The following is a 72,089-nucleotide window of genomic DNA, read 5'->3' on the forward strand; positions in this document are numbered from 1 at the left end:
TGGCAACAAGGCAACGTATGTTTGGCAACTCTGTGATCGACGAGTTACTTCCTGGTGTGCACGGAATTAAGCCTCAAAGTTCACTTGATTTTACCTGTCATTTCCATTGAATAATCTGAGTTGTTATCGCTTGAAGGGTAACAAAAGATTGAAAATTTACGGTTTTCAGCCCAGGAAAGTCGTTGCAGGTGGAAACCGCAACTAATCTCGACCTTCAAATAGCGGTTTACGAGTTCGAGTTCCTATTGCCCTCGTAATAGGAAGCAGAGACCCATACCTCCTCGCCAGCTCTGTGGTAACGTGCTGACCTGTGAAAAAGCGTCTGTTACGGTTCGCAGTTCCAGTCTCACTGACTGTAACGTTTTTATCCCTTCTGTGAAAGAGCTACAAGCAGTCAGATCAAACATCAATAAGGAAATCGCAAGAAAATGCTTTCAGCTCATAGTGCAATGTTGAAAAACTTACAATGCTGCACAACAGGTAAGGCCTCTTTCCGCTGCTGCCAAGCGAATTTTGGGTTTCTAGGAATACGTAACTATATTTATGAATTGCCACATTTGCATACCTCTTGAGTATGACACAGCATACCAATTAAACACAGACCCAATCAAAATCTAAGTGAGTAGTATTTTACTAATTCGTGTCGATAGAGGCATGCTTGTGTACAGATACTTTCGTCGTAAGGTTATCATGGTTAGTTTTATTTCATTTCTTATAATACAGTGCACAATTTTCGTAAGGTTTCCTTTAGTGTTGTTAAAACAATAGTAAACATGAGAGAGAAATTAATCATCAACGATATATGCGAATTCTCTGATGTTACCTATGACAGTCTGACAATGCACATGCAGTTTACTGATTACATGCATGTAGAAAACTTGTTCTGAGTTAAAGCTGTCAAACAAAGTTTGAAGAAGAATAAAATATCACTACCACACGACGGCTAATGTAGAAAATACTTTTCTGACATATTATGGCACGATGCGCTCTCCCTGCACATCTTCGAGATGCATCTGCTGCCTGCTGTCTATTAAACCTGAATAGAACAAAATGTCACAGTAGTTAGCCCTTTTTCCACATGCGACTACTTTGGGTTGAGAAGTGAAGGGAATTATGTTCAAAGTTCCATTAGATTGATACCTTCAGCAGAGAGCAGAATTGCGTTTTAAAAAATGTGGCACTGAATGTATTCGAACTCGCGACACACCGGCCGGCCCCCACCATCTGGTATCAATGCATTACCCTATCATCCATTATATATAATCATTTTCATAGTACACTTGATATTATAGATGAGTAGGACACAAGACAGGACATAAATAATGTCCGTTTGACGTCAACAGTGCGTAACATTTTACTTTTTTTGAATAGGACAATGTTCCTCTCCAATAATTTTTAGATTAGTTACAATAAGCTTACGCTGCAAGACAATTCGCTTGTATTTTTCAATATGTGGTCTGTTGTCGGTTTGAAGGCCTTCCATAACATCGGCAACGTAGTGCAACTCCACCGAGGGCTGTCTGGAGTAGGGTGGAGATAGCAATGTGAAAGTTGCGAGCTGTCGAAGACGATCTTCATATTCCTAATGCGATTAGGACATCGTATACTCTTGACGACGTTTAGCACCTGTGCAGTCAGTCACCCAATTTCAGAATTCATTTTGAGTAATCCTGCTAAATTCCCAAAATATTGTCTTTTTATATTGATGAGTAATATGGATAGTCGTCACGTTCATGTGTCGTCTACAACGCAAATTTTATGTTACTATCCTAGGAACTAACCTGCAATACGTTTTGTATTTCATAATCGGAACTATCTGCATTAACCGTCATCAGAGCAATGTCAGGGAACAGAATGCAGCAGTGCCTTGCTACCTACTTGAGGACCTGCTTGAGTCGTGTTCTAAGGAAAGGGTAGTTGCTGGTTCACATTATATTACACTAGCGAGAAGTACCGACTTTTCCTTTTCTCTGCAAACATCCAGAACTAAATTCAGTAACTAAATGCTAAGAATATATTTGCATTGTGCCAACTCAAAGATCAATAGATATGGATATAGATATAGATACAGATTTTTATATTTAAAGCCATTCTCGTTCTGCGTTGGAATAAACATCATTCATTATTTGCTTGTTCTTGTTACGATTGTTATTGTCATTCTCTCACTCGCAAGAGTTTTCGCATTCCTATTTGGTATCGATGCACATGCAGAGTGGCTATGAAAGAAGGGAATACTGAATGTTACGTCATGCAGAATACACTCATTTACTTCGGCTCCTCGTGATCTACGCTACAAGAGAAGTGAGATACATAAAGTTGACAGTGTGAGGACAGACCTGGTAGCACAACTGTGCAACTACACAGTGTTACCAGATAAAATGGTGCTGCGGAATCGAAAGTGTAGTACGGACTTTGCCACAGTAGCAGACAGCTGATAATTTAGGACCATGACCGTGGATTACACTTTGGTCAGTGCTGGTTAGAGTGCTGCAACTGTAAATGGAAGGCCTTGTTTGATAGTCTTATGCTGATGCTGTCTGAATAAATTATGCCATTGGATACAAAGCGGTTTAGTTTTGAGACCTAACCCACGAGGGGGGAAGGCACAGTGGTCTGCTTCAGGAATTCCAAGCAATAAAACACAAAAAACAACCCAGGAAGGGAGACATGCATTTGGAATCTGTTCATCGTTACGGGGTCAAACAAGAGGGTAACATTACTGAAACAATGATCGGGCTACTTAGTATATAATAGAGCATACACATTTCAAGGAGGAAACGTATGAAGACGCAGACTTCCTCGTTATCAATAAGTGCGGCATATCTTTCGTGTTAACGAAAGTAAATTCCCGCTTTACCTCTTCTTACGTGTCAAATGAAATGAATGCCATGAGGAATAGAATATTTGTTGACTGCGTCTCTTCTTGCTTCCACCCTTACCAACATATTTCTTCATTCTCGTGGTAATCATGACATTCTATGTGTATGCTGCAAAAGATTGCAAGTGGACAAGTTCGACATCGAGGTGCAAAGCGTTATATTCAGTTCGAATAAGCTTCCGGTGTATTTTTACTTCGTTTGTATTTTTAGATGATTATGAACGTTACGGAAAATTATCTCACATGCTTTATGTTGAATGAGAAACATTGAATGATCCGTTTTGCTTTCCCTACGTTGAAATGATATAATGTCGGCGTCAACAGCCTTCTTCCACGCCGGAAGCTGAAACTTGTATGATTCTAGATTAATGATAATTGAATGTCTCATATGTATACATAGCCCACAAGGCGACGTCAGAAACCATCAGGGGAGAACGCCGCATAAAAACCAAACGTGCGCGCGCGTCTCCACTCTGAAGAACCGTATCGGAGAATCACGGCAAGCATTTCGCTGAAGAGCTGCCTCGTCAGAGAACCTAGAAATGGCAGCGTCGTCGCAAGTATTTGTCAACACTCTCATAGTGCATTTACTTCCGGGTGTAGGTCGGCGTTACCTCGCTAAATTCACTTGACATTCGTTTTCCACATCGAAGACTCGTACGATATAATCCACTGCAAGATGACACAATTAGAAAGTATATTTAATTTCTGGACTCCAAGAACGGCGTTCTTTACATAAGTAACACCTGTTTGTGTGTGCATTCGAGAGGACGACGGTGCAATCCCGCGCCCGGCCATCCTGATTTAGGTTTTCAATGATTTCCCTAAATCGCTTCAGGCAAATGCCGGGATGGTTCCTTAGGAAGGGCACGGCCGATTTCCTTCCCCATCCTTCCCTAATCCGAGCTTGTGCTCCGTCTCTAATGATATCGTTGTCGACGGGACGTTAAAACAGTAATCTCCACCTCCTCTGTTCGTGTGTTTAAGGTTGCGTTTTGAGGCTCAGGCAACATCGCAGTGACTATATTCCGCCTCTGGCAGCCAGTGTGTCGTTAGCTCAGAGGTTCCCTTGTGCGTTGCAGTGCTTGTACTATAAGACATAGCAGTTCGAATCACGGTAGAAGCCGCTGACTGCAACCTTTTATTTTCCATTTTAATTAATGGAGTTGCAAACTGCTAGTAAAAATTTCTTATGCGAAATCTGAAGAGTGCCTTTAAACATCAATCTTCGTCCGGTTTCGACTTAGTAAATTAAGCTAATATCATGGATTTCTGCTTTGCAAATTCCAAGGTGCTTCACTGTAAAATAGACCCTGAAAAGATTCAAACCGACTGTCAACGATATAAATTTGAGCTTTGTTCGTCATATAGGTCTAACATGTCAGAAGGTTGTTTATGAAGTGCACATGTTCATTAATATAGTTCCCTTCTTCTAAATTTTTGCAATAGCATTTAACTGTAGACGTTTTCTAACACCGGCGTTAGCAATTCCTTTCCGTTCTCTGAAACCTTGAAAACGACAAATTTTTCTGGTTTAAATCTGATGACCTTAACTATCACTTCCGATCAACAATAAATACTTCATGAACTCCAAATGTGCAGTGTTCCTGCACTGCTACAGAGCATGCATTGCAAGGTATTCACACAGTTTATCGCGTAGACTTACCATAAGGAATGAAACAAGAACTGTAATACACTTTACACCACAGACGCTCACTCTGGCTTGACGAAAACATCCAAACATTGACCAAAAGTTGCACAAATAATTGAGTTTGAAAGGAAAAGAAACGAGGTATGAAGCATTTATAAATTTATCGAATGTAGTGAGGTGGTTTCATTTCGTCCCAGTCTATAAAATTAATTTCGGGCCATACTCAGCTCTTGCCGATTAATGTAATATAATACCCGCCTACTAATAAGGGCGTCTGTCTCCGTTGCTTTTGAGCGTGAATGGAAATTGTAGAAATTTTCTGTGGAGCAACATTTAATAATAAAGCGTTTTAAATCATCAAAAGCGATGAGCGGTAGCAGGCGCTTTCGATAAAGAACGGGGGAGTGCAGCGCCGCTGCTGTCGCCACGGCCGCTGCCAGTAGCCAGCAAATGGATCCCGGAGCTTTGCCGCATACGGCGTCCAGAGGAGGACAGTCTGCAGGAAATCTGCCGCAAAATCGTTACTGGATAAAATTTTGATATCGGTGTGTCACAAAGCGAAATAGATTGAATCTGCGCTACCATTACATTCACGTCTTCAGCATTCAGACAGAAGAGGCTATAAAAGTATTTTATGCCAGCTGCTCTCGATCCACTGACATTATGAATAGAAACAACGCACGCTACCGCTAGACCACAGGCGTAATCAGCCTAGAGTTTCTCTATCATGGGACAAGTTTTCCTCCAGGAAGTGCCGCAGTCTACAGTGTTGCCAGATTGTGCAGATAACCGGACTTAGAGAATTAGCGAGTTGGCCAGTTTTTTTGTCCCATGTCGCGATCGGCGCGGACTTAGCCTCTGAAGCGGCCGGCCGCCGGTCAAGTTTTATGTCAAAGAGTGTACGTCAAATACTTTATTACATCTTGATCCTTTTACTTTTTGGGGTTTCTGATACATAAAAAATAAAAACATAAAGTTCCTTACACTACATTTCTAAGACATAATCTTCTGTTGTGAAAGACTGCTACCATCTAATGGCACCTCAAAACGCAATGTATTCCGTTAATTGACTCATAACAGTTTCGTAAGAGATGTCAACAAGGACACAGTATGAAAACATTTTATACACGTCCTCTGTATTTTATTTGTAACTACTGTGCACTGTTCGCGCAGCTATTCACTTATTGTATCACGAGAGACGGTACTGTGGGGTGTCGTCTCGATAAGAAATTTTCACTTTGAATTTTGTATGCATTTACAAAATTGGTTTATTGTCAGAATTTTCCATAACTGTTCCTTTACATACATTACAGTTGCGTCCAATTAATGTGAGCAGTCAACGGAACAGATTGGCACTGTAAAAATATTTTCTACGCAAATGATCTGGAGCTGGCGATTTAATTTTGCCTGAAAGTAGTAATCACTGTATATTTCTGTGTGATCTTCTGGATTAAGATGAAATACTGTTTTATCATACAGTCATGTTCGGCGCTACAGCAGGTATGCGTGAGAAGAAAATGCTTGTCGTATTCCTACTTTTAGTTTCGCTTAAGATCTGGCTTGTCGGCTGAGGGATGCGCTGTATAAAGCGTATAACATGACGTGAAAAGTGTTGCGAGCGCCCTCCTTTGCCCGTGGCCCCGAGGTGAAGCCTTCTGAACCCGACCGTGAGCGTTTGCGATCCAACGATATCTTACCGAACTAGCAGCCAAAGCGCATTTGATGAAAGTGAGCTGAGCTCGCGAAAGCTGTACATATCAAGGGCTAAACCATATCAGCGACAAGAGTTTGTCAATTGTTGTTGGTGTATAATGCAACTTAAGTAGCAACTGTAGTGGAAATGCCACTCTCACAACCGCAGCGTTTACAGTCTCGGGCGAGGCAAAGGTTTCTCATTGACAACTACAGAGGAAAGACCCGCTGGGGTTTTACTCATAAGCATGGCAGCATTTATTTGGCATTACGTTAACAAATGGCACTGACAGACCGAGACAACAGTGTTTACCGTGCCTAAACGTTTTTGCAGCAGAGCGCATACTACCACTTAGAACCCAATCACTCAGTCTTAGCCATTGCGGATACTAAATCTGCGACAGTGCTTAAAATAGCCGATTCTTTGTACTGACAATGCAATCAGTCGTTTTATAAGGTTTTCTTTGCAAAAAATTTTTATTCTTTCATCTGCTAGTTTTCGAACCACATCTACACGACTACTCCGCAATTCACACATAAATATCTGGCCGAGGTTTCAAAGAATCACTTTCACAATAATTATTGCCCATTCCACTCTCGAACATTAGATGGGAAAAAATGAACACGTACACACTGAGATGAAAAGTGATGCACATATACAAAAGGCGGTAGTATCGCGTACACAAGGCATAAAAGGACAGTGCGTTGGCGGAGCTACCATTTGTGTGGTTTCCAACGCGATTATAGCCACACGACTGGAATCAACAGACCTCGAACACGGAATGATAATGGGAGCTATACTCACTGGACATCCCATTTCGGTAATTGTTAGATAATCCACAGTGTTAACAGTGTGCTGAGAATACCAAATTCTGCGCGGTTTGGGATCCTTACCAGATAGTATAAACGGAGTATATCGATAAAGTTCAAAGGAGTGCTACACGTTTTTTATTATCGAGAAACAAGGGAGAGAGTGTGACGGACACGATACAGAATTTGGGGTGAAATATCATTAAAACAAAGGCGTTTTTCGTTGCTGAAGGATTTTCTCACGAAAATTCAATCACTAACTTTCTCCTCCAATATGAGAATATGGGGAGAAACGATCATTATAATAGGGAAGTCAGAACTCGAAAGATATAGGTGTTCGTTTTTTCCGCGTGCTGTTCCACAGTGGAATAAAAGAAAATTAGTGTGAAGGTGGTTCGATGAACCCTCTGCCAGACACTTAAGTGTGATTTTCAAAGTATCCATGTAGATGCAGCAGATGTGCAGCTGTAGAAACTTCAGGCCTTGCTTCCTTTTTTCTCCTATATTTAGTATCGATTCCCCCCCGAAGGGGGCGGGCTGGCAGCAGCTTAGTACGCCGCTCTTCAGCCTACAGAATTTGTTTCAAAAAGATGAAGATAATAAATATTAAAAACAGGCGAGAAAATCGGTGACTTAAATGGTAAAATGGCGGAAAATCGTGGAACTTAAAACATAAAACGAAGGGTTGATCACGCTAATAAAATACATAAGAAGCAGACAGGTAAAAGAATAGATGTACAATTAAAAAAACACGGGGACAGACTGGTTTCTGTTCGCAAGAGATATAATATTTACACCCAGCGACAGCATGGTTTCTGTTCGCAACACTTTGGAAAGACGAACAACACTTCACATTCACTTGAACACTGCACTAAAAAATTTTCACAAATATGAGATACCACAGCTGAGGGTAGATTGGGGGAGGGGCACCTGGTCAGATGATGGGAGAGGAAAGGGGGGGAAGGAGAGGAAAAAACGAATTGTGGGAAGGGGGAAAGGAGCAGATGGAGGGCGAGGACGCATAATATGGGGGGGGGGGGGGGGGAGTGCTGGGCAGACGTGACAGGGAATGGGGAAAGACAGAGGAGGGGAATGCAAATGGTGAGGGGGGAGAAGGGAGGCAGGGAGAGGGTAGGTAGGGAGAAAACAGGATGGAAGGGGGAGAGAGGGGGCTCAGGGAAAGGACAGGAATGGAGGGGGGCGTGGGGATCAGGGTTGATAGGAGGGATAAATGGAGGGAGAGAGGGCACAATCCGGGAGGGGGAGTTGACAGAAGCCACCTTGGGAAAGGAGATGAAGGGTGTAGAGATGGAGGGTTGGGGGGGACACAACAGTAAAGGCATGGCAGATGGCAGGGTTTGGACAGGAGAGGAGCAACCAGGAGGTAAGGGGGATCAAGGCGGCGGGAGGTGTAGAGTATGTTCGAGGAATAGGAGCAGGTGAGCAGATGGGGGAAAGGAATGAGGTCGTAGAGGATCCGAGGACCCGCAGGGGGACAGGAGGCATATACAGAAAGCGAGGCGGGGTTCATGGTGCTCGAGGACCTGGAGGGACTTGTAGAACTTGGGGGGGGGGGGGGAGGTCGGGGGGGTCGGATATCCAGGCAGGACTGGCATAACAGAGGATGGGACGAATTAAGGATTTGTAGGTGTGGAGGACGGTAGACGGGTGCAACCCCCATGTCTGGCCAGAGAGGAGTTTGAGGAGTAAGAGGCAGTTGTGGGCTTTGGATTGGACTGAGCAGAGATGAGGGATCCAGGTGAGGTGATGGTCAATCGTTAGGCCAAGGTAGGTGAGCATTGGGGAGAGGCAGACAGGACAGGCGCATATAGTAAGGGAGATATCCAGGAGCCGGAAGGAGTGAGTGGTACGACCTACGATGATTGCCTGGGTCTTGGAAGGATTGATTTTCACGAGCCACTGGTTACACCATGTGGGAGAAAGGTCAAGTTGATTCTGGAGAAGGCGTTGGGACCGTTGGAGGGTAGGAGCGAGGGCAAGGAATGCGGTGTCATCGGCATACTTTAGGAGGTGTACTAGAGGGGAGAGGCACGTGTGCCGTGTACAGGAGGTAGGGGAGAGGGTAGAGAACAGAGCCCTGGGCCACACCTGCAGTGGGGTAGAAGGTGTGGGAATCGGCATTGTGGATGGTAACGTAGAAGGGGCGGCGGGAGAGGATGGAGGCCTTCAGACGGATGTAGTTAACAGGAAGGGCGTAGGTCTACAGTTTAAATAGGAGTCCGGGATGTCAGACACGGTCGTAGGCCTTTTCGAGGTCGAGGGAGACAAAAATGACGGAGCGAGGCCTTGTTTCTCACCACAGACAACACAATGACCGATGACCTTATTAGCGACCGAGAACAGATGCGTTTGTCTAGAGTTCTCAGTGCTAACAGACAGGTGACACTGCATAAAACACACTACTGGCGATTAACATTGCTACACCACGAAGATGACGTGCTACAGACGCGAAATTTAACCGACAGGAAGAAGATGCTGTGACACGCAAATTATTAGCTTTTCAGAACATTCACGAGGTTGGCGCCGAAGGCGACACCTACAACGTGATGACATGAGGACAGTTTCCAACCGATTTCTCATACGCAAACAGCAGTTGACCGGACTTGCCTGGTGAAACGTTGTTGTGATTCCTCGTGTAAGGAAGAGAAATGCGCACCATCACATTTCCGACTTTGATAAAGGTCGGATTGTAGCCTATCGCGACTGCGGTTTATCGTATCGCGACATTGCAGCTCGCGTTGGTCGAGATCCAATGACAGTTTGCAGAATATGGAACCGGTGGGTTCTGGAGGGTAATAAGGAACGTCGTGCTGGATCCCAACGGCCTCGTACCACTAGCAGTCAAGATGACAGGCATCTTATCCGTATGACTGTAACGGATCGTGCAACACGTCCCGATCCCTGAGTCAATAGATGGGGACGTTTGCAAGACAACAACCATATGCACGAACAGTTCGACGACGTTTGCAGCAGCATGAACTATCAGCTCGGAGATTATGGCTGCGATTACTCTTGACGGTGCATCACAGACAGGAGCGCCTGCGATGATGTACTCACCGACGAACCTGGGTGCACGAATGGCAAAACGTCATATTTTCGGATGAATCCAGGTTCTGCTTACAGCATCATGACGATCGCATCCGTGTTTTACGACATCTCGGTGAACGCACATTGGAAGCGAGAGCAGATAGGTGGAAAGAATACATTGAAAGCCTCTATGAGGGTGAAGATTTGTCTGATGTGATAGAAGAAGAAACAGGAGTCGATTTAGAAGAGATAGGGGATCCAGTATTAGAATCGGAATTTAAAAGAGGTTTGGAGGACTTACGGTCATATAAGGCAGAAGGGATAGATAACATTCCATCAGGATTTCTAAAATCATTGGGGGAAGTGGCAACAAACCGACTATTCACGTTGGTGTGTGGAATATATGAGTCTGGCGATATACCATCTGACTTTCGGAAAAGCATCATCCACACAATTCCGAAGACGGCAGGAGCTGACAAGTGCGAGAATTATCGCACAATCAGCTTAACAGCTCATGCATCGAAACTGCTTACAAGAATAATATACAGAAGAATGGAAAAGAAAATTGAGAATGCGCTAGGTGACGATCAGTTTGGCTTTGGGGAAAGTAAAGGGATGAGAGAGGCAATTCTGACGTTACGGCTAATAATGGAAGCAGGGCTAAAGAAAAATCGAAACACTTTCATAGGATTTGTCGACCTCGAAAAAGCGTTCGACAATATAAAATGGTGCAAGCTATTCGAAATTCTGAAAAAAGTAGGGGTAAGCTACAGGGGGAGACGGATCATATACAATATGTACAACAACCAAGAGGGAATAATAAGAGTGGACGATCAAGAACGAAGTGCTCGTATTAAGAAAGGTGTAAGACAAGGCTGTAGCCTTTCGCCCCTACTCTTCAATCTGTACATCGAGGAAGCAATGATGGAAATAAAAGAAAAGGTTCAGGAGTGGAATTAAAATGCAAGGTGAAAGGATATCAATGATACGATTCGCTGATGACATTGCTATCCTGAGTGAAAGTGAAGAAGAATTAAATGATTTGCTGAACGGAATGAACAGTCTAATGAGTACACAGTATGGTTTGAGAGTAAATCGGAGAAAGACGAAGGTAATGAGAAGTAGTAGAAATGAGAACAGCGAGAAACTTAACATCAGGATTGATGGTCACGAAGTCAATGAAGTTAAGGAATTCTGCTACCTAGGCAGTAAAATAAGCAATGACGGACGGAACAAGGAGGACATCAAAAGCAGACTCGCTATGGCAAAAAAAGGCATCTCTGGCCAAGAGAAGTCTACTAATATCAAATACCGGCCTTAATTTGAGGAAGAAATTTCTGAGGATGTACGTCTGGAGTACAGCATTGTATGGTAGTGAAACATGGACTGTGGGAAAACCGGAACAGAAGAGAATCGAAGCATTTGAGTTGTGGTGCTATAGACGAAAGTTGAAAATTAGGTGGACTGATAAGGTAAGGAATGAGGAGACTCTACGCAGAATCGGAGAGGAAAGGAATATGTGGAAAACACTGATAAGGAGAAGGGACGGGATGATAGGACATCTGCTAAGACATGAGGGAATGACTTCCATGGTACTAGATGGAGCTGTAGAGGGCAAAAACTGTAGAGGAAGACAGAGATTGGAATACGTCAAGCAAATAATTGAGGATGTAGGTTACAAGTGCTACTCTGAGATGAAGAGGTTAGCACAGGAAAGGAATTTGTGGCGGGCCGCATCAAACCAGTCAGTAGACTGATGACCAAAAAAAAAAAAAAAAAGATTCGTCGTCGGCATACTGGTATATCACCTGGCGTGATGGTATGGGGTGCCATTGGTTACGCGTCTCGGTCACCTCTTGTTCACATTGACGGCACTTTGAACAGTGGACGTTACATTTCAGATGTGTTACGACCCGTGGGTCTACCCTTCATTGGATCCCTGCGAAACCCTACATTTCAGCAGGATAATGCACGACCGCATGTTGCAGGTCGTGTACGGGCCTTTCTGGATACAGAAAAAGTTCGACCGCTGCCCTGGCCAGCACATTCTCCAGATCTCTCACCAATTGAAAACGTCTGGTCAATGGTGGCCGAGCAACTGGCTCGTCACAATACACCAGTCACTACTCTTGATGAACTGTGGTATCGTGTTGAATCTACATGGGCAGCTGTACCTGTACACGCCATCCAAGCTCTATTTGACTCAATGCCCAGGCGTATCAAGGCCGTTATTACGGGCAGCGGTGGTTGTTCTGGGTACTGATTTCTCAGGATCTAAGCACCCAAATTGCGTGAAAATGCAATCACATGTCAATTCTAGTATAATATATTTGTCCAATGAATACCCGTTTATCATCTGCATTTCTTCTTGGTGTATCAATTTTAATGGACAGTAGTGTACCTGCAGAAATTAATGTGGGATGTATGACGAACGCATCCGTTAGGACAGGTTGGCTAAATTTGGCTATGGCAGCAAACAACCGACGCGAGTGCCTTTCCTTACAGCAAGACACGCCTGCAGCGCCTCTCCTGGGCTCGTGACTACATCGACTGGATCCTAGTCGACTGGAAAACCTTAGCCTGGTCAGATGAGTCTCGATTTCAGTTCGTAAGAGCTGATAGCAGAGTTCGAGTGTGGCGCAGACCCTACGAAGCCATTCACCCAGGCACTCAACAAGGCATTGTGCAAGCTGATGGTGGCCCCATGATGTGTCTGCATGGAATCTACTGGGTACTCTGGACCAACTGCACCGGTCATTGACCAGGAATATTTATGTTCGGCTGCAAGGAGACCATTTAAAGCCATTAAACGATGGAACTTTTGTGGATGACAATGCGCTGAGTCACCGTGACGCAGTTGTCCGTGATTGGTTTGAAGAGCATTCTGGACAATTCGAGCGAATGATTTGATAATCCAGATCGGCAAACATGAACCCATAGAGCATCTATGAGACATAATAGAGAGGGCACATCGTGCACGAAATCCTGCACCGACAATTACGGCCGGCTATATCACACACGGGGTGGTGCTTGATAAGAAATAAGATGAAACAGGTGAGCAAGAGCAAGAGGTTATTACTACCACAATAGAGAGATTTAATAAAAAAGAAAATGCTTCTCAATAATACAGCTTCTCAGACACTAACAGGTACACGTCTGTAACACACAGTGAATAAACGTAGTGGGATGTGAAGATCATGCTGCTGACAATCCGTAACGACATCGGCTGAGTTTTTGGAGTAATTGACCGTCAAGTTCGTCTCGCGATATCGGTGGAAAGTCGTAGAGCCAGCTGAGGTAACTTCCGACCAGGCTCTGACTCATGGGATACTAAGAGTCGACGCATGAATTGGCCTTGAGCTCCGGTGGAGAGAAATGCCGACGTGGTGGCTTGCGCCGCCCTATATAGCCGGGCGCGGAAGAATTCGTGGCAATCCAATTCTGCACACGTGACACCACAGAGGGAATAGGTCTCTGGCGCGAAGGATGTCTGGTTGCGCTTGTCTTGCTGTGTGTCGTCCTTGTTGTGACAACGTAGTCCGGTGGGGAGGGGAGGGGGGAGAGAGAGAGAGAGAGAGAGAGAGAGAGAGAGAGAGAGAGAGAGAGAGAGAGAAAAAAAAAAGAGGCAACGCCTTGTATGTATGCAAAACCGCCATGCTAAAGTGTGTTAGGGGTTGCCGAACTCTTTAGGCGAACTTCGGGTAGATGGCAGGCAGCATGGCACACTATTTCCGCTGTGGACTTCCAACGACTTGTTGAATCCACACCATGTCGGTTGCTGCAGTACAACGGGAAAAAGAACGTCCGACAAGATGTTAGGAGGTATCCCGTGATTTTTGTCACCTCCGTGTATCTTTTCGTGTGAGGTCTGGATTCTCTTATCTTATTACGATAGTCATTTTTACAATGTACGTGGGAGTCAACAAACATGTTAGCATTATGAGGAGAAGAAGGTGATTGAAACTTCGTGAAAACTTCGCACCACAATCCAAACCTTTCTCCCTATATAGGTGAGAGTCACCAACGAAGCTTTGCATTCGAGGAGAAAAATGGTGATTGAAACATCGTGAAAAGATCTCGTCACAATGAAGACGCCATTATTTTGATGTTGCCATGCAAACTCGTGTATCATGAAAACGAGCTGGCCTCTGAACTTTTTCGATATCCTCTGTCAATCCTGTCTCTCAAGGATCCCAATATCACAGCAGTACTCCAGAAGAGGACGGAGAAGCGTACTGTAGGCAGTTTAGCGAATTTGTTCAATCTTCTAATGTTCGCTTTCCGACCACATATAGGAATAGAGCACTAATTTAAGTTGTCAGCACTTGTAATCCGTAGGTATTCAGTTGAATCAGGAACCTTTAAATTTGTGTAATTTTTCACGTAGCCTAAATTTAATGGGGTTTTTTAGCACTCATGTAGACCTTTCCCTTTTTATTGTTCTGTATAGCACATATCGTGTGATACAGATACCTTGTCTAAATCATTTTGCAACTTATTTTGGTCTTCTGGTGACTAAAGTAGACAACAAAGTAAAGTACTATCTGCAAGGAAAGAAAGAGGATGTCCCGACTGTCACGCAAAATATTTGTATAGATCAGGAACGACATAGAAGCAGTAACACATCTTTGGGGAACCCCAATTAGCAGTTCTTTCTCACTGGATAGCTTGCCGTCACTTACTACGAGCTGTGACCTTCCTGACAAGAAATCGTAAATCCAGTTGCACGACTGATTTGATTCTCCATAGGTACACAATATCGTTAGAAATGGCTTGTGAGGAACGACGTCAAAAGCCTTCTGGAAAGCTAAAAATTTGAAATCAACTTCAGATCCCGAATCAGTAACTTTCATTACTTCGTGTGAATAAAGAGCTACTTGTTTTTCACAATAACGATATTTTCTGAATCAGTTTTCTGAAGTCTTCAGTCATCTTCAGTTTGGCTCTATTTACTGGCAGGTTATATTACGGATCAGGTGCAGCTATTCGCTGGGATCGTGCCGGCTGTTGTGTACAAAAACTGTTAAACCAACATCTACGTATGCTCACAAAAACAAAATGTTACCATCATCCCAGCGACTAGCTGCACATGGTATACAATCTAAAACTCCTAGTAAATACTACTAGCTGCACTTGGTGCATAACGGAAAGTAGCCAGTAAATACACACCCTGACGAAAAAGAGTGAAGCACCCAGAAAGAAAGCAAGAAACGACATAAAATTTAATGTCTTCATTTGTGAGGCCATATTGTCCTTAGTTGTTTCACAGTTCCAGAGCGTATTTTCGTTTCGTCGTTAAAGCTACAAGAAAATGCGGTTCACTTTATTGATGTAAAACATCATCAGATGTCTGTCATTAAAGATATTTAGTATTTGATTTGTTTTTAAGATTGAAAAGCCTTCCGTTAACAATTTGTTGGTTTTTACTTACGGTGATTTCTAATTGCTTTCTCGGCCATATCAGGAAATAACGTCTGCTATCAAGTGTTTGGTGTGTTTCTTCATTAGACACTCTTACTTGTAGTCTATTTTTTCTTTGCTCTGCAGAAATATGCATTTCTTACGTTTTGCACAGCAGGTCGAACAGGTATGTGATGTTATTCCAGTGATCACAAAATCGAGTCAAATTGTCAAACTTGGCAGTATGAGTCCACTTGTCAGTGTGATGTTGCATGCCTTCTGGTCCAGATGCACGCACCGATTCGGTTGGAAAGAGTTGTATCCTCTCCTGAGGCATGTGCCCCACAACTGCAGTAACTAGACCTTATGTCCAGTATACTGACACTGCAACGGAGCTGACGTCAGAGCCAGTCCCACACATGTGGTATCGGGGTCAGATCCGGGGGTCTTGCTGGTCACGGAGGTACCTCAGCATCACGCAGACATTTCACAGAGATACTTTCCATGTATAGACAAAGATTGCTCTGCTGAAAAATGTCACATCACAGGTACCATGAGGCCGCAGGTTGTCTGTGATGTTGTGGCGTGAGAGATACTTCACTCAGGATCATCGGTGACCAGGGGCCCTACCCAATTATTCACGCCGCGCCAGGAGTAACACCGATGTGCCTCTCCAAACCAGTGGAACAACAGAAACACGAAGATGGTTATCCGAAGTAGTGTAAGATCTTGATTCATCGCTGAACGCAACGCGACGCCATTCATCAGCAGTCCATGGTTCCCAGTCACGGCACAACTCCAAACGCAGCCGTTTGTGTTGTGAAGTTAACAGCAGCCCACGCATGGGACACTAGTGGACTTCTTTTGTCCAGGAATGCCTTCTTTGCCCAGTTAGTCTGCTTTGTATGTCCTCCTTGCTTCGTCCGTCATATGCAAGGTAGCAGAATTGCTTCATTTCGTCTACTTTGTGATCCCGAGTTTTGATGTTAATTTCATTACTAATGTCATTTCTGTTACTCTTCATCACTTTCGTCTTTCTACTGTTTACTCTCAGTCCATAATTTGTGCTCAGAAGACTGCTAATTTCGTTCAAAATACCCTCTAATTGTGTCTCGCTTCGACTGAGGATAGCTACGTCATCAGTAAATCTTATTCTTGATACCCACACTGAATTTTAATCGTAATCCTGAACATATCTTTAATTCCGTCAATGCTTCTTCGATCTACAGATTGAACACTACAGGGGAAAGGCTTTATCCTTGTCTTACAGCACTTCTTACTTGTTCTTCCATTCATACTCGTACTGTTTACTCTTGTTTCACATACGTGTTGCATATTGTCAGTTTTACCAAAAGCTTGCACCATTTTATATTTTTGAACGCCTTTTCTAGGTGAAAAAATCTTATGAGGGTGTCTTTTTCTCTTAAGCACTGCTTTCACTATCAAACGCAACGTAAAAGTGCTCCTCTTAGGCATTGCTCTCACTATCGAGCGCAATGTTAAAAGTTTCCTGAAGCCAAACTGATCCTGGTCTTCCACATATTATACTTGTCATCTGCTAAGCAATAGCGCGATAGTTTTCGCACTTATCCGTCCTTGCTGTCTTCGCGACTGTGCGCACGGAATTTTTCCAAAAGCCGGATGTTGTGTCTCCACTCTCATAGATTCTTCACACCAAGTTGAATAGTGGCCTGGTCGCCACTTCTCCCAATGATTCCAGAAAATCCAGTGGACTATTTGTAAGCCTTCCGCCTTATTTGATCACAAGTCTATTATACTCTGATCCCAATCCCCTACGTCTTCCATATCGACCGCTATTTCTTCTACCACATCAGACATTTCTTCTCACTCGTAGAGCCCTTCACTGTACTCTTTCCATTTATCTGCTCTCTCCTCTGCATTCATCAGTGGAATTTCTTTTTCACTCTTAATGTTGACTACCATTCTTTAATTTTACAGAATGTTTTTTCGATTTTTACGTATGCTGAATCTTTCCTTCCCACAATCATTTCTCTTTCTGAAATAACACAATTTCAGAGTGTTAGCAGTCTCATACAGATATGATTTTATGTATATAGACTGAAGTGGTTAGTGAAAATTTGATCCAGGGCCAGGGACTGAACTCTCATCTCCTGCTTACTACGCAGGGACGTTTGCCACTAAGCCACCGTGGCACTGCAGTTTGTACAGCTGCACGAATTATCCCAGCACTCCTCCTTCCTCTGTCCAAGTTCTCACTGCCACCCCAGTCTACTTTAAATTCCCTCTTACACACGAACAGAATTTCCGAGGCTTTCCATGTTCAGGAATAGCACCTCAGCATCGAACTTAAATCGGGGATGAAGCCTGAAACCCAGGTGCAAGTGAATGAAATAATGCAATTTACTGGTCTCATTTTATGTTTCTAGGCTGAAGCGGCGAGTGAAAATTTGTACCAACGCCAGGGATGGAACCGGATCTCCTGCTTACTAGGCCGGTGCGTTAGCCACTCAGCCACTTCGACACAGCAGTTTACACAATTGCGTGTATAGGGGGGAATTTAAAGTAGACTGGGGCGGCAGTGAGAATTTGGATCGAGGAGGGAGGCGTGCCAGGGTAATCCGTGAAGTGGTGTGAACTGCTGTGACAAGATGTCTTAGTGGCTAATGGACCCGCCTAGTAATTAGGAGACCTTGGTACAGATTTACGCTCTCCGCCTCAGTCTATACACATAAATTTCTCTTCCTGTTACTTCGCATTTTTCCTGCAGGCATTCAGCCTTAACTTGCCTACACTTCCTATATATTTCGTTCGCAAGTGACTTCTTTTGACGCATTCCAGTCTTTTCCTGATTATTTCTCTACTTCCTTCTTTCGTCGATCAAATGGAGTATTTCTTATGTTACCTTTCCTGTACCTGGCGGTCCAACTTCTGTGATTGCCCTATTTAGAGATGCCTATTCCTCTTCAACCGAATTTCTTACTGGTGTATAAATTATCACATTATGCACAGCCATAGACAATTTCAGATGTACACCATCATTCATCAGTATCCCGTTTCTTTATTCTTCGAATGAGTCTCTTGGACTTTAGGCTACTCTTCAGTATTGGAACCCCACTCTTCATTGTTGCCAAATTTATTCAAGATGGCGGGGATAGATACGGCAATGCCACAATGATGTCATCGCGAAAGTTCAAAATTTGGCGGGAAGATAAGTCAGTTGGGCTACCTCCAAAACCTAGCTCCCCCTCCCCTCCCCCTCCCCTGAGAAAATGAAGTTCAAATTCCAGCAGGACAATGCAACACACCACAGCTACCTCCACTAACCTAAGAAAATGGCGGGAAAGTAGGTGACTAGGGCTACCTCCACTAAGTCATCCGACCGCCACCTCTTCCTAGGATTTGGCAGGAAAAGAGCCTGTGCTGGGTAGGATGGGTATAAGTCTTTATTTTGCAGGCTGTCTTCATTTAAACAATTTGAGGCAGTAGCTCCATCCAGTGTGTTCGCCATGAGGTCTGGAGTCAAACTGACCTAGTACACTGTACTGCCACCAAAGGGCGCTGTTGTCCTTCCTGGTCCACAGCTCGTGGTCGCGCGGTAGCGTTCCAGCTTCCCGCGCCCGGGTTCCCGGGTTCGATTCCCGGCGGGGTCAGGGATTTTCTCTGCCTCGTGATGTCTGGGTGTTGTGTGATGTCCTTAGGTTAGTTAGGTTTAAGTAGGTCTAAGTTCTAGGGGACTGATGACCATAGATGTTAAGTCCCATAGTGCTCAGAGCCATTTGAACCATTTGTCCTTCCTGTTTCCTGTAACGTAATCCAAGATGGCGGTCTCGTGGGGGGGGGGGGGGGGGGAAGGGGGGAGGGAACCGATAGGAACCCTTAATCCTGTCACGTGTTGGACTCCAGCCAGTAAGATGATGGTATTTGGTAACGTCATTGGAGGGGATGTAGGGCAGGCTCAACAGGTCTCGGACTAGAGTCTTGCTCAGTGAGCCAGCAGCAGCAGAAGAAAAAAAACCATGAAGCGCCAACAGCAGGCGCAATCCATCACAGCCCTGCAGAACAGGAAGAAATGGAAAAGTAAGTATCCCATATCACATCTTTGTCTGTGGTTAGCATTATTATTATTATTGGTTGTTTTCGCGTCTTGGTCCATATGTGATGCTTCCTCATCTTTGTTCAGAAGCCCGCAGGATCGAGCGCCAACATGCTGATCCGTGCCGTGTCCGTACTAGTAACAACCTCAGCTGCCAACTTGTCGAGACCTGCACCGACCTCAGCACATGCGGCAGCAACAACCTCCAGCATGTCTGAACCTGTAGCGACCACGTGGGATCCTGTAGCGCACATAGCCCACTTCCTGGAGCAGGACAAGGAGCTGTTGTTCTTTTTCCCACATATCGATTTGTGTGATGAGGACACTCGATCTGCTCCCAACATATCTAACGCTGCTGGTGGTTCCAAACAACAGCAAGATGGAGGACAGTACTGGTCACCAACAGACGGCCCATCCCAGGAGAACATCCCTGTGCTAGTGCAGGCACAGAGTGCAGACGCTGTGGATAAGAGGGCATCGAGTGTACCCACGCTTTTCAGTCCTACATACAATTTAACTCCCAGTAGATCGAAACCTGTAAACATTGGTATAGAATCACATCATGTCTGGGAGTTGCATGCGAGAATAGAAATTGAAAATGCATCGAAGGGTGTTAAAGTGACAATTTCTGAGTTCTACTGGGACGAAATATGTCGCGCACAGCGCTACATCAATCATCGGATGACTACAGGGTATTATCCAACTCGTTCTCCCCCAGACATTCGCCTTACTGGTGTGTCACTATCTGCACTGTGTGTGAAATCGGGTGACAACTGTGTTTATATAAAGCACGCCTCAGTTATGAACTTATACGATCTGGATACTGGGCTACGCCTTGCATTGGAAAGATTGAACGGTTGGTTGCCGAGCATAGACTCTGCATACAATGATGTAAACTTCCTACGGGTGCATAGTGTCCATGTTGATGATTTGGAGCAGTACCTTCGTTTGTACATGAACGCTGAAACAAAAGAGGCAGACTAAATGGGCGTGTGAAAAATCCAGTACTACGAGGCATCCATTGGCTTCGCGTGGAATTTATTGCATATCAAAAAGCTTTGTTTGGGAAATACTGTACAGGTGCGAAGAAGAAGAAGATGCAGAAAGAGTCTGATAATTTTCTTGAAATACTGCGTCCTGTGTATGATATTTAAATAAATAAATAAATAATCTCAAACCGGTGTTTTGGTTTTATTTCATACCTCTCTCATTATAGTCAAAGTATTACCCTTATTAATATCGTTATTTTTTCAGTGCAACACCTATAATGATGCAGCAGCAGACAATTACCCCAAACATCGCCCCGACATTTATTGACATAATGAATGATCAAGTTACTCTTCATGGGTAGAATATAGATATATATATAGCTGATTTCTCTGTGTAGCCAATATAGCTCAGTCGGTTAAGTGATGGAGCTATAGCGGCTGCACATACTATTACCGTCCCTTCAAGTGTATCTTTCGATATATGTCAACTGGCGTAGTTAGTATCATGGCAGGATGGGCGAAAAACCCTCATCACAAGGACTTTGTTCACGGGGACTGGTCCCGTGAAGATGCAAAAGAAGTCCTGAAGAGAAGCAGAACTGGATTCTCCTTCCTGATAATATACGAGTAATTACTGTACGTCCATTCAATTTGGTAAGATTAGTGTACTCTTTACGCTGCTAACACATGTAGATGGAGTCCGATTTGAACATGTTTGTGTGTTATCAAAAACACTGTTTCAAGCCAAATATCAGCTATTACACGAGATACTGCGAGATGTAGATGGTGTTATATACACGACATTCAGTGAAAGCGGTGATTTCCATCCACCTGAAAAAGCAAAGCCAAACACTGTCTTCATATTTGACGATGTTACTGTGGAAAACCAAGACCAAATTCAAAAATATTTCTGTTTCGGTCGTCAGATGGGTGCTGATGTACTTTCTAAGCTAAACATATTCCAGAATTCCGAATCAGTTGGTTAGAGATAATGCACACCTCGTTATAGCCTTCAAACAAGACAATCTGAATTTAAAACTCATTTAAATGGTTCAAATGGCTCTGAGCGCTATGGGACTTAACTTCTGAGGTCATCAGTCCCCTGGAACTTAAAACTACTTAAACCTAACTAACCTAAGCACATAACACACATCCATGCCCGAGGCAGGATTCGAACCTGCGACCGTAGCGGGCCTGCGGTTCCAGACTGTAGCGCCTAGAACCGCTCGGCCACCTTGGCCGGCCAAACTCATTTACCAGGCACATGTAGGAACTGACATATTGTTCAATGATTTTGTAAAGATATGTGCTGTTTGCTGGAACCATTCACAGTATGGGTTTCTCGTTATTGATAAAACAAGAAAACTGAGTGATGGCAGACATAGGCGAAACTTTCAAGAGTTTCTGCATATACAGCATAGTAAGAGAGGTCAGTACATCATTATACGCTGCACCATGGACAAATTCGCGTGCATGTCTAGCTCTTAACCCGAGAGAATGGGTGTTGACAGACAGAATATTCACCCGTACATGGATGCAAAAATTCAGGCTATTGTGCATGAAGTTGGAGGTATGCGTAGGGAACTAGAGACGTAACCAGACACTTCTGAAAATGGTGAATGCGTTAAATGAGTTATTTAATGAAGTCGGTAAGAAAGTAACCGGCTTAACTGAAAAGGTCGAGGTTATCTAGGGGAAAATACGAGTAGAGTTCCTTGTTGTTGAGAAGGGGCAGTAGGCACATAGTAACAGGAAGAAGAAGAGCGGATACATAAAACCTCACGCTGCAGAGATGTCTGATTAGTATTCACCGAGATGTCAACGAAGCAGAAAGTGGTTCAAGCGCGAAATGCAGTTCGAGAGAAATAACGGTTGCTGAGGTTAGAGCATATGGATCGACAGCAATCACTAAGAGAGACCTTTAATCCGGTTTCTGAATCTCTCAGAAAGCTCTCAGAAAAAAGAAAAACGTGCGATAACGATGGTGTTGAGATTGACGAATTCATTGTCTATAACGCCTCTGGTCAGATAGCTAGAACATTCAGTGTTATCAGGTTAGCAGGGGAAGACCGTACATGTTGAGCATGCATCCTATAACTGTAGCTGATGACACAATACAGATTGGTGATAGGGGGTTCAAGAGAACACCTGGTTTAATTAATCTTATTTTGCTAAGGCCTACCAAAAAACTTATAAATTATTCAGTTAATGATATGGAAAAGTACCGTGATATGCTGCACTTGACTGATGTACATAAGATCGCAAAAAGCCTGAGAAACAAGAAATATAAAGCCACCATATAACCGGTACTTGATGGCGAAGACAACAACAACAACAACAGCAGCAGCAGCCGCAGCGGTGATGGAATTGACATTGAGCATAAAGCAATGAACAATCGAATCCCGTAGGATATATATTATGACGACCCCAATGAGAAATAGATCGACTACGGCTGCTCACGGCATCAGCTGCTGCAGGTAATACAGCTCATTCGAATGAGGCTGTTTCAACACTCTCTGAGCTTAGAGAGAAAAGTATCGAATAAGTATGGAGACAGTAGTTCAAGAAGTGCACCTCGTAGGTATGTTATGATTTGGATGACTTATGGCAAGCTGATCTTGTAGATATGAGGGAACATTCACGTGAGAATAATGTATTCAAATATATTTTAATGGTTATTGATACATACTCCAAATTTGCCTGGCCATTACCTTTTAAAACAAAAAACGGGGAGATACGTTGAGGATGCGAGGATGTTTTTGAGCATTTATTACAGACTGGGACGAAATGATCCCCAGACAACCTCCAAACCGATCACGGCGGGGAGTTTTAGAATAGGTAATTCAAGACCGTAATGCAGTGGTACGGAATACATCACTACTCAACATTCACTCACCTGAAGGCAAGTATTGTGGAGCGTCTGAACAGAACAATAAAAAGTCGAATGTGGATGCGTTTTAGCCTTCGCTGTTCATACAAATGGACAGATATCCTCCCAGAAATAATTACTCAGTATAATCAAACCAAACATACCACAATGAAAATGGCACCAATCGACGTTCGTGATAATGGACTCACAGATACGGTGTACTATCGCATTAAAATGCTAGATCCACGCAGACAGAAATTTAATGCAGGTGATTTGGTACATATCTCAAAACACAAGACGGCATTTGAGAAATCATACCTACCGAACTGGTCAAAAGGGAGATTTAAAGCCTCAAAAGTCAAAAGAACGAATCTAGAAATTATATGTTGAAGGATAGTGAAGGTGAAGAAATTGCAGGCGGATTCTACACCGAGGGGTTGCAGAAAAGTTCAGGACGACATGTGTTTCTCGTGGAGATCACGAATGTAAAATTAGAGAGATTAGAGCGCGCAGGGAGGCTTTCCGGCAGTCGTTCTTCCCGCGAACCATACGCGACTGGAACAGGAAAGGGAGGTAATGACAGTGGCACGTAAAGTGCCCTCCGCCACACACCGTTGGGTGGCTTGCGGAGTATCAATGTAGATGTAGATGTAGATGTAGAGAGAGTCATAAAACGTCGGGGAAATAAAGTGCTAGTCAAATGGATTGGTTTTCCTGCTGCACAAAACAGTTGGATTGATGCTAACGATTTGGTATACAATGGGGGCGCACAGTCCACAACCACTGCAGTAGCATAACGTGCCTGCTAAGAGATGCGTTGCAGGAGGTGGTGGTATTCTAGACAAACTGTCAGTGGAATTACACGTCCCTGCTTATAACTACTGTGGATCTGGATCAAGGCTTCAGAAACGCTTGGCACGAGGTGATCTACATCTACATCTACATTTATACTCCGCAAGCCACCCAACGGTGTGTGGCGGAGGGCACTTTACGTGCCACTGTCATTACCTCCCGTTCCTGTTCCAGTCGCGTATGGTTCGCGGGAAGAACGACTGTCTGAAAGCCTCCGTGCGCGCTCTAATCTCTCTAACTTTACATTCGTGATCTCCTCGGGAGGTATAAGTAGGGGGAAGCAATATATTCGATACCTCATCCAGAAACGCACCCTCTCGAAACCTGGCGAGCAAGCTACACCGCGATGCAGAGCGCCTCTCTTGCAGAGTCTGCCACTTGAGTTTATTAAACATCTCCGCAACGCTATCACGGTTACCAAATAACCCTGTGACGAAACGCGCCGCTCTTCTTCTGATCTTCTCTATCTCCTCCGTCAACCCGATCTGGTACGTATCCCACACTGATGAGCAATACTCAAGTATAGGTCGAACGAGTGTTTTGTAAGCCACCTCCTTTGTTGATGGACTACATTTTCTAAGGACTCTCCCAATGAATCTCAACCTGGTACCCGCCTTACCAACAATTAATTTTATATGATCATTCCACTTCAAATCGTTCCGCACGCATACTTCCAGATATTTTACAGAAGTAACTGCTACCAGTGTTTGTTCCGCTATCATATAATCATACAATAAAGGATCCTTCTTTCTATATATTCGCAATACATTACATTTGTCTATGTTAAGGGTCAGTTGCCACTCCCTGCACCAAGTGCCTATCCGCTGCAGATCTTCCTGCATTTCGCTACAATTTTCTAATGCTGCAAGTTCTCTGTATACTACAGCATCATCCGCGAAAAGCCGCATGGGACTTCCGACACTATCTACTAGGTCATTTATATATATTGTGAAAACCAATGCTCCCATAACACTCCCCTGTGGCACGCCAGAGGTTACTTTAACGTCTGTAGACGTCTCTCCATTGATAACAACATGCTGTGTTCTGTTTGCTAAAAACTCTTCAATCCAGCCACACAGCTGGTCTGATATTCCGTAGGCTCTTACTTTGTTAATCAGGCGACAGTGCGGAACTGTGTCGAACGCCTTCCGGAAGTCAAGAAAAATAGCATCTACCTGGGAGCCTGTATCTAATATTTTCTGGGTTAACATGCCCGACGGAGCGTGTATGGAACATGACATTGCATATGCTGCAAATAATGATCTATCAAGTCGTCACATTGCAGATAGGATTTTAGCTGATAAGGCTAAGGCGATACGGAGAAGGAATTATACTGGTATAGGTCAACGCATCGCAGCATTTGCAGTTGATAAAACCATGCGAGGAAAAATTATGTTGAATTTCAGAGGGATGAAGTTCAAGCGAGTTATGAATGCTGCACGTTGTGCACTAAACAAGAAGGACAAGGGCGGGAAGCAGGGCTGTTTGAAGAACTGTATCCTGACAGCGATGTATGCACCTAAAACCGCACTGAAGCAGAAAAGTGGGGAAACAAGAAGAAAAGGATCGGTTAAAGCACCTCGAGTTCTACCAATACCCAAGACATCTGGTGGTTTTCTTCCATTTTTGACCCCAGCCCTCTCCACGCTTTCGGCGATAGGGCCCCTCGCTCCCCGTTGCTCGAAAGGTCAAGAACGTGCAAAATTCCGAAGTGCAGTTAGAAGAGGCAAGAAGACATAACCGCACGATGGAAGCCGCAGCCATCGGAAAAGGACTATACTTGAAACCGTACAGGAAAGGGCTTGGTCTATTCATTAATTTTAAAAAAGCCCATTAGCAGTCCTACCAGATCGACCATTCAAAAATACTGGTCTCTTTAAGTTTGTTAGAAAGAAATTCAACTTTCCAAGATTCCGTGGTGTGTTTATGTGGGATACATTACCGAAGACTATGTGGAAAACTGGTGAATGTGGTATTGTGAATTTAGATGTTTCTGGAAGCTCCGGCACCCACTGGGTATCATATGTTATGAAAAATGCGGATGCCGTCTGCTATTTCTACTCATTTGGTGACCTGCAACCGCCAGAAGAATTACAGAAGAAGTTTGTTCTACAATTATCGGCGCTATCAGGACTTTAATTTATACCTATGTGGACATCTATGCATAATGTTTCTCTTGACGTTTACAAAGAAGAAGAAGCATGCTATATTTGGAGGAGCTTTAAAGATTCCTTCATCAGTTGAGGTCCAGATGCAGTGTCGTACACTTTGACGTTAAAAGAACGATCATCTGTAGTGCGTGTAAATTACATCCCGCCAATTGATTTGAGCATTGGTGAACGGACTATTGCATTGATTGGACTGGAGACGTACAACAGCGTCCCAAATATCACTGAGACTAACAACAAACTGCAACTGGATATTAATGGTGAAAAAGACATTGTGGGAACAGACTCGGATGCATACGATGTCGATGATTTAGAGGAAGTCTTAAAACAGTCTGGAAAAGGTATTGAGCTAAGTGCAAACATCAATACACTTGAATCTGAAATAAGAACTGTAAATGCAACGATTGACTTCAACGACATAGGTTTAATAGGTCACCTACTGGGTTTCACAAAAGGACTGGTTTGGAAGAAGGATCCAAGTAAATTTTACAAGTCAGATCAGACTGTGGGATACTTCCCGTCAGCACAATCCGAGTCAAGTGTAACATAGCAACAAACTCCTATCTCAAGGACAGTCTGAGTGATACTATTTACAGATTCTTCCCCTCAGTTGCAACGGGGTGTAAGATTGTTGAGACCCCTCCCAATGTAATATACTTTCCAGTGACAGCTCAGACAATGGACTATTGTGGACCAGAATAGTCAACTTGTTGCCTTTCGTGGTGAGGAAATCATTGTATGATTACATCTAAGGCAGGATTGGTCGTATGGTATAAAACAAGTGCACGCATTCCACAGCACGTCACTTCGCTACCAAACCGCAACGTGATAACACGTGTGAACTACGAGTTTCTTGAATCAGTTGGCTTGAAACCTTGCAATGACATCCTCACCCAATATGATCAGTCCAGTAGAATATGATGAGGGAATTGTAGGTCAGGAATACTTCTGTCATAAGCCTTACGCTTCAACCACATTTAACAAAAACTATGAAATTAGGATTGTCATCCAGTACTAAGACCCACTGACGCTTCCATGCAAGAGTTTCATATATCTAGAGGGGTCATTCAAGAAAACCGACGGCAGCAATACAGTGGGACCCAAGCTTACACGTAACACTTTGGCGTTCCTATTCCAAGGGATACGCTATGAACTCAATGGGTCTGAGATCGATCGTACAGACAATGCCGGCATAACATCAAACCTTAAACATACATCTCTGTATCACCTGCGGATCTGCATAGTTTAGAAAATGCGGGGTGGTTCATAGACGATCCGGAGGATGGAACAGTAGCAAAGTACAAGTGAATAACTGCATGCATAGCTCTAAACATGCTTATGGGCTACTTTGAGGACATGAGAAGGATTATTATGAACGCTAAACAAGAACTCATTCTGGTACGGAGTGCGACGGATAATAACTCATACATTCAAGGTGTTCAAGAAGAGAATGTGATCACAATCAGCAAGATAATAAGGAAAATGCCTCACATCAGTGTATCGGAAGAGGAGCATTTGAAGCTTTTAAAAGATCTGAATTCTGGTACATTTCAATCACTGACATTTCGCTTGTGGGAGGTTGTCAAGTACCCAGTGTTACCGATTGTGAACACACAAACATGGGCTATTAAAACCTCCTCGCAGCCAGAGACGCCTAGATTCATCACACTTGCGTTTCAGACTGATAGAAGAGGTAACATAGCAAATGATTCCACCATGCTCGACAACTGCATGTTAACTAATGCTGCAGTTTACCTGAATTCAGAATTCTACCCATATGACAATTTACACCTGCATGGAATGAAAATGTGTGTAGTATAGCATATGACATGTATGCAAGATTTAGTGCTTCTCACTATGAAGATGATCAAGGAGAGGGAGGAGGGTGTCGTCTCAGTCCACAGAACTTCAAGGCGCCTTTACAGATCATCGTAATAGACTGCTCGAAACAGAACGAGACAATTAAGTCTGAACCTATAGATGCACTAATTGAATTGGAATCTTCGACAAATTTCCCAGAACACACTGCCGCGTATGCTCTAGTTCTACATGACCGTGTGATCAACTACTGCCCGCCCACCGGTGTTGTGCAACGAGCTGCATAAGTGAAGAGGTGCTGCACCATACCTAGAGCATTTCACAATGGCATCTCTAGGCTTGAACATCATTGCAGACACTCAGCGATTCTATGATGGTGACTGTAGACAGTTCATATTTACAGATGTTCCATTCCTGGCATGCACACAAGATGCGGGAATAATAGAGACATTTTCAGCAAACATTGCATCACCGAGGTCTTTCAAGTATATGAAGTGTGCTAAGGCACGGAAGAGTGCAAACTGGTTTACACATTTCTATCATGGAATCATAGAATCCACTTGGATGACCCTGGCACACCCTATAAAGATATGGTTGGTGACTGCGCTTAAATTACTTGATCACATGGATACCATCATCTACGTGAAGGGGAAGGAGAAGATCTCAGGGATGCTTTGAATCTTTAAGACTTGAAATTCTACGGGTATCCTTCTCTCCATCGACTCATAAAGAAGAAGATGTGTGAAAATAGTGTTGTTGCGTCTGCTTATGAAAGTGTAAAATTACTTTTAAGTTGGATAAGAAATAAATGAATTTTTACTTCACAATTTCTGTGCTGGTTTTTTTCTTTTTTTTTTTTTCTCAACCCTGTTCCCGCTTACACAGTGTACAGTTTTAACCACATGCTATATCTGTGGTGTACTTCAAGCACAGGAGATATAATTTTAGACATGTCTGCTATATATCTTTGGAAGCGGACATGGTCATGTGCCTCCTGCTCCCATAACCCAATTGTATTTCACGATAAGCGTAATTCAATGCAACCACTCTATATATTTTTTTACCTTCCATCTTAAAATTCATCTCCTTAACAGCACTCGTCTTCAGCAAAACTAATGTCATTTGAGACATGCACAGCCTTTATATACATACACATGCATAATGCAATAAGGGTTATGGTTTTTTGTAAGTAACAACAAAGAGGTATGGTGACTAATTTTTTCTTCGTTTATTCATTTCACACAAATAAAATATACTTCTTGAGGTACAATATAGTTTTTGAGGTACAATATAGTATTCTTGAGGTATAAATTGACTCTGCTATTCCAATGCAGAAATACTTTTAACTTACACGCTACTACAGTAACCTTTCTAGGAATTTTTTTTATAAAACTACGGCAAAAGCTAATGCAGAGATACAATACTTTCTTTACTACAACTAAATTCCATAGCCCCAGTAGCATAGCTTTTACAATAATTCTGATGGACTGTCCACGCTTAGAATCTACTTTCAACAATCCCCAATAGCAAAGGTTTTTTACAATAACAATTCTGATTGATTGTGAGCTATATAGATGTGTATATACACTTAAAAATTATTCTGACTTGAATGGCTAGCGACAGATCAAAAAGTGAACAGCTATTCTATTTACAAGATGCTCATGGTGTTACACATACATTGCGTGTGAACAAATAACTCAATATATGTAAGTTTTTTTCTATTTATGCTTTCTTAATATATAAACATTTTGTTTATTCTTCTTTTTAAATTTTTCTTTCTTTCACACACATGGTGTGCACACACACACACACACACACACACACACACACACACATATATATATATATATATATATATATATATATATATATATATATATATATACATTTTATTCTTTTTTATCATTCCTTTTCCACATATTCTCTCTATATATGTAGATACACATGTACACAGTAAACAAAAATATTTATACAAAACACACACACACACACACACATAGAGTTCTTCACCCAATAGATGAAGCTATATGTATCCAATAAACTAATTTAGAATCTGCAAAATGAGTTTTTGAAAACTCATAATGAAAGCAGCACATGTGGAGTTTGGACAGGTCTAGTATGCACATCCCCACATAAATAGGTTTCTTAAACTCTACTGCAGTCTTTGTCATCTCCAGAGCAACAAAGTTCTTATTGAATATTGTGACCCGCTTAAAATTTGGTCCAACGATGCAGTTTCTTACGCCATAACGCCCATCCCATTCAGTTCTAATAAAAATTTCACATCGTTCCCTCAAATTCTCCATTGTTTTACGGAAAATTGAATTATTCACTCATTTATAAAAATCTTTCTCGAAGTCACACGTCGCAGAAGCTCTCTGTCTCATATTCAAATCGATATACTCCTTCAACCAGGGGGACTGCTTGAAGGAGTTAGCCCAGCTGATTCTAACCAGCTCCATACCGAAGCTGAGACACTGCTGGAGATTACGATAATGAATAATGTATCTCCGCTTATCCCCCAGCATTGTCATCAGTTTTGGCGTGGAGCCTCCTCGTGGAACTAGTTGCTTTAGACCCAGTGGCAAATCGCCATACACATCATGCAAAATATTAGGGTATGTGAGTTCTGCCTCCACCACATACCCCACATAGGATCAGCTGCTACACCCCCCATGATTTTTCGACCTAATCCCTTGCATTCATCTTCGAGCACCCATCGAAACTCACCAATCGGCAGTGATTGCTGCATGGCATGACCGTATAAGATATTTACGTCCAGGTACATTTTGTAACTCGAATGAAGGCAAGCGTTGAACCTGTCACCCATCCACAGGTTATTTGCCTTTGTGTGCCTATGGACACATTGGCAAAGTCTCCCATGGATCCTTTGCTCAAAGAAAAGAAACATGTCAGCATCGGTCAATAATTCAATGCTGCACTTAGTTTTCTTGAGCATTGCGTCCCAAGACAACCCAGGTGCCGTGTGTAAATAGGCGAGATCCAGAGAATATGCGGTCATACATAGATTCCGGAATTTCTCGAAAACGTCCACAAGCAAGAGCACGTCTGTGACCATGGAAAGCCGAGTGTACTCTTCTAAAGTGTAAATACTGAATTCCCACAAGACATTCACAGCATGCTCATATTCTGCATCCGTTATGGCATCGCCTGTAAGGTTGCTGAAGAATGCAGTTATGTTGGGTAGCCTGGTTCCGTTGAGTTTCGCCATATTATCCACATACTCATATGGGGAAACCCCCTTTCTAGTCACAGATTGAAACCTTTCCTCATCGTGAAATGAAGCTCGAGTGTTATGCACATCCTCCCAAGGTAGAGTTTCAACAAGTTTCTGGAGTGGCGCCTGCATAAAACGTAGCATATCAAGGAAGTGGAGCGTAATTCTAGGCGTAATTCTTTTAGAAAATGAAACGTATTTCTCGACGCTTTCAGGTAGGTGACTGACCTTATCTTTCTCCAAGCCGAAATCAGCCTAGTGCTCAGCTACAAAGTGAGAGTCACACCCGCTAAAATTGTGGAAGCTGGTACTTCAAATTCCACCCATCGTGAGCGGCGCCACAGAACTTACCCGTAAGAAGACAGCGGTCCCTACGAGGAGTTTCCACTTTTCTGTCAAACGGCAGCCCGCAAATATGACAATCAACCGCGTTATTATAGACATTTTCATTGTCCTTCGATTTGGTCATGGGGACTTTGTCACTGTAAAGCTTATCAACCTACAGTTTTTCGAGCTTAGTAAGCAGCCAAACCACAGCATTATCCCCGACATAAGATTTTAAGCAGTTAAGACTGGAATCATATGATGATACAATTTGATACGCTGCCACATATGGTAGGCGTTTTTCTGTAAAGGTGCTGTGTGAGGCTGTAGGGTCACCTTCACAGTGAGTCACAGGAGCGAGGAAGCATTCATGAACAGTGTACACTACAAATGGGCATCGCTCCTGGTGGTGAGCATTCTTGAACTTTATGAATTTGTTTTCCTCACTAGGCATAATAGCTCATACCGGATCCTTGGAAGCGCAGTCTACTAGATGCGCCGCTAATGACTTGTCTGAGGAGAAATAATTCAGGAACCTTAACCAAATGTGCTCTTTAGATCTGTCGTTATTCAGCTGAGGTAATAGGAGTTGGGACTTGTCTTTGATCCAAACATAGTGATAATTATCACCTTCAGAGAAAAGCAGCATGTTTACATGCAACTCACACTCACTAGCAAATTTTGAGAAATGGAGGGGCTGACGAAAATATGCTTGTCTTGCCCATCTGACTTGCTTTTCTTCTCCAGGCCATAAACATCAACCACTATTCTGATATTCTGCACCTCAAATTTAGGTATGTCCTGGATCTTGACGGGGAAATCGATACCATCAAAGTTATAGCACCCACGAATATTATCACCCACACGTATGCACTGGGATGCTCAGGATGATCTCTGTAATTGTAGTTGCTTTCGCAAGCCAGGATTGACCGCAGGCCGGGTCGACCGAGCTGTTCTAGGCGCTACAGTTTGGAACCGCGCGACCGCTACGGTCGCAGGTTCGAATCCTGCCTCGGGCATGGATGTGTGTGATGTCCTTAGGTTAGTTAGGTTTAAGTAGTTCTAAGTTCTAGGGGACTGATGACCTCAGACATTAAGTCCCATAGTGCTCAGAGCCATTTGAACCAGGATTGACCACACAAAACAAACCTGATCTTGTTTGCTATATCTTTAGGGAGCTTGATATAGCTTGACCCTCCATTTACAGGATCATATGTTTATGGATGTCCAGGTGCAGTATTCAGCTGAGTGCTTCGGCTGGTCCTCTGACCTCCACCTCGGAATACTTGGCCAGTATAGCACTCAAGGTGGATTTACTAAACCATTCGGCGATTTATCTGCTCCGTCTTCTCACGCCATTTTTGCCCCAGAGATAATGAAGAGTTGTTTGTTCAACAACAGACTCAAATTTGGGGGTGAGGGGGGAGAGGGAGGGGTTGCGATAATTGGATTCAAAACACGACACTGCATTTAATGGCGGGATACCACGGATTATTGACTACCTTGAGGAGCTCCGTTTCCACGACAGGAAGGCACGCCCTTAGAAAACCAATAGGGTCGCGGTACCGTCCTGACAGGTTCTCGATCCTTGTGAACGAGATTCGCTCCTCAAAAGCGTCTGCAATCACCGAGTATTCTAACTGTGGTATGGTATCACTGACCTGATGTCCTTCACTAAAAGAACGGGAGAGAGAACTGCCACTAGCCCCAGAATCATCTATATTAGTATTAATACTATTATGAGTCCACCCCGTTGATGATGGTTTTGGGGATGGGCAAGAGGTACCTTGCGTTTACGCGACTCCCGACAAGGCTCATACGATGATGATGAGGGAGGATGATTTTGCGGTGCTACTGGGTCAGAGGGATGGAACAGCCAGGCTGCTGCGATGGCTCCCGATGCTGTTGTAGACCTCACCCGGTAACATGAGGAGTAGTGCCAGAATGAGATTTTCACTCTGCAGCGGAGTGTGCGCTGGTATGAAACTTCCTGGCAGATTAAAACTGTGTGCTGGGCCGAGACTCGAACTCCGGACCTTTTCCTTTCACGATCAAGTGCTCTACCAAATGAGCTCTCCTCACAGTTTCGGTTTTGCCAGTACTTCGTCTCCTACCTTCCAAATATCATAGAAGCTCTCCTGCAAAACTGCAGAATTATCACTCCTGGAAGAAAGGATATTGCGGAGACGTGGCTTAACCACAGCCTGGGGAATGTTTCCAGCCGGACGCTGTAGCCGAGCCGTTCTAGGCGCTTCAGTCCGAAACCGTGCTGCTGCTACGGTCGCAGGTTCGAATCCTGCCTTGGACATGGATGTGTGTGATGTCCATAGTTTAGTAAGGTTTAAGTAGTTCTAAGTCTAGGCGACTGATGTTAAGTTCCTTAATGATTGGAGCCATTTTTTGATGTTTCCAAAATGAGAATTCCACTTTGCAGTGGAGTGTGCGCTGATACGAAACTTACTGGCAGATCGAATTCGGCACGTTTGCCTTTTACGGGCAGGGGTGGTGGTGGTTCGTTGCTCGTTCCACGCCACAGCGGCGGTACCGGAGCGGTGCCGGCGGCGGTTGAGGCGGCGGCTTCTCGCGCAGTGAGTAGCGAGGCGTGCCTTATTGGGCTCCGCTTTGGTGAGGAAGACTGTTTAGCCGCCACCGGTACGCACGCCCAACTGTATTGAGGTTGCTGAGATGCGATCTCTGTAGAAGAAGAGATAAAATAAATAATAGTTAAGTACGTTGCTTTTTGTTGCTGGCACAGTGAAGGAAAGAATTCGGACGTTCACAAGGTTTTAAGCAGAGCAAATAATTACCTTCTTCGCTCTGGCTCCATGGCATTAACACTTCACCGGGCGACTGCACCACACGGACAAAAAAGTCATCATCATCATGATGTAATAGGGTCAGATCGGAGCACCCTTGTCAGTCCTGCTCGGGCATCTCATTATTCCGGAGGCTTTTCCTGCATCTGCTGATGATTAACCGAACTCCTCTAGAGCTGTTCCTGTAACAGGATGAGACATAATTTTATTTATTTTCAATTTTGAGGTACACAGAAATATCAGACATGGTTTTTTTCTATACTTACGTGAGTGTTGTTGTTGGCTATCCACAGCTGGAAGCTGTTCCACGTAGAGTTGCTGCTACTGCATTCGATAGTTCTTTTCAACCCTCCGCACTTCCTCCAGCGCAGTTTGCATTTGCATCAAGTGACCTAGAGGGAGAAAAGTATGAAATAAGAAAAGTTTGAATCGCTACTATACAAGAACAAATTACAATGAAATTTATACTCACATGGCAATTCTGGCTGTGAACCCACCACAGGAGGCTGGATTTCGAGAGTCTGCCGAGGTCCAGCCCCCTCCTGTCTCTCCTCACACTCCAGGACAGAATCCTGGAGTTGTACTATAACAAAAAGACGGAATTAATAAGGAGAATTTAACGTACACACACGAAAATTTACACTCAGAATAGAAATTATTTACTCACTTAGTAATCCTGTCTCCAGAACTCTAAGAGTCTTGCTGCTACACTCTGAACTGTTGTTGCAGCTCCCCCTCTTCATCTTGTGGAGAGAAAAGAGCAAGTACACAAACAGAGACGATACAACGTACAACAAAGCGGACAGCAGAGGACTGAGGACAATGAAGGTTGATTGTGGGTTTATATATAAACCGAGGCGACCAATGAGAGAGCATCATTTGAATGTTCAGTCAATGAGAAGCCTTCATGGAACGTCTCTATTTCTGGAAGGGCTTGATGCGACGATCGTCTCTCTCTCTCTCTCTCTCTCTCTCTCTCTCTCTCTTTCTCTCTCTCTCCACGTTACAAGAGTGCTTTTATGATTAACGGCGTGCACATACATGATGAATGAAGTTTACTGTTTCTGAGACGTATGTTGAAAGCAGAAATTTACGATTTTTGTGGTGGGTAACACGTGATGCCTCGTTAGGACCATCAGGAAGAATGCATTCAGTGTTATTCTGAGCTATTTTCGTTAACAGGTCCTGTTAGGACAAGAATTTCCATTCAAAAAAACTGATACATCATGAAAGCTACAACAAAAGCGACGATTATATATATTTCTGTGACACTTTACTAATTCCTAGAAGGGACTGATAAGTAATGGGCGGGCTGTCCCGTTAGGATCGCGAGGGAGAAAGCAGTTGATGTTATTCTGGGCTATATTCGTGAACGCATTTCTTTAGCGCGACCTGTGATGTCAGTATCCACAGCAGGTAGAGAGGTACCATGCCAGCAGAGGTTAACACTCGTGGCCGGCCGAGAGGGTGACTTGGCTCTTATTTACAAAGCCATGTGACGTCAGTATAACATTTTGAAACTTTTAGATCCACATGAGATGGTGAGTCACTATGCTAACATTTCACGGTGATGCATCAGCCATGCTAGGCAGGGAAACAGGTGTGCAAGGCTAGATGCAGCTCGCATGTCCCTTTGGGATCGCTAGGAGCAATGCACACAGTGCTATTCTGGGAAGCATTGGAACAGATTTCTATAGCGCAACGGTTAACATGTGCGAGTGGCCCAGTGACGTCAGTATAATACTCGAAGAATTCTGACTAAAAACTAGATGCGACTTTCACCTGCTTGCCGTATGCAGCAGTGGGTGAGAGTGATGGCTCACGCTCCAGTGCTGACTTGCGTCCAGCTGGCCCTGCAAAGCAGGTGCGCACGTCGGAACAGTTCGCTAATATGTTGTGATTGAGATAGTTCAAAAGTGTTTTATACTTGTACTGAGCATTTGTGCATTACATTATTTTTGGCCGTTTAAGTGCTGTGAGCGTGTTGGCAGAGCATTTTACATGCGTTATTTTGATAATTTATGAGTTTTTTTCGTGTCTGCAGATCAGTGTACTGTATTATTTCGGTGACTTACGAGTAGTTTGCAGGTCTGTGGGCTGTGCAGTGCATTATTTCGACGGTTTACAATTATCAAGTGTGTTTGCAGAGCATTATACATGCATTATTTTGACAGTTTATGAGTTGTTTCGTGTCTGTACATCAGTGTTCTGCATTATTTCGGTGATTTACGAGTTGTTTGCAGGTCTGTAGACTATTTACTGCGACCTCAGGCATGCCAAGGTGAGCGTTTTGTATCAGTGTAATAAATAAACTACGCGAAATCCATCCCTAAATAAACTGTAAAATATATAAAGTACACTCATTCCTCTCTCCAGTAGCCCAATGCAGGCTGAGTCAGTTCCCCGCCATTTTTCCTCCCAGACCGCCATGGGATGAAAGCGCCCTCTGGTAGCAATGCTGTGTACTAAGTCAGCTGGACTCCAGACCTCATGGTGAAGACACTGGTTGGAGCTACAGCCTCAAATTGTTTAAATAAAGGCTGCCTGCAAAATAAAGACTTGCGTCCATCCTATCCAGCGCAGGCTGAATCCTTTTCCAGCCAATTCCCGGGAAGAGGTGGCGGTAAGATGACTTAGGTTAGTATATTTAGCCCAAGTGACCTATTTTCCGGCCATTTTCTTAGGTTAGTGGAGGTAGTTGTGGTGTGTTGCATTGCCCTGCTGGAATTTGAACTTCCCGCCATTTTCTGGGGAGGACAAGGGAGGGGGGAGAAGAGGCGATTAGGTTAGTGGAGGTAGTCCAAATTTGAACTTCCCGTGATGACGTCATTGCGACATTGCCATGTCTATCGCCATCTTCAATAAATATGGCAACAATTGAGAGTGGGCTGACGCCTTGTTGTGTCACTACTCTCTTCATCATTACTATATCTACTTCTGGGTACTCCTTACAGATCAATATCTGATTTCAGAATCTTTAGATGCATATGGTGTGCAAAATGTAAAACGCTCTATGCCATTGCAGAATAATTTAATTCCACCACTGCTGTGTTTTTGGTGAATATTACGACATGTGAGTAGAGGAAACTGCATTAAAACAGCCTTAGTTCATCAACACTATCAGTCACAGATTCATTAGACATTGAGATTATCTGAATATACAGTTACAAGAGAAATTAAAAGAAAACGACTACAAATTATGGCAGTGTGAAGAAGCAATTAGATAGCCGGTTTCAATTCTTCAACAACCATGTTCATAACTCTGGAAAACAGTGAGAAACGGCTATTAATAAGTGAAATTACGTTGGTGGAGACAGAAGAGATAAAAATTAAACGTTTTAGAAATATTTAAAAATTAGTACAGGATGATATAGTAATCTCCTAATGGAGCTGGTATGATGAGGCACATTCTGAGTAAACAAGGAATGCAATGCAAACGGTAAATCATCGTGGCGCTCAAAATGTGCCCAGTGAACTGTCAGATTCATAGGCAGCCGCTACAAGGCGACCGCTTGCGAGCCACCAGCAGGAGCTTCCAAACTGAGCGTACTTATACCAACTGGATTAAATATTCTTATTTAGAGAGGTAATCTTTGTCCACGTATTCTTTCAAGATATTCGGACCTGTTTCCCCTTTTTCTTGTATTTTATTAGGAATATTAAATGTATTCAGTTCTTAGAAATCTCGTCTCTGTTGTTCGTATACAACTTTCTTGTCGTATGTTTATAACCCGAAAATCACTTACGAATCTTCTTTCTTCTCTCGTTCTATTTTTTAGACATATGTTTATTCTTCCACGTATATTTCCACAAACTTTGCTAATTGCTTCTCTATCCTCGTCATATATATATGTGACGTAGAAACATAAACAATTACTTTGTTTGAGCTGCTTTATTATTCTATGCAGTTATCACTCAAAAGAGGTAGAAAAATAAAAAAATAACCCATAAATTTCCTTTAATTTAGGTCTATGGTCAGAAACTTTTTGTTAACAGATTACCGGTTTCGGTCTTTAATGACTATCATCAGATCTGCAGCAAAAATGGGAAAAACATAAATTCACTCGCAAACTGTACACAAGAACAAACAACACGTTTCTGACCATAGACGTAAATTAAAGGAAACTATTACATATACGGGTCTGTTTTTTCGCGACGATGTCGCAGCTTGTGAAAAAAATAACCCGTTCTTGTATCGTAATAAAAACACTATGTTAGAAAATAATTACTATTATAAAAACCAGTATTTCATGCTGTGGCAACTTCATTAGAAAGTAAGCAGAAAACTAATCAGGAGGCAAAATCCGGAAGTAGTCCGGTAGAACGCGTTTTATTGTCACCGAGGACAAGCTCCGGGATATTTTGCCCAACAGGGTGCCGATGTTATTATAACATATTTTAGAGTTGCATTGTCTCGGGAAATAAAAAATTTCATATAGGTATCTCAGGTACTTAAAATAATATTCTTGTCTAATAATCTCTTCACTCCAAATTTTGAAGTCTTTGTTTTTTTCTTTTTTCCAATCGGTCATTAGGCGACTCCAAGGGCGATTTCTCTACGTCATCCAGTACTTATAAGCTTTGTTTTTCGTATTTTTGTTGATGTGTTGTTTAGTGTCTAAAAATTACTCCTGTTTTTCCACTTTTCATACATTTTATTCACTAATCATACCAAGTAATGATTTGACGTGACGTGATACCACCTACCGCATTTCTAATGGTAACAGTATAATCTATGAGCGACCTATAATGCCTGGAACGCTACTCATATTTATGCGTATCTCTTTTTAGACAAAAATCATTAGTTTTCTTTTCCAATCTGTTGAAAATCGGAAGTATAAACATTACACAGCAACGTTAAACAGATTCGCATTACGCTGTGGGAAAGCGATAGTCATTTTTCGCAGTCCGATATTTCAATCTAGACTTGGAATAGCCAGTGCTCTGGACTCATTTTTGTACTGTAATTAGTATTTATATTGCCCTATGTCTCTAACAGCAACAGCCGTGCAGCTGTCTGCCGATATCTGGAAGGGGAACACTGACCTCGCGTACTTCCGCGTTGCATTTTCCCCAGGCCGAAGTAGCGTCCACACAATATTCGCGACGGTCGTAGCCAGCGCACAGCTTTAATTATGTCGCAGAGAATCTCTCATTATTCGCGGCGGTGAATATTCATGGGCCTCTCACATTCGCGTCGTCATTTTACTCGGCAAACATCGCTTGATCTGCATTATAAAAGAACGAGGAACCGGAGCCCGAGTTCACAAAGAACGTATTCTACGCCGCCAGTAAATTCCTCGCCGGTTTTAATTTCCACAGCTTGGGCGGCCGACGTTGCCTGCGGACACATTGTCGATAGGCTGGAATGCCAGCGTCCATCAGCTTTTGTTCGAGTCGCTTTCCCTCCAGCCAGGTAGTTTCATGCCGCTAATTACTGTCCTTTAATTACTTTTGCCATTGTATCGTAGCGACAAATCTCTAAAACAAGCTTTTTGTTCATCGGTACAAAACGATCAATCAACAATTAACTACAAGAATAGCATATTCCCGATGCATCTAATGATGTTAAATAGGCTACACCGCAACGATGCAGTTATATTCAGAAATACTAGCCGTAAGGTGCTTTTATATTGGGTCTTTCAACTGCCTCTACTGGCTGGTTTTGTCCAACCCGCAACGACTCCAAAAACAACGCACGAGGTTATCATACGACCTTGCCCGCTACGCGCGATTTATTATCCTACAGAATATATGAACAGTACCTTCTTGTAGGAAATTTAGTGTAGTTAAATAGTGTATCGGGATTTTCGTTGCAGGCCAACGTTTTCGAGATATTCAAGAAACTAAATTTCCTACAAAAAGAGCTGTTCATTTTTTCTGTACAACTAATAAATTTCACGCAGCGAGCGAGAGAATATGCAAATCTCGAGCGTGGTATTTGGGGGCATTACGTGTGGTGTCACCGCCAGACACCACACTTGCTAGGTGGTAGCTTAAATCGGCCGCGGTCCATTTAGTACATGTCGGACCCGCGTGTCGCCACTGTGTGATCGCAGACCTAGCGCCACCACAAGGCAGGTCTCGATATACGATAGAGCACTCGCCCCAGTTGTACGGACGACATTGCTAGCGACAATACGGACGAAGCCTTCCTCTCATTTGCCGAGAGTCAGTTAGAATAGCCTTCTGCTAAGTCCATGGCTACGACCTAGCAAGGCGCCAATTGTAACAGTGCATGTATCTTACGAGTCTCATTTGTATAGTCCAGAGAGATGTATCACAAGGAGTAAATAAAGTTAAGTATATTCCAAAGCTACGTATTTTCTTGATAGCACTCAAAACGTATCTTGTTCCAGACTTGACGCCAGTCGGCGTGTGTGTACGCGTGCCTTTCTTTCGGCTACTTCAGTGTGGCGTAACAGTCTTGTTACGTCACAACATTACGGATTGCATAAAACCCGTGGGTAGTGTCAACTGAATCGTCCTGTAGCGTAGCGTTCCAAAGGATTGGAAAAGGGCACATGTCATCCCCGTTTTCAAGAAGGGACGTCGAGCAGATGTGCAAAACTATAGACCTATATCTCTAACGTCGATCAGTTGTAGAATTTTGGAACACGTATTGTGTTCGAGTATAATGACTTTTCTGGAGACTAGAAATCTACTCTGTAGGAATCAGCATGGGTTTCGAAAAAGACGGTCATGTGAAACCCAGCTCGCGCTATTCGTCCACGAGACTCAGAGGGCCATAGACACGGGTTCACAGGTAGATGCCGTGTTTCTTGACTTCCGCAAGGCGTTCGATACAGTTCCCCACAGCCGTTCAATGAACAAAGTAAGAGCATATGGACTATCAGACCAATTGTGTGATTGGATTGAGGAGTTCCTAGATAACAGGACGCAGCATGTCATTCTCAATGGAGAGAAGTCTTCCGAAGTAAGAGTGATTTCAGGTGTGCCGCAGGGGAGTGTCATAGGACCGTTGCTATTCACAATATACATAAATGACCTTGTGGATGACATCGGAAGTTCACTGAGGCTTTTTGCAGATGATGCTGTGGTGTATCGAGAGATTGTAACAATGGAAAATTGTACTGAAATGCAGGAGGATCTGCAGCGAATTGACGCATGGTGCAGGGAATGGCAATTGAATCTCAATATAGACAAGTGTAATGTGCTGCGAATACACAGAAAGATAGATCCTTTATCATTTAGCTACAAAATAGCAGGTCAGCAACTGGAAGCAGTTAATACCATAAATTATCTGGGAGTACGCATTAGGAATGATTTAAAATGGAATGATCATATAATGTTGATCGTCGGTAAATCAGATGCCAGACTGAGATTCATTGGAAGAATCCTAAGGAAATGCAATCCGAAAACAAAGGAAGTAGGTTACAGTATGCTTGTTCGGCCACTGCTTGAATACTGCTCAGCAGTGTGGGATCCGTACCAGATAGGGTTGATAGAAGATATAGAGAAGATCCAACGGAGAGCAGCGCGCTTCGTTACAGGATCATTTAGTAATCGCGAAAGCGTTACGGAGATGATAGATCAACTCCAGTGGAAGACTCTGCAGGAGAGACGCTCAGTAGCTCGGTACGGGCTTCTGTCAAAGTTTCGAGAACATACCTTCACCGAAGAGTCAAGCAGTATATTGCTCCCTCCTACGTATATCTCGCGAAGAGACCATGAGGATAAAATCAGAGATTAGAGCCCTCACAGAGGCATACCGACAATCCTTCTTTCCACGAACAATACGAGACTGGAATAGAAGGGAGAACCGATAGAGGTACTCAAGGTACCCTCCGCCACACACCGTCAGGTGGCTTGCGGAGTATGGATGTAGATGTATGTTTTTGCTGTTTGGTGTGAATTTATTTCCAGTACTACAATTTATTACAGTGCATTGAGTTGAGGACTGCATAAATTAAAAATCCACTCATGAACCATAGATCCTACATAACTGGATAGCCACAACGGAGGGGCCTCTGTAGAGATTCCAGACAAACGTTTGGCATCTGACGATGGCCAGTAGTCTTTTCTGTAGTTTTCAGGGCAACACTCTAGATGATTACTGTAACATTAGCCAACATGGCTTTTGTATGTTGGTACTGAAAACGACTAACAGCAAGGGGAAACTTCAGCAATAATATTTCACGAGCACTTGTAGCTCTATTGTATGGTTTAGTTCAAATTCAAATGGCTCTGAGCACTATGGGACTTAACTGCTGAGGTCATCAGTCCCCTAGAACTTAGAACTACTTAAACCTAACTAACCTAAGGACATCACACACATCCATGCCCAAGGCAGGATTCGAACCTGCGACCGTAGCGGTCGCGCGGTTCCAGACTGTGTATGGTTTAGTGATCATGGCGTCCTCTAGGGTAAAATAGCCTCATTCGGATACTTGGGTGGGGCTATTTACGAGGATGTTGCCATCAGGAGAAACAAAACTGGCGTTCTCCTGCTCGGAGCGTGTGTGTGTGTGTGTGTGTGTGTGTGTGTGTGTGTGTGTGTGTGTGTGTGTGTCGTCAGTCTTCTGACTGGTCTGATGTGGCCCGCCACGATTTACTCTCATGTCACAACGTCTTTTGCTGATAGCAGTTGTTTCATTTAACGTTCTCAGTAATTCTTCGTTGAACAAATTTCAGTCTTTGTCTTTCCCTAAGGCTTTCACCCTCTACAGCTCCCATTATTAATTCTCTGTATAAACGGATGTCCCTTCTGCCTGTAAATGTTTTTCATAAATCTCTTTCCTCACCAAAGCTGCGGAGAACCTCCTCATTTCTTATTATTTCGCCTAATTCCCATCGTTCTTCCACAGCATCACGTCTCAAACGCTTCGATTCTCTTCTTTTCCGGTTTTCCTACAGAAGTGACTGATCACTTCTGTACAGAATGTCAATCCTAAGGGCCCGGGTTCAATTCCCGGCTGGGTCGGAGATTTTCTCCGCTCAGGGACTGGATGTTGTGTTGTCCTAATCATCATCATTTCATCCTCATCGACACGCAAGTCGCCGAAGTGGCGTCAAATCGAAAGACTTGCACCAGGCGAACGGTCTACCCGACGGGAGGCCCTAGTCACAAGGCATTCATTCATTCACTTCTGTACAATGCTGTAATCCATACGTTCAACGTAAGAAACCTCTTCCTCAAAATTTTTATACTAGTTGATTTCTTTTCACCAGGGATGTCTTCTTTACATGTGCTAATCTTCTTTTCTTTTCCTTCGTCCGTCGTGATTCCAAGATACTAAACTTCCTTCACTTCACATGCCCCATGACCCCAGTTTTGTTGCTAAACGTATTGCTAATCTCATTTCAGCTATTATTCATTGCTTTCGGCTTTCTTTAGTTTGCTCAACGAACTGTTCATTCCGTGCAATGGATCTAGCAGTTCTTCGTCAGTTGCACTGAGGAACCAGCGTAATCAGCTAGTCTTACCACAGATACCCTTCCACCCTGAATTTTAATTCCACGCCTCAACCTTTCTTTTATTTATCTCATTGCTTCATCAGTGTCTAGATTCAGCAGGGGCGTAAGACTACACCACTGTCTTACACGCTTTCCAGCCCGATCACTTCAGTCTTGGTATTACATTCTTGTTGTTCCCTCCTGTTTCTTGTACAAGTAGTACACTACTCTTCTTTCTCTACAACTTATGCGTATTTCCTTGCACTGTTGTCAAACTCTTTTCTTGGGCCAACAAATCTTGCAAATGTACCTTGATTTTTTTTTAAATCTTGCTTTCATTATCAAGCGCAACTTCAGGCCTACTTTTCTTGTGTCTACACTTTTCCCAAAGCCAAACTGATCGTCCTCTAACCGGTCCTCATTTTTCTATTCCATTCTTCACTTTATTATTCTTGTCTGATATATGGATGCACGAGCTGTTAAGACAGTTGTGCTGTCATATCACACTTATTCCCGCTTTCTATTCTCGGAAATGTGTGGATCATGTTTCTCCAGAAGTCTAATGGTATGTCTTCGAACTCATAGCTTCTAGACGGCAACTTTAATTGGCAGTTGGTTGCCAGTTCCCCCAAAGATTTTGGAGAATCCAAAGGAATGGTATCCATGCTTTTTGCCTTATTTCATCGGAAGTCTTGAAAAACTCTGTTAAACTCTGACTCGAATTCTGTAACCCTTGTGTCTTCCATATCAACTCCCATCATATAGTTCTTCCCCCTTGAAGTTTTCAATTTACTCTGTTCATCTATTCGTTCTCTTATTGCAGTCTTACTGTTGACACCTTTCCTCTGATTTTCACCGAAGGTTGTTTTGACTTTCCTATATACTAAATTAGTCCTCCTTTTTCGAGTTCTTCGCATTTTTCCTGCAAGCACTTCGCCTTCGCTTCCTGTCAGTTTCTATTTACATTATTCCGAAGTGACTTACATTGCTGTATTTATACCTCACGTTTTTAAAAAGTTACGTTCTCAGTATCAGTCTCTGTCCAGTTCCGTGCTTGCCCTTTTTAAAGGTTGCCATATCTCTTCAACTAAACTGCCTGTAGCAGTATTAATTATCGCAGCACCTACTGCCTTAGGGAACTTCGAACACACCTCGTCATTCCTCAGTACTTGAGTGGTGGTGGTGGTGGTGGTGGTGGTTAGTGTTTAACGTCCCGTCGACAACGAGGTCATTAGAGACGGAGCGCAAGCTCGGGTTAGGGAAGGATTGGGAAGGAAATCGGCCGTGCCCTTTCAAAGGAACCATCCCGGCATTTGCCTGAAACGATTTTAGGGAAATCACGGAAAACCTAAATCAGGATGGCCGGAGACGGGATTGAACCGTCGTCCTCCCTAATGCGAGGCCAGTGTGCTAACCACTGCGCCACCTCGCTCGGTCCTCTGTACTTGAGCATCCCACTTCTTTCCACATGAATTCTTACAAACTTCAGTCTACTCTTCATCATTATAAAGTCTATATCTGCCCCTATGTACTCCTTACAGTCCAAAATCTGATTTCTGAATCGCCTTCTGATAATGTGTAGCAACTAGTGTGGATCAAAAATGCAACTTGTTTGAGACATAAGTTAATATCGCAGTCACAAAATATATTGCACGCACAACCAGGAGAGCACTGACAGCAGGCAAAGTTCCGCTACAACATTTATTACGTCACCTAAATTTTAGCATAGGATCAATCATTACTAATAAACAATCGACGATTCTTGCACTGTATTATAGACCGTGAGGTGGTGCAGTGTTGAAGAAACCAGACTCAATTACGGAAAGAGAGGGTTCCCTTAGTAGTCTTCACAAAGTGCAGATCCTATATTTTTAGCAAAGTGTACTATGTTGTTGTGGTCTTCGGTCCATAGACTGGCTTGATGCAGCTCTCCATGCTACTGTCATGTGCAAGCCTCTTCATTCTGAATAACTACTGCAACCTACATCCTTCTGAATCTGCTTAGTGTATTCCTCTCTTGGTCTCCCTCTACGATTTTTACCCTCCACGCTTCCATCTAGTACTAAATTGGTGATCCCTTGAAGCCTCAGAACGTGTGCTGCCAACCGATTCCTTCTTCTAGGCAAGTTGTGCCACAAATTCTCCCCAATTCTGTTCAGTACCTCCTTATTACTTACGTGATATACCCATCTAATCTCAACATTCTTTTGTAGAGCCACATTCCGAAAGTTTCTATTCCCTCATGTCTAAACTAGTTATTGTTCGTCTTCCACTTCCATAGATGGCTACATTCCGTAAAAATACTTTGAGAAAGGAATTTCTGGAACTTAAATCTATACTCGATGTTAACAAATTTCGCTTCTTCAGAAACATATTCCTTGCCATAGCCAGTCTACATTTTATATCCTCCCTACTTCCACAACCATCAGTTATTTTGCTTCCCAAATAGCAAAACTCATTTACTGCTTTAAGTGTCTCATTTCCAAATCTAATTCCCTCAGCATCGCCTGATTTAATTCGACTACATTCCATTATCCTCGTTTTGCTTTTTTTTATGTTCAACTTACGTCCTCTCAAGGCAGTGTCCATTCCGCTCAGCTGCTCCTCCAGGTCCTCTGCTGTCTCTGACAGAATTACAATGTCGTCGGCAATGTCCAAAGTTTTTATTTCTTCTCCATGGATTTCAATCCCTACTCCAAATTTTTCTTTTGTTTACTTTCCTGCTTGCTCAATATAAAGATTGAATAACATCACAGATAGGCTACAACCCTATCTCACCCCCTTCTCAAACACTGCTTCCCCTTCGTGCCCCTCAACTCTTATAACTTCAATCTGGTTTCTGTACAAGTTGTAAATAGGCTTTCGCTCCCTGTATTTTACACCTGCCACCTTCAGGATTTGAAAGAGAGTATTCCAGTCAACATTGTCAAAAGCTTTCTCTAAGTCTACAAATGCTAGAAACGTAGGTTTGCCTTCCCTTAACCTATCTTCTAAGATAAGTCTTAGGGTCAGTATTGCATCGCGTGTTACAATATTTCTACGGAATCCAAACTGGTCTTCCCCGAGGTCGGCTTCTACCAGTTTTTCCATTTGTCTGTAAAGAATTCGCATTAGCATTTTGCAACCGCGAGTTATTAAATTGAAAATTCGGTAATTTTTACACCTATTAGCACCTGCTTTCTTTGGGATTGGAATTGTTACATTCTTCTTGAAGTCTGAGGATACTTATCCTGTCTCATACATCTTGTTCATCAGATGGAAGAGCTTTGTCATGGCTGGGTTCCCAAAGTAATCAGTAGTGCCAAAGGAATGTTGTCTACTTCCAGGGCCTTGTTTCGACTTAGGTCTTTCGGTGCTCTGTCAAAACCTTCACGCAGTATCATATCTCCCATTTCATCTTCATCTACGTCCTCTTCCATTTCCATATCACATCACCCTTGTATAGACCCTCTATATACTCCTTCCATCTTTCTGCTTCCCTTCTTTGCTTAGGACTGGTTTTCCATCTGAGCTCTTTATATTCATACAGGTGATTCTCTTTTCTCCGAAGGTCTCTTTAATTTTCCTGTAGGCGGTATCTATGTTACCCCAGGTGACATATGCTTCTACATCCTTACATTTGTCCTCTAGCCATCTTTACCTAGCCATTTTGCTCTTCCTGTCGATCTCATTTTTGAGACTGTATTCCTTTTCTTTTTGTTCAGTTACTGTAATTTTATATTTTCCTTCTTTGATCGATTAAATTCAGTATTTCTTCTGTTACCCATGGATTTCTAATAGCCCTCGTCTTTTTAACTAATTGATCCTCTGCTGCCTTCACTATTTCATCTCTCAAAGCTACCCATTCTTCTTCTATTGTATCTCTTTCCCCTGTCCTTGTCAATCGTTCCCTAACGCTCTCTCTGAAACTCTCTACAGCCTCTGGTTCTTTCAGTTTATCCAGGTCCCATCTCTTTAAATTCCTAACTTTTTACAGTTTCTTCAGTTTTAATCAACAGTTCATAACCAATAAATTGTGGTCAGAGTCCACATCTGCCCATGGAAAAGTCTTATAGTTTAAAGTACGGTTCCTAGATCTGTCTTACCATTATGTAATCTGTCTGAAACCTTCCAGTGTCTCCAGCCGCTTCCACGTATACAACCTTCTTTCATTATTCTTAAACCAAGTGGTAGCGATGGTTAAGTTATGCTGTGTGCAAAATTCTACCAGGCGGCTTCCTTTCTCATTCCTTAACCCCAGTCCATATTCACCAACACTTTTCCTTCTCTTTCTTTTCCTGATATCGAATTCCAGTCCCCATGACTATCAAATTTTCGTGTCCCTTAACTATCTGAATAATTTCCTTATCGCATCATGCATGTCTACAGTCTCTTCATTATCCGCGGAGCTAGTTAGCATATAGACTTCTACTACTGTGGTAGACGTTCACGATGCTGTTTGTAGTAGCTTACCCGCACTCCTACTTTTTTTTTATTCTTTATTAAACCTACTCCTGCATTACCCCTATTTGATTTTGTATTTATAACCCTGTATTCACCTGACCAAAAGTCTTGTTCCTCCTGCCACCGAACTTCACTAATTCCCACTACATCTAACTTTAACCTATCCATTTCCCTTCATAGATTTTCTAAACTACCTGCCCGATTAAGGGATCTGACATTCCACGCTCCGACCCGTAGAACGCCAGTTTTGTTTCTGCTAAAAACGACATCCTCTTGAGTAGTCCCTGCCCGGAGATGCGAATGGGGGACTATTTTACCTACGGAATTTTCCCCCCAAGAGGACGTCATCATTTAACCATTAAATAAAGCTGCATGTCCTCGGGAAAAATTACGGCTGTAGTTCCCCTTTCTTTCAGCCGTTCGCAATACCAGCACAGCAAGGCCGTTTTGGTTGATGTTACAAGGCCAGATCAATCAGTCATCCGGAACTGTTGCCCCTGAAACTACTGAAAAGGCTGCTGGCCCTGTTCAGGAACCACACGTTCGTCTGGCCTCTCAACAGATACCCCTCGGTTGTGATTGCACCTACGGTACGGCCAGCTGTAGTCTATAGCGCTGATGGACGCAAGCCTCCCCACCAACGTCGAGTTTAATGGTTCATTGGCGGTAATTGTCCGGTTCTTTCCCTTAGAAAAGTCATATTTTCCGACTTTGGTATCCCGTAGTTGTGAGACCCCGTCCCCTTAGAGGGTTGGGACATGAAAATATCAAAGTAAAGGCTTCAATACCGTTTAGATGGCATAACCTTGTCTGAAACTGTATCCGCTCTTTCCTGTAAAAAAAGTAAATAAATAAAAATAAGGTGGTGCAGTGTTTAGTGCAACTCCCCAGTAAGCAGGAGATCTCGGGTTCGAATAGCGGTGCAGCACCCATTTTCACTCATCGCCGCTGATTCTCCATCACCAACCGATGCAGCCAACATCAACAGTTCCTTCCACTTGCTTTCCTTTTTCCCGCTCCGCCATCAGTTTGCTTAACAAATATCTTAGTTGCAGTCTTGTCGTAACTTACAGGTGGAACGTACGGCACCACAGACGTAGAAGGTGTGAAACTCAGGTGACTGAAGAGTTGCGCTCATCAACGCCTTATGCGATGCATGTCGTCTTCGCTCACAACTCTCATGTACGAAACGTCATGTCACCTAAACTATGTATTGGCAATGACATAATTTTGCAGTGAAATTCATATGTATATGTGATACTGTCTCCAAAATGTGTTGTGAATAGAGTTAGTAATAATAATAATAATAATAATAATAATAATAATAATTATTATTATTATTATTATTATTATTATTATTATTTTGTGTGGCTCAATGGCCTGGTACTTGCCTGTACCTAATCTACTCCAACTGTCCAAGAGGAGAATAGGCACCTATAGTTCAAAGTGGAATGTGAACCGAATGTCGTTCCTGGCAACTCCTCTCATCATTGAGAGGGAAAGGTATATTAAAGGAAAACCGAAAATTTCAGCGGACCGACCAGGATTAGATCTGGTGACCTCTCGATTTCCAAGCGCTTATTCGCTAGACGACCAAGCTCGACGATTAGAAACAACGAAGTAATAAGTTAAAACGTTATGCTAGACACTGAATTTTCAGCGCACGATCATCGAGAAAGCAGTAGGTAATAAAGGTGTTTCCTTTCATTATTTCACAAGGTGCGTCAGCGAGAAAACATTTCGAAAATAGTTGCAGTTATGTTTCAATTTTGCTGGAAGTCGCTAAGTGCTCTTATTCTCAGATACTGCATACATATGGCTTACGTTATTTTCACACCTTGAGCTACGCTGCCTGAAGCATATACAACAGTTTCTGACCTCACTACTTGGCTTACTGCGTTAATAAGATTGTACGTACCTCATGTAAGTAGGCTGTTTAGGTTTTACATTGGTAACGCCACGTAGCGCTCTGTATGAAAATCACTGGCTGTGCTGTGTGCAGTCTGAGGCTGGTTGGCATTGTTGTTGGAATGTTCGCCATTGTCGTGTTGGGCCGCTGGATGTGAACAGCGCGTAGCGTTGCGCAGTTGGAGGTGAGCCGCCAGCAGTGGTGGCTGTGGGGAGAGAGACGGTGGAGTTTTGAGAGCGGATGATCTGGACGTGTGTCCATCAGAGACAGTAAATTTGTAAGACTGGATGTCATGAACTATATATATAATGACTTTTGAACACTATTAAGGTAAATACATTGTTTGTTCTCTATCAAAATCTTTCATTTGCTAACTATGCCTATCAGTAATTAGTGCCTTCAGTAGTTAGAATCTTTTATTTAGCTGGCAGCTTTGGCGCTCGCTGTATTGCAGTAGTTTGAGTAACGAAGATTTTTGTGAGGTAAGTGATTCATGAAAGGTATAGGTTATTGTTTGTCAGGGCCATTCTTTTGTAGGGATTTTTGAAAGTCAGATTGCGTTGCGCTAATAGTACTGTGTGTCAGTTTAAGCACAGTCATGTATAATTTTTCTAAGGGGACGTTTCATATGTCGACCCTTAGCCGAAGATACCTCACTGGAATCTTCTGATTTTTTCTCGTAGTTTGTGTAATTAGTGTAGCTATTGTTTATTGCTAGTGCGTAATTGTAGAGAGAATCTTCTTTGTAATTGTAGTTTTTCATTGTTGTACAGTAAAACAGTTGTGGCATGCATGCAGATTTGCACCAAGTATTTCGCAGCTGCGCTTGCAGTTAACTAGATATTATTTTCAGTGCTATGCTAATGTGTTTTCTTATTTTGCTCCTCAAATTGTGCTTTTCTGTGTTATCGTGTGAAATATTGTGACAATAATGGCGTGTGAAAAACGTAATACTAGGCTCCAAAGTAAATTAAGAAATGACAGTGAAGACGAAAGCAGTGTGTTAGTGCCACCGTGTAATGAATTAACTAATGTTCAAAGTAGTAATTTGGTAATTGTGCATAGGGAAATGGAGCGGGCTGCAAACAATGGTGTAGACAGTGAAACAATTAGTGAACAGGGAAGCATTATCGATCGATCGATCGGTCGGCAACAGCTCGTCTCAGGAATCCGAAATGACAGGACACAATCTTGCAAATACTCTAGATTCAGGTTTTGCGTCCTCACCGTTTTCTCAAATAAGTCAAGAAACATTTTCTGCTTTTCAAAATGCGAATATTGCCGGTTCAAATGCACTGCCGAATAGCACTGAGGAACATGTTTCAGACACCAGTCCATTGTTATTACAGTTAATGCAACAAATAGGACAAAGGCTACAAAAGTTAGACACAACGCTTGAACAAAATCAGAAACAAATGGGACAAAATCTTCAAAAGTTAGACACAATGGAACAAAATCAGAGACAAACACAGCAACAGCTTCAAAAGTTACACTCAATGGAACAAACGCATGAACAAATACGTGAAGGATTAACTGCTGAGTTACTTAAAATCGAATCGAAATGTCAGAAAGTCTGTAATGACGTAAAAACACAAATTTGTGAGCATATTCAACCTATTTTTTCTAGTCATGAAAATGCATTACAGACTCACGAAGCAGCCATAAAAGGACTGCAAACTATTGTTCACGAAAATCACGACGCCTTGCAAGCTAAAATTGACTGTTTCATCTACCGATTCGGTTACGCAACTTGCAAAAACTCAGGAAAAGTCAAAGGACACAGTAGATAAGATTTCAACACAAATCAACACTCTGAAACTAGATTCAGAAAAACACACTGAGGAAATCAGTTCACTATCGGAGAAAGTAGCCGAACTTTCGGATCAGTTCACTAACTTATCTTCAAAGGTAGATGATGATCTGAATGACACAAGACCCGTAGCCTTCACTGACACAGAAGAGTATGAACAAATTAGAAAATTCAAACAATCAAATCAATACACAGTACAAAAGAGAAATACGGGAAGTACAAGATCAGTTGCGCAGGTAATACAAGAATTACATAATTCAGAGGACACTCGCGCTCCAATACGGGAAGAGGGTCATGGAAATACGGAACAGCCACAAAATAATAACACGGGGCACTTCGGAAATTATGAAATAAATTGGCAAGGTACTCCGAATTTTGAGATGGAACCGCCGATACGAAGTAACAATGTCCGATATGCGACTTGCCAACATGATGATTTTGACTATAAGCTGTTCATTACTACACGTAAATTCAAAACATTTAAGAATTACGGCAACGACATTCATCCACAAGCGTGGCTTCATCAATTCTCTTATTGTTTTCCTCCCAACTGGTCATTAGAGCACAGATTAGAATTTATGTGTGGCTATTTAGAGAATGAACCAGCTGTAAGAATGCGATCGGTCATTCACGATTGTCACAGTGAAGGAGAATTTTATCATGCCTTCCTCTCAGCATATTGGTCTCAAGCTACACAAGACCGAGTAAAACATACCATCATAAAGATGAAACATTTCGAACAATCTGAATTTTCCTGTCTTGTGAAATATTTTGAAGGCATGTAGCGCAAGAATCAGTACCTGTCAAACCCATACAGCCCCTCAGAACTCATCCGCATTTGCTTAATCAAATTGCCTGAACATTTAAGACATATTACTTTGGCAGGACGTTGCAAAGACGACATTGAAGCTTTTCAGGGACTCTTACAAGAATTTGAAATCGACACTGACAATCTCGGGACGCGAAAACAGGAACACAATTACAGGTCACATCCGTCACAATTCCATGAGGAAGTAAATAATAACTGGACACGACAAGGCTATTCTTACAACGTAAATCGTGACCAAAACAGACACCACTCGTATGACAACCGTTGGCAGAGTAGTAATAATTACAGGGAAATATCATCTCTCTGCGGTAATGACTATCACAGAGACACTCTGAGAAACAGACAATATGGAAACCAAAATAATTATTATCAAGGGAGACAGAATAACGTCAGACGCAACGGTCCACCGCGCAGTTACGATTCGGGGAGAAATTCTCCACTACGTGACCGACAAGAAAGAAATAATGGAATCTACCGACATGACGACAGACGATATAATCGTAACGACAGACCTGAATTGCATCAGAACTGGCGATATTTAAACGGGGCAGGGCCCTCTCGACAAGGTGAATTTGTAGAAGTTAGGTCTCCTAATCCCAATAACGAAGCGCGCCAACAAAGAGGCAGACAATGACTCGCACCGCAAGCAGCCACGTGCGCCGGCTGTCTCAGAGAAAAATGACATAGACGCTAACCCTGAGAAAAATTTTAGCATTCCTTACCGACGTATACAACATAATTGCTTTGAAGTTGAAACTCTGCGTACAAGGAAGCGTAAAGGTTTACACCACGTTTCACATGTAAAACCGTTTATTGAAACATAATCTGCTTTTTAACTTTGTCTTTGCCATAAAACTTTTCACTCCATGTTACTAGTATGCTTTGTCAGACTTAGAAACTGTTAACATTTAACAATGTTTGAAGTTAAGTATCCAGTCTAGAACCTAGGGAACATATTTAGACAGTATTTACGAGTGCGTTGTTATAGTGAACAGACAACAGTGTTATTGTGTGTGTACATTCTTGCTTGTTAGTTGCACGATTACGCAACGACTATAAGGCTCACATACTTAAAACATGTACCGGTACTGATAATGAGATTTTAATGCAACATTTTGGTTTACTTGAAAATATATTCTGGATTTAAAGTACTTTCTGAGAGATACCAGATGACACAGTGGTTAATTTATTTGACAGCTACACAATTATATCACGACGCTACTAATGAGTGGCACACTTTGTTATTGCTTTTGCGCTGTATCTGTTTTATATCTGCACAGTTTTTCTGTATTATTCTGGAAAGTAAAACATGTTTTGGTCGTAACTTTTGTGGTATAGCTACAATGAGACAGCCTTTCCCGTAGCACAACAATACGTTACAGTACAGTACTTTCTTCACAACGGCAATAAGCGTAATAACTACGATATCTATATGCAAAGGATTTCACTTTTGTTTATGATGAGGTGAGTACATTGACTTCAGCAGAACGTTGCTTACAGAGGACGATAACTACGACACTTCCACAGAATTATCTTACAGCAAGACGCACATCTAATGCTACACGACATGCATTTGAGTGATTAATTTTGTACTTAAAACATTTCTTTTTAATAATACAAAGGTTTTCTGTGGTACATTTCATTCCATTGCTGTAATCTGTAACATCTGAGGGTATAATTACATTAATCCTCAGGGGGGTACACGCCTACTTTGTGTACCATGTGTTTGGCAAGCGCAAGGAGCCCTAGCTAATATGGTATTTGCTTATACAACTTTACACATCGGTACCATATTTCTCTAACACATAAATTACACAGCTATCTGATCATTTAACTGAGAGAGAGACAAACATTTATTTTACTACATCAGTGACAGATGTTTACGTAATTATACAGTTGGATAACTTCACACTTATGACATTGTATTTTGTCTGTTCTTTGTGAACTGTTCATATTTTTTTCGGAACCATTGTGATATAATGAGAGCTTTGAATGATGTATTTGGTATGGGATCATGATTTTTAAAGTATGTTTGAGGAAGATGACACTATTGAAATGAGCAGAGAATTTTTCTTAAGTCTTGAAATTACTGAAAGCAGCTGCGACGATTTTGAGATGTGATTGATCTGTTATGATGTTATTATGACGACGACGATGTGAATTACGCTTTTGAGGTATGTTTATGATCAATGATATGATGCTACCTGAGGAATCTGATTATGCTATGTATTTATTATGATGTAATAATGAAGATGTGTTGATGAATATGAATATGTACATGTGTAATAAGGTAAGGAATAAGGAGTAGCGGTTAGGGACTCTGATTCATGAAAATAATGTTGGAAACCAAGAATCGTACTTTAACAGTTATGAAATGTGTGTACATGCGTGAATGTTAGTTACAACAATGCTGACATAACTTTTTGGACACTGTTATATATGAGATTTTGTTTCTACACACTTCTAATGTAAATTTATAACCTTTGAATGTTTTCATTTTATATGAGACTGTCACTGTAGTGGAAACTGCTGCCATAAATATTTCAGTAAAGAAGGTAGATGACCTTGACGTAATGTGCTTTGGAGGTGCATCTGAGTGACAGTCACCTGAAAAAAAAAGCCATTAGTGTGTGCCTTTCAGAGGCACAGGTGGAGAAAAAAGGAGGCCATTATCCTCGCTATTGACATTTATTTGTAGAAAGCATTTCAAATAAGACACGCTCATTCTTAAAACATGATTACAGTTTTGAGCTCATACTTTCTGATATTTACTGAAATGCCTAATGAAATGATGAGAAATATTTTATGTCTATACACCTGATTATGACTGTCTTTCTAGTTGAGAGATTTTTTACTGACTTATGAAATGCCACATGGCTACTGAATGATGTTTTTATGCTTTGTACATAGTTGCTTATTTCATTTGATATCTGGTTTCCAGCTGTGTTGCAGCATTGGTTTTATAAAATAGAATTAAATGCATCTGCTAATGTGAACACTTTCTGTCAACAGATCTGTTAAATAATAATTTTGTGAGCCACATTCTCCAAAAAGGAGCACTTGGAAAGGAAAGAACATTGTATCAATAAGTTTCTTTGTTATTGTAATTATGAAATTTTTTTTCAAATCTGTATTAGCCACTGCCCAAAAAATTTGTAAATTTTTTTGTGGGGAGCATAGGGGCTATATAAGTAGGTTGTTTAGGTTTTATATTGATAATGCGACATAGCGATCTGTATGAAAATCAGTGGCTGTGCTGTGTGCAGTCTGTGGCTGGCTTGCATTGTTGTTGGAATATTCGCCATTGTAGTGTTGGGCAGCTGGATGTGAACAGCGCGTAACGTTGCGCAGTTGGAGATGAGCCGCCAGCAGTGGTGGATGTGGGGAGAGAGATGGCGGAGTTTTGAGAGCGGATGATCTGGATCTGTGTCCATCAGTGACAGTAAATTTGTAAGACTGGATGTCATGAACTATATATATAATGACTTTTGAACACTATTAAGGTAAATACATTGTTTGTTCTCTATCAAAATCTTTCATTTGATAAATATGCCTATCAGTAGTTAATGCCCTCAGTAGTTACAATCTTTTATTTAGCTGGCAGTATTGGCGCTCGCTGTATTGCAGTAGTTTGAGTAACGAAGATTTTTGTGAGGTAAGTGATTCATGAAAGGTGTAGGTTATTGTTAGTCAGGGCCATTCTTTTGTATGGATTTTTGAAAGTCAGATTGCGTTGCGCAAAAAATATTGTGTGTCAGTTTAAGCAGTCATTTATAATTTTTCTAAGGGGACGTTTGTGTTGATCAGAATAGGTAAAGAGTGAAATGTCTGAGTATGTTCAGTTCTGCTCAGCTGTTTGAAAATCAAATAATGTAAGAGGTTTATCAGCACAGTCATTCATAAATTTTCCAAAGGGTACGTTTCACTCTTAATGAGTAGATTGTGAAAACAATTAAAATTTTTAAAAATTCAGTCAGTAATTATACGAAATTTAGAAAATCAAATCTTGTTTCCCCTGGAAGCCGTTGCATAGGCAAAATTCAACTAGGAATGTGTATCGTTCCAGCTGCTTTGTAATGCAGAAAAATAAGATGTTGTACTGTCAATCTGACATCATCTACCTTGGCTAACGAGGTTTTCCGTCGTGTATGTCGTCTTAGACATCTTAATAAACACATCCAGAAATGTTGATACCTTGGCAAAAATTGTTTTATCGTGACTCCATTCAGTATCCGGCGGCAACATGACGCTTTGGCGATAGAAAACTTAGTGCGATGCAAAATGTGAGTTCGGTACTATTGTTCAGTGCAGCTCCCTTCCACTACATGTGTTGTCTCACTTGTATAAGTCTCATTACAGTAGCAAGGCATCTTATACTTGTAAGACCTACATAGCAGGAAATAATTCTTCACTGACTTAGGCAGTGCCGAAATTTAATTCGTTTGGATAGCTGGATATTTTGCATGAACAGTAATAAATTTTTCTGGCTTTATGTTCTTGTCTAACAGCTGATATTTCGATTTACATAGCAGTGCACTATTAATGCGTTGTGCGGAATATCTATTTTTTTCAGAATGTACTTCTTGGGTGGAGGAGCTAATTATGTGAACCAATCGAATAAGAAGACCTTTGTGCGTTACCCCTCAAGGGTGAGTCAAAAGTCTTTGGACACCTTCATAAGTTGGAAGATTAAAGGGAAAATTGAAATGTGATGATGGGAACATGGGTTTGACGTGGGGCCGCAACTTTTGGAGTGAATGTCATTCATGGCCGCCACCTTGAAATCTGCCATTTTGGATTCAAGTCATTTGTTTTTAATGGGAACGGGGTGTATGACACATCAGATAACACTCGATTGAGCTCTGTAATTGTGTGGTGTAATTTGTTTTTGTCTATCTTGTACAGTTTAAAAGTTATTAATGTTCAAAGTTTCCTAGATACTGGCTCATGTCTCTCTTTGTTCCAGGTAATCTATAATGGGTCTGACACGTGAACAGAAGCGCGAAATCATCCTTATATCAGGGGAACACAGCTACCGAACAATAGCAGCTGACTACAAGAGACGGCAGGCACCCAGACCGAGAACCAGTATCGCACCGCACAGTGGCTCACGTGATCACCAAATTCCGGGAGACGGGCTCTGTTCACGATAGGGCACGTAGTGGGTGACCAAGGACTGCCACCCATGAGGAAACTGCAACTGCGGTTGTTGCGTCATTTGTTAAAACCCCTAAAGGAAGTACCCGTCTTGTGGCCCTAGCATGTGGAATAAGCCAAACCTCCATTGTCCGGATATTGCACACCAATAAGTGGCATCTTTGCAAGCTGCAGATGCAACATCGACTTAACGAGGATGACCCTGATCGCCGGTTGGAGTTCTGCCTGTGGGTTACTGAACAACGCGAACTGGATCCCTCGTTTGCAAGGGCATACTGTTCAGCGACGAGGCGTATTTCACTATGAATGGGAAGGTTAATCGACATAATTGTCGATACTGGAGCGACGCAAATCCGAACTGGGTTGCCCCAATTCAAGAACAGAGTCCAGCGAAGGTGATGGTGTGCTGTGGTATATGGGACACCCGCATCATTGGGCCATTTTTCATTTACAACACCTTAACTGCACCACAGTATATGATGCCGATGCAGGACCTCGTGTTCCCTTCCACTTTGAACGCTGACGGCATTTCCCATCTTATTTTCAGCATGGTGGAGCCCCTACACACTATGGCATTGGTGTCCATGAATAGTTGTAGGAACAAATGCCAGGAAAGTGGATTTGTCGCCATGGTCCCGTGGAGAGGCCACCCAGATCCCCCGAGTTAACGTCTCTTGATTTTTATCTAGTGTTGAGTGGTACTTAAGTAAATAAATTAGTGAAATCAAAGTGAAGTAGAAATTAGAATATAAATGAAAAACTTAGTTTAGTTTAGAAGAATTACTCACTGGTAAACAGCGGGCAGAACAGTAGAGCAGAAGAGACAATGACCATGAAGTCAGTAAGTTCCACATAAGCGGACACTGTCGATTCAGCCGCCAGGGCATCGCCCAACTGGCTCACGTGTTTCTCAGTAGTCACATGTGATCAAAGGCCCTCACCTACATTCCAAGAGCCAATAACTGACGTTAAGAAGATTCTTCGAGAAGCTTTTCAACATGACAGACGAGACAATGACCGTGAAGTCGTTCACCTCCAGTAAACTGAATTGAACAAATACGCGAGACGCAGTGGGCCCGACAGACGAAGGAAGATGAGAAGAGTAGCAGTAACTTTCAGTCAGTTTCGGTGCTGAAGACCGTCATGCAAGAAGAGACTACATCATACACAGTCCGCCGCTGTAATGGAATAGCAAGCAGCCGCCTCGGCGCCGGAAGACAGAAATTAAAAGGTATTTGAAGTACCCGGGTGACTCGTGAGGACGGGAAGGAGACGGCCTCACATCAGCAGTCACCTATGAGCTGGGATGAAGATCTGACAGCCGAAGACTGGCAAGCGGGAGTCCATTGTTCGAGTCCGGGACACTGGCCTTCCCCCGCGGCGCCGCTCCGCTGGCCGACGCACAACACACGTGGCCGCTTAGAGAAGAGAAACACTGGGACGCCACATCCAAGGTATCACCATCCGATGCACGACTTCGCTCGCTATAATTAAATGGGCCACCTCGCGCTGCGCATCTCTAGTCAGCTGGGCGAGACGGCGACACGAGATACACACTGCCACGCGTAATCAGACGCCGCCGCTGCCGCAGCAGAAGGCTTCGCAAACGACACAGCTGCCGCTCTCCGAGCCAGAACATTGAGTAAGGAAACAGTTGTACAAATCTTCAATAAAAGTTATCTTATGTAAAAATGCTGTTTCATTCTACCTCATACCCACCCTGCCCACCTGTTTTTAAGAGAGAAAAATTAATTTTAGTATTTTCACCCTGACATAATGCTTTAGAATGCTCATCCTGACAATTGACTAGCATCAAAAGAGAAAATCCAGTTACATTTAGTATCACAAGTGTTACATTTGGTGTCAGAGAAAAAACCCTTGGCTCAATATAAAGTGTGAAGGACAGTCATAAAGGTCCACAGTATTGTTTAATTTGTGAAAGGATATAGGTCTGCATAGCAGTCACAATATTTTCTTTATTTAGAAGTGTATTTTCTCTCATGATTTTAAGAGTTTGTCGAAAATATTTAAACATATTTTTCATTCAGTGTAGTAAGATTATGTAACTAACATTTTGTAAAATGATGACACGAAATTGTACAAAGTCAGTCAGCACCACATGCGGTTTCTACTAATGAAGCTATTCAGAGCTCAGTTAATCAAATATCACAGCTTAAAAGTGATAATAATGCGTTATTTAAACAGTTGAGTTAGGTTAGGCAAACCAGTTCAATCCCTCCCACCCTAGATTCCTCAGCAGCAGCCTTAGTAACTCCTTTTTCAGGTAAACCTGGCGAAGACATAACAGCCTTTTTTGATGATTTAGTAGCAGCTGCAAAGTTAGGATCACGGTCAGATGAACAGCTCTTACAAATGACAAAGTTAAGATTGCTAGGAGAGGCTAAATCACACGTATTATACCATGAAGAATTACGGAATGCTCCAAGATTTGAGGAATTGAAGAAAGGATTGCTTAAACGTTTTCAAAAACAGAACAGCTGTAGATTTTATAGGGAACAATTAAACACTATCACTCAGAGGCAAAACGAGTCGTTAGAAAGCTTTGTAGATAGGATTAGAAAAGTTAATATTAACACCTATCAGTTGACAACTAGTGATGAAGCAAATAAAGTTATTTTACAAGAGGCAGAAGATAGAGCTCTGGATACACTTTTACGTGGGTTACCTCCTGAAAGGTCCCGTCGTGTCAGGGCAGAGTTTCCTAAAGATTTAGCAGAAGCTGTATCTGTGGCGACGGCTTTCGAAGAAATAGACATTGCCACCAGATACAAGGAGAAGCGAAATATATTTTCAGCAGGAGTACGATGTTTTAAGTGCGATTGACAGGGACATATAGCAAAAAACTGCAGACAACCTCAATGCACTAATTGTCAAAGAATAGGTCACACATTCAAGGAATGCAGGTCTAAGAACGTTTTTGGAAATAGAAATCAGTTAAACTAAAATGGGAATGTTGGAGCCGCCGCCAGGCGTTCCCAATAAAATTTCATACCATTAAGGCGAATGTGAAGGCGGAATGCTGGTTGTCTACTACCATACAGACTAAAGAGGCAAGGATACTGGTGGATACAGGCGCAAACGTATCAATAGTGAGTAATGAATACATTGGAGAAAAGAAATATGACCCTCCAAGGTATAGATTGAGTGGGGTAGGAGGAGGTACAGTGAAGTCATTAGGATGAACATCATTGATTTTCTATATTCACGGTGTACAATTTAAAGAAGATGTAGAAGTGGTAACAAAGGTAACTGACGGGTACGACGCGATCCTAGGACTGGATTTCCTGAATAAACATCACGCTAAAATCGACCTCAGACAGCAAATTGTAGAACTTAGCGGAATACTGTTTCAGCTAGGTGACACCGCTGCAAAGGGCCCGTTGCTGCAAGATTTCCCCAACCGGAAGGCGAAATCAACTACGCTGCCTGCAACGTCCTTGAAGGTTGATTCGCGGGATAAGATACCATTTGGCTCAGGAAAACTTTTCTGGATGACCGTTGACCCCAAGGTACCTACAGATACAATATGTCTAATAGAGCCACTAGAGGAAAATGTGGAATTAGATGTATCACATTGTTTTGTACGAAGAAGTGTTGTACGGGTTCAAGACGTTGAGGGAGAAAAAAAAGTACCGGTACATATTGATAATTTCGGAGTGGAGGACAAAGAGTTGCATAAGGGAATATTAGTAGCGACAGTCAGTACATTTGAAGAAGAAGATTTCATTTAGTCAGATATTACTGATGGTCAGAAACCAGACGCCTATAAAACCGCATTACGCCAGAAGATTGAGCATTTGAAAGGAAATGATAGAGACACGATAGAAGCAGTTTTACTTGAGTTCCAAGATTTATTTAATGCAGAAGGTCCACTGCCAGCAACAGATATCACACAACATAGGATCCCAACAGGAAATAGCCCCCCAGTTTATAGGAAGCCTTATAGAGTTCCGCATCACTTACAGCCAGTACTGGATGAATTTTTAGAGCAGCATCTAAAAGATGGAATTATAGAATATTCTGATTCTCCTTATAATTCCAATATTGTAATTATTCCAAAGAAGTCTCCCGACGGTACGAAACGCTATAGATTTTGCTGTGTCTACAGACACCTTAACAAACAAACTATCTCAGATGTTTATCCTCTTCCAAACATTACAGATATCATTGACAGTTTGGGTAACAGTAAATACCTTTCAACAATCGATTTCCGTAGCGGATATCATCAATTGGAAGTTGCACCTGAAGATAGGCATAAAACAGCATTTTCTACCCCTGGAGGCCACTGGCAATTTAAAAGGATGCCTTTCGGTTTGAAAAATGCAACAGCAACTTTTCAAAGACTACTCGATGGAGTATTGCGAGGACTCAAAACTCAGCAATGTTGTGTATATCTAGACGATATTATTGTATTCTCCAAAGACATTAATGAACATGCTGTGCGTCTGCATAATGTTTTTCAGAGACTTAGAAAAGCTAAATTAACATTAAATATGAAAAAATGTAGTTTTGCATTTACAGAGGTTACATACCCAGGGCATGTCATTAGTGGAAAAGGAATTAAAACAGATCCTCGATTAATTTCGGCAGTTAAGGACTTCCCAACACCACAACTCGTTAAGGAAGTACAAAGTTTCATTGGTCTCGCATCGTATTACCGAAAATATGTTCAAAATTTTGCTAAAATTGCCCGACTCTTAACCCAATTATTGAAAAAGGGTGCAAAATTTCATTGGGCTGAAGATTGTGAATCAGCATTTCAAACCTTTAAAGATAAGTTAACACACAGTCCAGTATTAGCCTACCCAGATTATAATAAAGAATTTATTTTATACTGTGACGCAAGTGGTCATTCAGTAGGAGTTGTTTTGAGTCAGAATATTAATGGCGCAGAGCACCCCCCCATAGCCTACTCTTCGAGACAACTAACAACGGCAGAGAGAAATTATTCCACAATGGAGAAAGAATTGTTAAGTGTTATTTATGGCATCAAATACTTTAAATGCTACTTGTATGGTAGGAAATTCAAGGTTATTACAGACCACGCAGCTTTAAAATAGTTGCTTGGGTTAAAGGATCCATCTAGTCGTCTCACCTGCTGGGCCCTATGTCTTTCCGAAATGGATTTCGAAGTTATCCATAAACCAGGCAAAAAACACACGAATGCAGATTGTCTAAGTCGCAAAATAGCAATTTTGGAAGCAACAGGCCGAGATACTGAGGACTGGAGAACGGCACAAGATAGGGATACAGAATGCAAAAAATACGCAACTCAAAAATAATTTTGCTTTGAAGATGGTGTATTATGCCATAAAACAAAACCTGGACCGCGAATTGTTGTTCCCCAAAACCTTAGACAAGAAATAATGGCAGAGGCCCACGATCATATCCTTGCAGGACATGGTGGACAGCGGACAACCGAAAGACGTGTAGCAGAGCGATTTTGGTGGCAAACCAGTAAGCAGGATGTAGCGCAGTACGTTCGTAATTGCATTGCGTGCGCACAACGAGCTGAACATTCTCATTAAAAAATACCCTTACAGAGGCTTCCCGAGGCTTCATGTCCATTTCAAATCTGTGGACTGGATCTCTATGGGCCATTTCATAAAACACCTGCTGGTAATAAGTATGTTCTTACAATTATAGATCACTTTTCACACTATCTAGCTATGGTGAGTCTCCCAGATCAGCAAGCAAATACAGTTGCCCAAGCTTTAGTTAACAACTGGATACTTAAATTTGGCGTAGCTGAAGCTATTATCACAGATCAGGGATCTAATTTTATGTCTGAATTAATGAAACAGCTATGCCACTTACTAAAAATACGTCAATTACGCACAACTCCGTTACACCCTCAGTGCAATGGGCGGACAGAAAGAGTTCATCGGACAATTGGCAAGATGCTTAGTTATTATATTAACGAACAACATTCTAATTGGGATACGTATTTACCAATAATTGTGTCGGTATACGACGCCAAAACGCATGAAGCAACTGGCATGTCAACTTATGAAGTGGTCTATGGGAGAAAAATGCCGTCCCCTTTTGATGTAATTAGGCAGAAAAACGGAAAAGTTGGAGAAACAGTAAAAGATTTCAGTTGAATGATGAAGGATGTATGGAAAAAGATTCAAAAATCTAATACAAAGGCTTTGGAACGACAGGAAAGATTAGGTAATACCCAAGCTAAATATCCAAATTACAAAAACGGTCAGTGGGTGATACTGTCAACCCCATACATTGCAAAAGGAAAAACGAAGAAATTTGTAACAAACTACAGAGGTCCTTATCAAATTATTGAGATCATGTCACCAGTCAATGTTAAACTGCAACTGCCCACCCGAACTACTGTTGTCCATGCAAGTCGTTTAAAACCTTTTAAGGGTGCTCCAGATGTAATTCCTTCAACAATAGTGTCTGCTTTCCCGAAGGGTGGTGGAAGTTCCCGAAAAGGAAAAAGAGTGGCCATGCCAGCACAACATACAGACATGGTACCACACAATCTTCGACCAAGGGTGCGATTGTCCTAGTTGAATCATAGTAGACTGTGGATAGTAGACAAATGTAAATAATTAATAAATGATAATGGTTTATTTTTTAAGAAAAAAAGTGAACATAGAAACATGTTGATCTTGTGCTTAACAATGTATTCCTTCTTTTCTTTGTTTTTGTTTTTACTAGGTTGGTAGGTCTATAACCATGTTGTTTGCTTTTTTCAGAAAACACCATGCAAGCATTTCCTACACAAAACCTGTCCTATCTGAATGACTCCCTTGACAGTTCCCTTCTGAAGTCATTAGATACGTTCATAAACTCACAGCAAGGCAAAATTGATGCCAATGTAATGATGCAACATGTCTTAAAATTAAGAAGTGAACACAAAACTAAAATTATAATGCTAGGAAAGGGTATACCTGGAACCCTTGTGTTGGTGTTTCTGCTTTGTACAGTTTCGTTTTATTTAAGACGAAAAAATAAGCCAAATAATAATATACCACTTCATCAAATCCCTGTTACCTGGATACCACACTCTTAACTGGTGTACTTCAGTGGTTACTTTTGAGCATTAGTGTATTAATTTTGTTTATGTACTTCAGCCTTTATTAAACAATCTGCTGTTATAATAAACAATATTGTAGAATAGATATTTTTGCATGAATATAGGGTAGATTAAACAGGTGTTGCTATGTAATTTTCTAAGTGAAAAATCTATTTTTGTTTTTTCATTGTCATCAAGATTTGTTACACTTATTATAACCATTTAGGTGTGAACTGTGTGATTGATGAGCGGACAGTGCTGTAGTAAAGTGATAAAGTATTTTCAACATATTTAATGTGAAGCATGTGTAATCATCTAAGTCGAGAATTTTCGTTGCTTGTCTTAGTGCTTTTGCCGTGTGAAGAGTGGAGAATGTTGAGTGGTAAATTCGAGGGCGAATTTCTCCGAAGGGTGGAGGAATGTTGAGTGGTACTTAAGTAAATAAATTAGTGAAATCAAAGTGAAGTAGAAATTAGAATATAAATGAAAAACTTAGTTTAGTTTAGAAGAATTACACACTGGTAAACAGTGGGCAGAACAGTAGAGCAGAAAAGTCAATGACCATGAAGTCAGCAAGTTCCACATAAGCGGATGCTGTCGATTCAGCCGTCAGGGCATCGCCCGACCAGCTCACGTGTTTCTCAGTTGTCACATGTGATCAAAGGCCCTCGCCTACATTCCAAGAGGCAATGACCGACGTTAAGAAGATTCTTCGAGAAGCTTTTCAACGTGACAGACGAGGCAATGACCGTGAAGTCGTTCCCCTTCAGTAAACTGAAGTGAACAAATACGCGAGACGCAGTGGGCCCAACAGACGAAGGAAGAAGAGAAGAGTAGCCATAGTTTTCAGTCAGTTTCGGTACTGAAGACCGTCATGCAAGAAGAGACTACATCATACACAGATGCACCAAGTCTGCTGCTGTAATGGAATAGCAAGCAGCAGCCTCGGCGCCAGAAGACAGAAGTTAAAAGGTATTTGAAGTCTGATTTTTACGTACCCGGGTGACTCGTGAGGACGGGAAGTAGACGGCCTCACATCAGCAGTCACCTGTGAGCTGGGATGAAGATCTGACAGCCGAAGACTGGCAAGCGGGAGTCCGTTGTTCGAGTCCGGGACACTGGCCTTCCCCCGCCGCGCCGCTCCGCTGGCCGACACACAACACACGCGGCCGCTTAGAGAAGAGAAACACTGGGACGCCACAGCTAAGGTATCACCATCCGATGCACGACTTCGCTCGCAATAATTAAATGGGCCACCTCGCGCTGCGCGTCTCTAGTCAGCTGGGCGAGACGGCGACACGAGATACACACTGCCACGCGTAATCAGACGTCGCCGCTGCCGCAGCAGAAGGCTTCGCAAACGACACAGCTGCCGCTCTCCGAGCCAGAACATCGAGTAAGGAAACAGTTGTACAAATCTTCAATAAAAGTTTTCTTATGTAAAAATGCTGTTTCATTCTACCTCATACCCGAGCCAAGGAAGAACCCACCCTGCCCACCTGTTGTTAAGAGAGAAAATATAATTTATTTAGTATTTTCACCCTGACATAATGCTTTAGAATGCTTACCTGACAATTGACTAGCATCAAAATAGAAAATCCAGTTACATTTAGTATCACAAGTATTACACTAGGGGGACATCTTAAGGAGATAGTGTATGCTGAGAGCATCTGTGATTTGAGATACCTGGAGGAACGCATACAACACGCCTGTTACCAAATTGCAGGAGACACTCTCCTCCGTGTGCAGTCAGAGTGGTTACGGCGACTACAGTTGTGCATTTCACGGGATGGACAACACGTAGAACATGTGTTGTAGCAGTTGGTATGAAGGTAATTTCCCAACTTGGAACATTAATAACTTCTAAACTGTACAAGATAGACAAAAACCAATTACACCACTAAATTCCAGAGCTCAAGCGAGTGTTATTTGATTTGTCATACACCCCCCTTCCCATTAAAAAAAAAAAAAAAAAGAATGACTGGAATCCAAAATGGCGGATTTCGCGATGGCGGTCATGAATACATTCACTCCAAAAGTTGCGGCCCCACATTTAACCTATGTTCCCATCATCACATTGCAATTTTCCCGTTAATCTTCCAACTTATGAAGTTGTCCAAGGACTTTTGACTCGCCCTTTTAAGCACGTGAACCCTTCCCCCTCGCAGTGTCAACAAATAAATCTTGTGTATAAAATTCAGTGATTCAGCTTGCGATATACTCAGTGGCCCATAGAACCTTCATTCTTCGATGCACTAACCTCAAAAATCACATCAGATGCATCTCAGGACTAGATGACTTTACGTTGCAAGAATTCCATCGGCTACGCAGGAAGAGAGTAGACTCACTAAGTTCAAATAACTGATCCGCGGCATCAAACCAAAATTGGATGGAGCGACATATTTTGCAGTTTGACCGTCGATGGCGCTACCCATGTTACCTGAACAGTTCCCATTTCGAAGAAAGCACGAGGTGCATTCAGTGCAGCAATGGTATGTATAAACCTTTTCTGCATATTTTTATGACACAAACACAAGTGGATTTTACAATGCCCATTTTTCCCCCATTCTGTATAAAATAGTACGAGACTGGAAGGTAATAGGAAACTTTAAAAAGTCACTTCAACATGAGTGACAGTAATCCAAGATAAATACCTTATTGAGAAGTAAAGGACGAAAGACAAATTTGGAAACTTCATTGTGTACTCATTACGAAAAAGATCAAGATGCACACACAGTGCCCTCCATATACATACTTCGGTCAACAGCAAAGTATTACACAACTATACTATCTGAGAACAAATGTAAATGAAATAAGGTAACATTAGCACGCACTGTGTGTGTTGCCATAGGCAATTGCATATAAGACTTGATAAATATGCATGGAACAACGGAATCGTAGAAAATTTAGGATTACTGTTGAAGATAGTGTTTTTCAAACCGTGAAATGAATGAAAATGTGTTACTTGAAGTGGAATGCAGCCAGGGGGATGCAGGGGAATGCCGTGTGGCGCCAGACAGACAGCCAAAAGTTCCAAAATATCTGCATTTAGGCATCCGCTATGATTCAATACAGGCAACAGTGGCGTGCCTGAGGCGTCCATCGGCTTCCTGTATGTGACTTCCTACTTTCAAAACTGCTACTTCCCTGCTTAATCCACCTGCTGTCCCGTTTCATTTTCGCAGGATTATGTAAGACCTCAGAACAAAGGCACTCGGTAGTATTGTCCATCGTATCAGCCTACTAGTTGGATCCTTCAACATCAGCAACCATTTCATAGCTGCATGATACGTTATCGCTAAAAACTTTTTCCTACAGCGATAACACTTCAAGTAGGTTATTCCATAGACAAGGCTCAACATTTCTTTCCCTGTCATGGATTAATTCTTCTCTTATGAGTTTTTTGCCTTGAAGCATAAACCATCTTGTGCTCTACGCCATTTTCTTCTTGAGATACACACAATCAAGCGTATGGTTGGAGGCATCACATAAAAGAACGGATTCTTGTTGAAATTTTGAAACACCGAGATCGGATTGAATGTCAAAGGTTCCTTCAGTTTCTCAAAAGTACGCTGACAATCCTCTGATAAAACAAATTTTGGATCTTTCTTTAGTAGCTGTGTCAATGGTCTGGCAACATCCACAAATCCTTTTACGAATCCTCTATAATAAGTCACACGAAATGATTATACTTTCTTTGCTGATTCAGGTGTAGGATATTCACATATTGCTTTAACCAGCCATGGGCGGAAGGGGGGGGGGGCGGGTCTGTCTTAATCTTATCCTTACTATTTATGTGACGAAGGTACGTCACCTCTTCCAACACATAATCACACCCGCACTCAAAGTTAAATTCGTGGTTCTCAGTGTCAGGAATACTCAGGAATATTTCCTTTGGGCATTTTATGTGTTGCTCCACATCGCTCCCAAAGACGATTATATTGCCAGGATACATCATGCATTGACGTGGTTTCAATCCTCTGAGAACTCCTCCAAATAGCCCCTGAAACATTGTAGTTCTGTTCTTCAATCTGAAAGGTATCTTAGTAGATAATGTCCCCATAGCGAAAAAAATCATCTCATTGGCCTGTTCTCCAAAGCGACCTCTAGCTGACAGTAAGTGCTCCTTAAGTCTAAAATCGTTGAAAAATACTTGCAGTGGAATAAATAAACTAAGGTTTCCGTAATGTTCAGCGAAAGGTAGGCACCTATTCTAGTCTAGGTATTCAGGTGTCGAAAATCGCAACGAAACCTATACTTCCATGATCTATCTGCTGATTTCTTAGATACAACGACAATTCTGTTTCCCCATAGGCTATTACTTTCCTCAGTAACATCATACTTCAGCTGCTGATCTATTAATTCCTCCAGAATCTGGTGCTAGTCTAGTGGGACTCTATACGCTTTGTAGTAAACCGATGATTCATTTCATGTTGGTATTCGGTGCCGCGTCGCTGGCAACGGCCCTTTTAGAAAAAGAAATCCCTAAATTTTCGTTGAAATACAGTTTCATGGGCATTTGGCGATTGTTTGTGGTCAACACTCCTCGTGTCCCACTCTTCCTCCAGAATATCCACGTTAGCAATCAACAACATCTTTGTTAACCTTAACTCCTCAGCACTAAAATCATCAGCAAACACAGGTAGCACTTTTTGACCATTTACTTTGTGTATGCACACAGCACTTCGTTTCAGTTAGCAATCTGGATCATCCAACACTTCGTTTACTTCCAACGGTTTTACCACACACAACATCCCTACGGTTAAGTTATCCCAACCAGATTTCCCGGCACCCTTAGGTACACAATTGTGTGAATCGAATGTTATTGTGATTGCAGTTTTAACTGTTTGTCATACTCGATGGACTCAACTTGCGACATTGCTACACCGGCAGCGGTGTCGCCCAACTGAAACATTTCTCCATCCGGCTCCACCACATGTTGCCAGAGATTGATTTTAACATAATTCTGATGCAAAAAAATCCAATCCCAGAATGCTGTCACAGCCCTCACTCATGAGTAGCGCAGTCCCTGTAAATTGTGTGAACTGAAGTGTACCTATGTCTATGTCCACAGACCGCGGCGGTGTGACATCCCTATCCCCCACTCCACGCAATCTATACTGTGGTGGGTTTATGTTCCACAAGATCTTCACTTGCAGCTGACACATGTGCCCCTATGTCCAACCAGATCCTGCAGTTCTTCTTCCCTGCTACTCCTCTGACCGCACATTCCACCGATGCATACTACTTCGTTGCATCTAATTTTACTGGACATCCCGTCTAGGCGCTGATCTTTCTGGTAATATATAAACTGCCTGTGGGTCTTACACCCTTTGTTTCCTTGAATCTGCCAAAGATTTTCTCTTCTCGGCACTAATTTTGAAACACCAATAATTAAAAGACAAACAAAATAAAATGCATTAACTTAATTCATCGTCTAATCATTGATCTTTTTGATGCCCAGCGTTTTCTAGCCCTGTACCCATAACGATTACACTGATACTGGTTCTGTAAACGGTTCTAAATGACCTTCCTAGTTACACTGCATACCTCTTACAGGTAGCAGAAAGTCGTCACCTCCATTACCTCTGAAGTTCGGCAAATCTATTGGCTCCTTAAAACAAAATACAGCTTACGAAAAACATGTCAGTCACTCTTCTTTTCCGTGACTATGTCACTTTGACAATAACAATTAAAATTTTTGATTAGCCATATTGTAGGCCGTAGATTCAAACGCTACACTGAAAAGGCGACGTCAGTACTCTGACACAAGGGAAGTGATCTGGAGCCGTAGGGCAGCAGAGCGACGCTGTGTGGCGTCAGACAAATAGCTAGCAGTTCCATACTGTCTTCATTATACCTCCATGCCATATTTCAATACAGGCAACACCAGCATGGCTGGCGTGTCCAGCAGCTTCCAGGGAGTATCCACCAACAATGCTGGCAGAGTGCGGCGACAGCTGAGCGGTGATGCGTAACGCATCTACCTCTGTCAGCAATGACTCCAGTCCCTGCGGCCAACTACGGCCGCGAGTGTGTTGTGCGATTTGTGCCCTCAGCGCTGTCCAGCAGGTGGCACGTAGATGAATTAACAGCCATGACCCATTGCCTATCGTTAATGGCCAGCAAACTGCTTCCCAGGGTCGGTGCCGGCCTGTTGAGATGACGGCTGCAGCTGCCGTTGTTTCAGGGTGGACGGAACTGTTGCAGAGTTGAACTGTGGTCCACAAGAAACATTCTCGACAGCGCCCTTAGCGTCACAGCTCTGAGGCAGTAAAGCTGACATTAACAAAAGTTACTTTAGTACAAGGCTGTGTGTTTATAAGATTTCGGGCTGCGACTACTTCAGTTTCCTGTGCCTTGCGACTCGTATACTAAACACAACCGTAGCTGCCAGTGTGGAAAGTCTTCTGCCTTCTTCCCCTTAGGACTGCTGTGTAAACCTTGCGCTGTTGAAATCTACTTCCTACTACGTGCACTTATGATCAAATATGGTTGGTGTGCTACATATGTGTTTCGTCCAGGCAGGTATTAATCTAACCATAAAGTGGCGGCAGTCAGCCTGACTACTTGAAGTTTATTAACAAATGGTTCAAATGGCTCTGAGCACTGTGGGACTTAACATCTGAGGTCATCATCCCCTAGAACTTAGAACTACTTAAACCTAACTAACCTAAAGACATCACACACATCCATGCCCGAGTCAGGATTCGAACCTGCGACCGTAGCAGTTCCAGACTGTAGCACCTAGAACCGCTCGGCCATCCCGGTCGGCAGTTTATTAACAGATTTTATTTTTTATACATGGTGTTCCACCTAAATTTGCCACCTCATAT

The sequence above is a fragment of the Schistocerca americana genome, chromosome 4 (genome assembly GCF_021461395.2).
Source record: "Schistocerca americana isolate TAMUIC-IGC-003095 chromosome 4, iqSchAmer2.1, whole genome shotgun sequence".
NCBI lineage: Eukaryota > Metazoa > Arthropoda > Insecta > Orthoptera > Acrididae > Schistocerca > Schistocerca americana.